The sequence below is a fragment of the Pyrus communis genome, chromosome 5 (assembly GCF_963583255.1).
Source record: "Pyrus communis chromosome 5, drPyrComm1.1, whole genome shotgun sequence".
In the NCBI taxonomy this organism is placed as follows: Eukaryota; Viridiplantae; Streptophyta; class Magnoliopsida; order Rosales; family Rosaceae; genus Pyrus; species Pyrus communis.
Genome location: NC_084807.1, coordinates 23,116,775 through 23,177,722, shown reverse-complemented (window position 1 = coordinate 23,177,722; position 60,948 = coordinate 23,116,775). Strand labels below are relative to the sequence as shown.

General features: G+C 38.4%; 3 protein-coding genes across 3 annotated transcripts; all 3 read left to right on the top strand.

The window, feature by feature from the left end:
- Positions 1-6,009: 6,009 nt before the first annotated feature.
- LOC137735671 (DNA replication complex GINS protein PSF2-like) lies at positions 6,010-8,485 on the top strand. Its single transcript, XM_068475119.1, has 8 exons — positions 6,010-6,269; positions 6,380-6,454; positions 6,539-6,653; positions 7,170-7,269; positions 7,349-7,379; positions 7,458-7,553; positions 7,711-7,863; positions 8,052-8,485. The coding sequence occupies exons 1-8, from the start codon at positions 6,222-6,224 to the stop codon at positions 8,070-8,072; spliced, it is 639 nt and encodes a 212-aa protein (XP_068331220.1). The 5' UTR covers positions 6,010-6,221; the 3' UTR covers positions 8,073-8,485.
- Positions 8,486-13,949: 5,464 nt separating this feature from the next.
- Positions 13,950-16,299, top strand: LOC137734988 (uncharacterized). Its single transcript, XM_068474334.1, has 3 exons — positions 13,950-14,516; positions 14,709-14,925; positions 15,247-16,299. Exons 1-3 carry the CDS (start codon positions 14,310-14,312, stop codon positions 15,735-15,737), a joined length of 915 nt encoding a protein of 304 aa, XP_068330435.1. The 5' UTR covers positions 13,950-14,309; the 3' UTR covers positions 15,738-16,299.
- Positions 16,300-34,439: 18,140 nt separating this feature from the next.
- LOC137735690 (uncharacterized) lies at positions 34,440-36,799 on the top strand. Its single transcript, XM_068475134.1, has 3 exons — positions 34,440-34,876; positions 35,079-35,295; positions 35,632-36,799. Exons 1-3 carry the CDS (start codon positions 34,670-34,672, stop codon positions 36,216-36,218), a joined length of 1,011 nt encoding a protein of 336 aa, XP_068331235.1. The 5' UTR covers positions 34,440-34,669; the 3' UTR covers positions 36,219-36,799.
- Positions 36,800-60,948: the final 24,149 nt, after the last annotated feature.

Below are 60,948 nucleotides of genomic sequence, written 5' to 3'. Positions count from 1 at the left end.
TACTCCTAGTTGGATATATTTATCAATATATTAAGTGTGACTGAGTTAAGTAATATCTATTAGTTTGGTGTTGGATTGTATAGGGTCCTATGCCAAAGACACAAGCTCCGAGACTCCGAGCATGTGACTATATAAGTAAAAGCTCCTAGTCCAACGGTCTAGGCCATGAGTTTGAAACTTCGGAGTTTTTGTTTTTTGTAAGTCGCGTGTTGTGTCTTTGATGCAAGGTATAAAATAAGAGTTGAAGTATACCACGTTGTAATAGAATTTTAAAATTTCGTATATTTACCATTCCGTACTACGGTCTGGTGGTATTCCTCTTCACTTGAAATTGAAAGGTCTTAAATTCAAATCTCGTGGATGGCGAATTCGATACCAAATTAAGCCACACATTATGTGGCTTAGCTGAACTCCTCCTCCCCTTAATGTAAAAATATCGATGTAGTAAAAAAAAAATTACGCATATTTAAGTGAAACCCGTTAAACCCGTTTTTATATTTTTTAACTTGTTTATGAAATTGTTCAAGAAAATGTACCAAATATTATCTTTAATTCTGAAATGAGCAATTTCGTAATGGATTTGGGCCTCCACACCCATCCTTGATCAAAAGGACTTGGGCCTAACTCTTCTAAATCCAAAATTTTAAGTTAGGCCTGATTTAAAGTGATTTGGGCCTGCGAAATCTGCTAATTTAATATCTTCAAATTTTGTTATTTACAATTGTTTTAGGGAATTATTATTAGCACTCCAAAAATCTCATTTGGCACTCCTAACTTTCTATAATTAGAAATAAAAATACACGAGGAGTGTAGAATGAGATTTTTGGAGTGCTAATAACAATTCCCTTGTTTTATTATAAACTATATCTTACATAAAAGACTTGTTTGGAAGTGCTTTAATAATAATTAGCTGTATTAAAGAAAATACTTTTGGATTTCAAAAGCATTTGAATTGCTTCTTGCAATTCCTGCAAGAAGCACATAACTTATATTTCTTGCAAAAAAACACTTCAAGTTCTTTTCCAAAATTCACTTACATTTTTGCTAAGAATTAATACAAAAAATATCTTAAACAAAAATTCTTTTAATCATGTTAAAAGTATTTGCAAACGATCTTAAAGAATGAGGAATAAATGAACCCACGATGCAGTGCGTTGATGAGAAAGAGTGTGATCGTCCATCCGCCGCTTTTGGATTGGTTATTTACATATATACATAAACTTTGCAGCAAAAAAATAACAATTTAAAGGAAAATAACGATTTATCACTCTACCAGCAATGAGATATGAGGAATTAGCTCAAACATTTCAAAAAAATATACAACGTGACTATGAAAGTAAACAAAATTTAATATTATCTCATTAAGATCATTTCCAACTTTTGACTTAAAATCTAAAATTTTTAGCTCATCAAATTTAAGTTTTAACCTATAAACAATTTTTTTGTTTCAATCTTTCAAGCCTAAAATTTTAGCCCCATATTATTAAAGAATGAATTTATGATACACCCCGACCAAAATCAAGGCGTGTTGACCGTCACGTGAGAGTGACGTAACCATGTGCACAATGCAGAAGCTAAGAATAAAAATAAAAGTACGAACAAATAAAAACCAAACTACACACAGAGTAATTAACAAACATGTGCGAGCGTAAGTGTGGAAACAATATTCAGAACACAGAAAACCTAGTGCAGTCCAGAGGAACAAACACCAACTAAAACACACCCAGAGGGGGGTCCTACACTGATTATAATCTGTCAGATATGCCGAGAATTCCTCGTGAGCCACCAAAAGAGCAATCCAAACTAGAACCTGGAGGGGCGCAAAACAGAAAGTGTGAGTGGGCAAAAACAAAGCTTTTCAAAATCATTTCATTATAAAAAGTTTTAACCCCTCGCCGTAAAACCTGTATAGTTTCCCAGAAAATAGAATATACACATATATAGAAAACATGCTCAGAAATATGCCATGTCAAATGCCTCTACATAAAATGTAAGTAAACCAGGTAATGCCAATCAATGCAAGTAATATGTCAACCGAAGTCACCTAACGTGACCTATACGGCTGAATCTAGAGCTCAAATCTCCAACTCACTAACTATACCTACACATGAGTCGGAACCACCTAAAATGGTCTATACGACATGACTAGATGTAAATAAATACGCTCAAGTGCTACTATCACGTGAAGACTGGGCAAATAATCGCGGGTCACCTACGAGTCGGAACCACCTATAGTGGTCTATACGATAGGACTGTGCACCTAACTTGGATCTAAGATGAGCGTGTGGTGCGGGAGGTGAACATCACGTGAAGGACAGTGTCTTACCCTGCGTGGGAGCACTAACACCGGGGGTGCATGTTATGAGCTATCTAGGCATCATACATCATTACTAATCACAAACATAAACCATAACTTACCTGGCACTTACCTGTGCATCCGCAACACCAAACATACATATATGCAACCACTAATGCATAAATAAATAGGCAAACGCAATGCATGGCATTTAAAACATATAAACATTCCATTTCATTTTCTGGGAAAAACCACAGTATATAGGTATATACATAAAACCAAAAGCCTAGTCACTGGTATGTAGAAGAGTCGTAACCCCTTTGCCTCAAGTGACTGCGCTCGTCCTCGGGATAGGTCTCACCTATATGCGAAACAACTATAAAAACGTTAATTTAAAGCACATAACCAAAACTAGGTAATAACTTATCATACAATGCTCAAATGGGATGTATGAATACACCAACGTGATCTACTTAACCTCACGAATATCCCTATATTTTAAAAATAATTTTTCGACGTCTCATGCGCCCCCACGTGCCGCCCACGCGCAAGCACGTGCCGCCCACGCGCAAGCACGTGCCTGGCACGCAGATGGAATCCCTAACGGCATTAGGGAATATTCTGTCCAACAATAAGCATATTTCGTTAAAACTAACCTGACATCGTTAAGAATATTTCGTTAACTTAATGGAATATTCCCATGTTTTCTCTGGTGAGTCTCGTCGGAGCCGCTGTCGTCAACGCCGCCGTCTGCGTTGCCGGAATCTGGGAAAAATTTCAAAACTTCATATCTTCTTCATTTCTCAACCAAATTCCACGAAATTGGTACCAAAATGAAGCTTACAACAAGTAGAACAAAACCTTACCACTTTGGAGCCCTAAAACCAACGGAATCTCGTTGGAAAAACCCACGATATTCCGGCCAAACCTGCAACTCACGATCCCGACGTCCAAAACCTTCCAACGAACCACCCCAAGCTTCCTAAGGACCTCACTAAGCTTCCTATAAGCTTCAACTTCCCTGAAAAATAACATTTCACGTATGCATGAACAGTGACCAAAATCGGGGTTCTCTGGTTCGACGTGAAATCGAAGAATTTCCTACCTGAAATGCATATGGTTGAACTTGTATGAACCTCACGAACACAAAGGTATAGTTCTCTACGTCGATCCGTAACGTTTTTGAGTGCCTTGGTTCTTGTCCGTATGAAAAACGTAAAAGAGAATGAGAGAGAGAGACATGGGACAGGGAATGAGATGAGGATGAGAGTGTGGGTGTGTGTGTGGTCCAAATGCAGACAACCAAAACCCCAAAACAACCACACAACAAAACATAACCACTAGGGGCAAAATTGTCATTTCACACCTACAGGATGAATAATCTGGGACGGGCTGTCACAATTTAGGCTTTTTTTTTTTTTTTTTTAAATTTTAAATTAACTTTAAAAAAAAATTATGCTGACTATCCTAAATTAAGTTTATGAACATTTTAACCTAAACATATTTAAATTCCGATAAATATTGAAAAATCACTAAATCGATACATGAAACTCATGAAACACTATGGAAGAATATAAAAATCATAATAGAGATGTATAAGCACAAAATACATGAAACACACAAGGCACACATAAAACATATGAAACACATACAAAACACATGATAGAGATGTATAACACACTAAACATGTGAAACACATGACACATATGAAACAATACCAAATACATACAAAACACATGAAACGCATGAAACGCAAACCTACATGCATGAAATGCAAACCTTCAATCATCCTCTATATAAGCATATGTTGAATATCTAACCATCACACAATATTCACCAATCTTCTTAACTTTCAAAGTGTTTTTGTTTCCTCAAAATCATCAATATCTCATCAATGTTGTTATTTTATGTAATAATTTTAAGTGTACTATTTTGGTGTTTTCTAGTAATAAATTGAAGTGCCTTATTGTGACAAGTCTTTTGTCTAGTCCGTTGTCAAAATTATTGAAGGCATCTATTGTACATCAAAGTGTGCAACAATAAGTACAATAATTATTGAAGACATCTAGATTAATAGAAACAATAATTAATAAGCCATAAATTCAATACACACAATAATTAATAAGTCATAAACTTAATACAAATGACAATTAATAAACAACATAAACTTAATACAATTGATAATTCATAAACTACATAAACTTAATAATGATATCCACTATCTTGACTTGGTGATGGACTTGGGATATAGCCTTGAGATGAATCATCATCTTGAAATATACTCGTTGTGGCATGCCTTCACAAAATTTCCTTTTGCTTATCATGTATGAACTTATTCCTCTTTGGAGTGTATTTGTTGAGGTCATTCATCATGAAATTACTTTTGAACCTTACTTGCTCCCTATCCCTTTCGTGCATAATGGCCAAACGCATTCGGACCGCTTCTTCCTCCCGAGAGCTACGACTTTTGGTCAATCTTGCAAATTCGGTAGCAATTTGTGCACTAATCAGATCTTGGGACTTCCCTTTTCTCTTTGCTTCCTTTTGCTTATCTCTTCCCGGGAGGCTTGCAAAAGAAGAAGTTAGGGTCAATTCATTGACACCTTCATTGACATCATTTGTCTGTGGGGCTTCACTAAGAAATAATCTTCCCCATTGTTGGTCTGCATCGGTTCCCCACCTTGGACAATTCTTGAGGACGTTCCAAGCATGATGCAACTTAAAAGATTGATTTTTTTGGTGTAGTGCTTGTCTTGTAAATTGTCATTGCTTTGTCACCCTATGCAAGAAATACAAAAAAATAATTAGTTGCAAAATAATATTGTGTACATGACAAATAAAATATCAACAAAGAAACTCACAACTTTTGCGGTGCTCCTTCTATTAGCCATGTCAACAATGACTCTCTCCAAGCTTCCCTTCCATAAAGTGCATGCTTTGTTGTAAACACCACCACTTTCCCTTCGGCCGGCGTTGGAGTTTTCATTGAACTTATCAACGATTTTACCCCACAAAACCTTTTTATTTTGATTCGTGCCAACGACACCATCTTCGCTAATAGAAACCCATGCCAAACATAAAGCAACATCTTCCTCAAAGATCCAATTACGACCTTTAATATGCTATTTTGCCATATTGAAAAATTTGGAAATGGGAAGAAATGGTAGAAATAAAAATTGGAAGAATTGTAGGAGAAAAGTGAGTTTTGTGTGGATGTTTGAACAAATATATAGGTATTTAGAGTTTTTGGGTGAATTTTGAGTTAAATATATATTTTTAATTATTTTAGCCGCTGGATTTAAATTTGAGTCGTTAGATCTTTTTTTTTTTACCTTTAGATTTAATTATGCTCGATTTCAGCCGTTTGATTCAATAAATATATAAATATAAAAATAAAAAAATAAATTTGAATGTAGGCAGTTGGATCAATCAACAACTTGTTTATCTCAGCTGTTGGATTAAAAAGAGCTGTTAGATCTTTGGCGCAAGTGGCCGATATGTCCACGTGGGTGGGGCCATGCCTGTCTCAACCTTGATGCGTTGCCCACGTCTCCTGGGGGGTTTGGCACTCAAAACTTGTGTTGGTTGGGTCTACACCATTTTCTAGGCTAAATCTGGGCCGGTTTCTGGCTTTTTTTAATTTTTATTTTTTTTAAAGTTATAGGTCCAAATTAGAATTGAGTTGGAATGGATTAAGGGAGAATAGATAGGCGACGGGTTCGAGTTGGCCTAAGCAATGAAATCCAATTTTCCCGCCACCAAAGTTAGGGTTTACAAATCCCCAATTGTGCAGCGCCAATTATGATACACACGTCCACGTCAGTCCATTCCGCATCCCCAAATATTTGACCCCAATTGACTTAACTCGAGTTCAAATTGCAACGCTATCACTCTCAATTCTTCACCGGTGTCGATACTTCAAGGGATGGCCGGCCAAACCGATCCCAGCCTGTCTGTCTTTTCCGGCGAAGAGGTTCAGCTCTCTCCCACTGCGTGTTCATCTGTTTTATTAGCTTAATGTGGTTGTTTTGTTTTTAATTTCGATCATTTTTGTGAATTTAATTTAAAATTTCGAAATCGCAGGTCGAGTTTATGGCCGAAGATGAAATGGTGAAGATTGTCCCCAATATGCGAATGGACCCTCTCAACATGCTTTGTGTACGTTCTTCGCTCTGTTCATGTTATTTATGGTAGATTGAGCTGGTTTATTGCAGGTGGGTAACTTGTATCATGGATTTACAGGGAGATTTCGGTCCATTCTACCCGCAAATGGCGGCCCAAGTACCATTGTGGCTGGCGATTGCTATGAAGAAGAGAGGGAAATGTACAATTCGGCCCCCAGAGTGGATGTCTATTGGTGAGTCCTGCTTTGGTGTTAGTTTGATTAATGGTTCTGTGTTTGTGACATGTTTATCTAAGAATGTCAAAGAAATGTGCTGAAATGGATTGATTTGTTTTAATGTCTAGTAGATTTTTATGCTTTGATGATGGATGGATTTGGGTGGTTACCATGCTGCCTTTTTCATTGCAAATAGTTCAAAATTTGTCTTGCTTCTTTTGGCTGCCGTTGTGGGGTATTTTGTTGGAAATGCTTGCACATCAGCAGTTAATATGTGAGAGTTTTTAGGTTAACGTGTGTTTTTTTTCAATGTGTTAATGCAATAGTGAAATAATACGTATTTAATTGTCTTCGGTCTTTACCAAAAAAAAAAAATCGTATTAATTGGAACCTGTTCATTTGTTAAATTTTGTGGTACTTATTACTTAACATGGGATTGGAACTCAAACGAATTTTCATGGTGTTGAACTCTCTAGCCATATGCTACAAGTAATCTAGTGCGTTCCATTCATTTAACTTATGTCCTGGGAATAGAAAACTTGACTCGGATTTTGGAAGCAGAGCGTGATTCGCAGGCAGCATTTCAAGTTCTACCTTTCCATTATGTTGAAATCTCTAGCCTTCTTTTTGAATAGTAAGTTGTGAAACATTGTACATATTTTATATTTCATTGTAAAATATGTTGATGGCATCTCTAACTTTTTTGATGATAGTGCACCTGGTGACATTCCTGACATGTATATGGTGAGTTCAGGACTCTTGCAACCTGTATTTAACCATCAACCCTATTAGCAATGATCTCACTGTAGTTATTTCTAATAGGTGAGGTCTCTTATTAACGACATAAAGGATGTAAGGTTTCATAAGGTTGAGAGTAGCTTAGAATCATTCGAGGAAGCTCACTCTTCTGCAGTGATGGTATGTGCATTTATTTTATGGTGCAATTGGATGAGCTGATTCGGAACTACTTCGAATGAATTGTTATATAATATGGAATTCATGTATGTTGGTAATATATCCATCTGCACATCCCTTTTGAGTGGTGCTCTTGAGCAAATTTGATTTGTACTTGCAGGTGAAGGATCTATCTGCCATGGAAGTGAATTTAGTTCGCCCATTTGTTGGAAGAGCCTTACAGGCATTTTATAAGCATGGCAGTCCAGAGCTGGTTCCAAATCCAGATGGAATGTCCACCAGACGGCCACAAGCAACTGACAATATACCAAGAGTATGTGGCTATGTGATCCATACTTCTCTTTTCTTTGTTTAGTAGAATTGCGAAGGTGAAGCGATTATTTGTGTTATTTGTTGGGAGAGACAATTTGTCTCACTAACAACTGTGACTGGTTGTATTTGATTTTTGTATCCAAGACACATATTGTTTCTAAAAGGTTAACTCTATTTTCTTTTTTTCAGCGCCCTCTGCGGAGACGGTAAAAGCTTTCGTAGAGGCAACAAGTACCTTTCAATTCAGCGAACCACTAATTTCAGTATGCTCGCAAGGAAAGTACTTCTTTCACCGAAAGCCATTTTTAGTAATAACCCTGAGATTGTACACATAGGTGCATGTTTCCTGGTCTTCTTTTGCCTATTTCATCCTGTTACCTAGGGTCTAGCTTTTTGGATCGCTTTGTTTATGTAATATTGGCCTGTGATAGGTTGATTGCTTGGTGTTCGATCCATAGACCACTAATCCCTTTAGGGCCCTCCTCCTTTTCTAGTTCATTGGTGTTTGATAACTAAACAGCACTTTGGAAGCTTTTAACCAGTCTATCCTAATCAAAATTTTAACATTGCAAAAACCATAACTGGGTGATTGTAACTCATGATGCAAGCTTATTTTGTTGAAATTATACTTCTCTCTCTCTCTCTCTCTCTCTCTCTCTCATGGTACTCATGTATTCAGAAACATATAAGAACAGATATTAGCTTGATGCATAAACTATTGGATCAGGACTCTCTGCCTGTTTCTATTGTTGATGCTTTTCTTGTGTACCTAGATAGGTGGGAATAAGTTTTATATAGCATTATAGGTTGCTTTCTCATGCACTTTGGAGAGAATCACTACTCCAAATCTATAATTTTGAAATTTCTTTAGGACAGAACAATTTGTTGCATCAATATTTTTCTAAAAAGTAGTTTTGAGAATAATTAGCTGTAATAATTGTGGTGGCCTCAAATCAACAAGAATTAAACATAGAAAACTGTAAATAATTGTGTCTGCTACTTTTTATTTTATATTTTATTTTAAATGAATTATTTGCTTCATGTTTATCTTTATTTCCAGAATCATAAAAAGGGAATCTAAATGACTGGATTGACATTTGGATATTCCTCAGTGGTCCAAGTTGATTGGGTCATAACATGCCTCCTGTTCCCTCAGCCCCCACTCTATATTATAGGTGTAATTGATAAGAGTGTCTGTTTGCCACATGCATTTTGGTTGTCCAGTTTTGTGTTCAATGTTAGGCCAAAATACAACCCACATGCATTTTGGTTCTCAAGTTCTAGGAAAAGAAAATTAAATTGAATGACATATTGGGACTTAGAAAGTGCTTTTTCGATAGCTAAAAAACGCTTTTAGATAATCAAGAAAATGTTGATAGTGTGTATATTGTAAATGCGTTTAGAAGTGCTTCGTATTAGTGCTTCTCTAGGAAGTACTTAAATTTTTATTGAAAATTTGAAGTCTTTAATAAAAGTGCCTCTAGCAAAGGTGCTTACGAGAAAAAACTTTAAAGAATCTTCATAGATTAACGTATGATTAGGATATACGCCTAGTTGTTTTTCATAAATAATTTCAAGGTCTTATTTTATTGGTAATTATTGTATTCCCCCTTTTGAGGTCCCAATTTTGCAATCATTATCTTTCTCTTTGACAGAAGAATGTTATTATATTGCTCATAAGCTTATCCGAAGGGGAAAAACTTTGAGATTTTCAGATTGATAGGTGAGTATTTAAATTATGTTTAGTTCCAGTGAGCCGTTGCATATGCTTAGCTACCAAGGCTTCCAGCCTGGCAAATGGCCACTGGGTTAATTTGTTGGTTTGTAAATTGCAACATGGTCTTTCCTAGCGTGCTGTGTATTAAGGATGTTGCGTGGTGATTTGTTTAGAGAGATTTGGTCAAAATCTACCTTCTGCATTCCTATTCGACGGAAAATACTTTTTAATTTCTGCTTTGGTGTCCCTCTCACGATATCTCCTCTCACGTGAGGAGAGGAGAGAAATGGAGAGGGGCACATTGAAATGGAGACGACGAATTCCTCAATTCATCCAACATGATCACGAAGCTGTTAGCCTTTATTTATTGAAAATTTGAATTTTTTTGAATAATTGATCCTGAAGAAAATGTGTGGTATGCTTTGTTGGTTTTTTTATTTTTTATTTTTTGTTAGATGCTGACCTTTTCTTTTAGTTGAACTGACCAAGAATTAAGTATTTGAATTGGAAAGGAAAAATACAAGTTTGGCATGCGTTTGACCTTTATTTATTTCAGAGTTGATTCTTTAACCAAACAAAGGGGGGGAATAAATAACTATGTACAGTGATGATGACGTTTTCTTTATTCATATTTGGTTCTTAGTTGTTTTTTAACGTGTATATTCACATTGCACAATTTTGTTCATTGGATTTATTATAGATGCTAGCCTGTTCTAGTTGTTTTTACATTAGGACTCGTTTATGACACGGTTAGCGTCAGTTTTATGTGCATGTAGTACTTGAGTGTAGATTAATACACCTAATTTGTTCATATAATTGCTTTCTGTATAGACTCGAGTGTCAGTTTTATGTGCATGTAGTACTTGAGTGTAGATTAATACACCTAATTTGTTCATATAATTGCTTTCTGTATAGACTCGAGTGTCTCTCTAATTTTGATGAGCATAGTGTTATTGTTGAGATATTTGTGATTTACTGCTTTTATTCATTTTGCTTTGATTTTTCTAACTTATTTGTGGCATGCTTTTTTACACATCATTAGCATGTTATGCAGTTATGACTTTTGTCACTCTCGAGTGTTAGCCAACATGCTTTCATTTTGGTATCCATTTCGATCTTCGGATCAAGGTGTGCCAATTTAATGAGAGAAAACATGTGTTGAAATATATCATGTTTACAATAATTTGGTTGATCATATAATGCACCGTGTGTCTCAATAGTTTCTATTTTCCCATGTTTTTCAGATTGCGGAGACTCTCAAAAGTAGGATTTTTTTTTTATAGATTTTCCATCATCTCATGTTTTTGATACAATTTTCGTGACAATATTATAAAACGTCGTGCCAAAAGCATGAGATTTCAAAGAATTCATAAAGAGTTCCACTTAAGAGAGTCTTCTTAGAATTTCTCAATTAACAAATGCCATTCATCAAGTTTGAACTTGCAACTTGTCATCAATGTTAAAGTTGGATGCTACTAACCAAACAGTCATGGACACTTATGTTAGATTTGGGTTTAATCGAGTTGGCCGATGATATGCTCCTCTCTTTGTATTCAAAATCAAATCTCTCTTTCCAACGTAGATAAGTTTAAGACTAGTTTGATATTCTTTGATGCTTCATGTTTTTTAATAAGTTAATTTTTTTTTTTTCAAAGCACTATCATTTCAAACCAACGCTTTGTATAAATTATCTCATTTATTGTCATAAGAACGGCTATGGACAATGAAAAAGTTGAGGGTATAGCTGCTAGCGCGTGAGCCACGTGAGCGTAGCTGAAAGTGGGGCTGGATCTGGGCAGAGGGAAGGAAAGCTAGGGGATCCTTCTTGGTGGTCCAAAACTGACCGACCATTCAATACGTAAGTCATGAGTATTTGCACACTTGCCTTGGTCGCAATTGTACTCATCATCTTCTTTCAAACCTAGATAAGGCGAGAAAGTGAAAGATACTGTCTCGCAGCCGCGTGTGGTCCCACACTGGCGCGTCTGCTCTTATCAGCGTCAAAATTCATTTGTTTTTGTGTTTCTCTTTTACAAATCGTTATTTTAAACAGAAATAGTTTTGCTCACTACTTATACAGTGATGGCTATTCTTGTCATTTATTTATTATCGTTGGATGAGTTTAAATTTTGATATCTGTGCAATAGATAAACATAAGGCCAAATTAGATAAATGATCCTTGTGGTCATATGATATTCGGAAGATAACCCTTGTGGTAAAAAAATATAGATTTATATCCTTGTGGTGAAATTTATTAGGATTTATGCCCAAAACTTGGACACGTGTCCACCTGAGATTGGGTGTAAGCAGGACCTCTTGCCGAAATGTTCAGTAGCCAAGTCTTATTCTTCCAACATACTCTAAAGGAACGTCTTGAATCTTCAAAAATCAAAACTTGGACACGTGTCCACTCGAGATTGAGTGTAAGCAGCTCTTGTTGAAATATTCAACGGCCAAGTCTTATTCCTCCAACATACTCTAAAGGAACGTTCTGAATCTTAAAAAATCAAAATTTGAACACGTGTTCATCCGAAATTGGGTGTAAACAAGACCTTTTGCTGAAATGTTCAGCAGCTAAGTCTTATTCCTCCAAACTCTAAAGGAACGTCCTGAACCTTAACAAGATCAAGAGCCACCTCACACATAAAAAAAAGTGACTGCATACGGAATTACTCACATGGTACATATACTCTGCAACAATATATGCACTTTGTGCTAATGACACAATAAAATTCCCAAGATTCTTACACATAGCAACATATGATCGATACAAGAAATCATAATGATAATAATACATTCGTGTTATATAAGTTATTTCTCACTCGACAAATTAAGCATACTAACCTAACCAAGTGCTGCCGGTTTGTAGCTAGCACTACGTCGATAACAAACGCATCATCCATTGTTTCTGAATCGCCATCGTTTTTGCCACAAGTTTTTTTTCTTCTTCTAATAATTACATATTTTTCAAATAATAAATGCATCGCTGTCCCGAAAAGGATATTCCCCTAATAATATGAATAGATATCTTAAAAAAAGAAATAAATAAATACAAGTGCAATTTGAGAAAGGGATCATCTCTGGATAATTTCCTCTTAATCCATCAAGTTTGAGAATTCGAATAGTTCAAATTTGATCAAATGACTATAAACAAGAGCCCACTTTAAAAGTTATAATAATTTTAACCGTTAGATCAATTTTCAATAACCCGAATCTTCAAACTTAATGAATTAGAAGGAAGAGATATGAAGATAATTCGTTTCCAAATACTTGAAGCTGAACCTGTAAAAAGGTGTAAAAAAAAATACAAGACACCTGTTCAATTTTATTAATTAATAGCTGTCAACAAAAGCAGGGATCTCCGTGTAACTTGCGGCTCACGTCATCTTCACATTCAGGCGGCGACCGTGCCCTACGTTTTTCATCTTTCGTTTTCTCCCCTTGTTTGGTCCCCGTGCCCAAGGGGATATAATGTATTACCAAATTCCCATTTTGCCCATGTCCTTATCAATATAATTGCCACAATAAAAAGTGTATATGTTTTATATTTCAATTTTAGCAAGAGCGATTGGTCGATGAAAAGGTTAGGCCAAAATCAAGCATTTTTTTATGTTTAGAAGGAGATTCAATAGCATCATGAAATACCCATAATATCAAGTTGGAAGGACTTACGTGTAACAGCTAACATAAGAATTAAAAGATCGCGAACCAGTGAGAACTGTTAATAATTCTATCCGTTTAGCACCACATATTATTTGATATGAATTTTGAATTTAGCATAATCCTAACTTAACTACAAACGCATGTGTTATAAAACTATAATTCTTTATTTTTAGAGTTCCATTAGCATTTGAATTGGAGATGTTAGAATATTCTTAGCACCCAACAAATACATCATTTTTTTTTGAACAAATGATAATATCTACACTAAGGGGATGGAGTGAGATTAGTCTTACAATAGGCTAACAATAATGTAGTTTAAATTTTTCTTTGACGAGAAAATCGAACCTAAGACCTTTCACTTGCAAGCGAAGAATAATATCACTACATCGTAGTACTAAATGACACAAATACACAATTTAGACAAAAAACAAAACAAATACACCAATTAGGAACCAAATTGTTACTAATGAAAAATTTTTACGTTAATTAAGTAACAAAATCCAGCAGCCAACCAAACATCATAAACGAGTTAAGAACTCACACCTAGTTACAGTCCAAGTACAGTTTCCGCCTTATCCATTTTGCCTCGATTATTTCGGTGGGAGCGCCCGAGGATTTCTTGGTCCCAAAGCAACTCCCCAGGGCACTTCCGTCATTTCCCACATCCCTCCTCCCCCGCTTTATATGTGAGCTTTTGCTTCCTATCCCATAGCTTTCGTTCCAGCTTCTTTCTCTCTCCCTCTGAAAAAAATCAAATCAAATTTTACCAAAAAATCACGTTTCTGAAAACCAAACCAAAATTCGGAAACAAACCAACAATTCGGAACAGTTTAATTTTAATTTTATGAATTTGTGGAATTTTATTCGGCTTTTTTTGAGAAATTAGGAGGCTTTGTTGTTAAAATTCCAGCTGGGGATTGAGCTAGGTAGGGCTTTTGGGGGGAGGAATATAATCGGGTGAGGTGAGCTCTAACATTGGATTTAGGAGATGATTGCTACCCGCGAGGAAGAGGAAGGGTCGTGGTGATCGTTGTTAGAGAAGAAACGAAGGCGTTTTGGGGGTTGGAATGGACTGCCGGGTAGTGTGCATGGCAGGCGGCGACGTGTGGATGAGGGGTAATATCGGAGGGGGTTTCAGCCACGAGAGCGAGCACGACCTCGCTCTCATGGTCACTGATTTTTTGGAAAACGGTAGCGTTGGAGCTGAGTCGTGGTGTAGCAGCGACAGCGATTCTGCTCTCTCCGATCTCGGTCACCTCGCCGATAAAATTCCGGTAAGAATTCGATTGTTTGGTCGTTTATTTTGTTTTGTAAAATTATAAACTTTAAAAGTACTTGGTAATTTCAGAGCGTTGAATTCAGCTTTTCAAATGCGAAAGCAATAATTTTTACTCCCAATGTGCTGAGTTGTTCAGCCTCATATTTTGCCTCTAATTTATGCAGAATTTTGAATGGTGGTTTTGCAGTTTTTCAAGCGTTCGATGGCTCGGTACGAAAGCGATTTGACTTCAGTGGTTCATTCTTTGATACTGTCCATCAGCGAAAACGATCTTAATTTTGATAAGTCAGGTCAATGCAGTTCCAGCTGCCTCAAGTTTGCTCTGGTTAAGCTTCTGAGGCTTTCAGGTTATGACGCTGCCGTGTGCGCGGCTCGGTGGCAGGGCAGTAGCAAGGTCCCCGGAGGTATGCCATTTATCTCAATTCTGCAAAAACCTTATTTTGTGGAATTTTTAGGTGGTTCTTTCCTGAGTTGTTCTTTTGTTGGGTGCGTTAAACACATTCTGTTTATATCTGTAATATTTGTAAACTGAACCCTGAGCTTACCCATATACCGATTCTATGATCCCACGAACTTTGTCCAGCAATCAGTAGAAAATGTATCACAAAATGTCTCATAGGCTTGCCTATTTAACTGGGTCCGATAGGTTTCTGATTGCAATTGAGGTGTAGGAATTTTGGAGTTCAATCATTTTGAGAGTTTGTTTTCGTATCAACTTTGTGCAGGGGATCATGAATATATTGATGTGGTGAACTACAACAATTTGGGGAGCTCTGAGCGTCTCATCATTGATCTTGATTTCCGGAGCCACTTTGAAATAGCTAGAGCTGTCCAATCGTATGATAGAATATTGAATTCACTACCAGTTGTTTATGTGGGATCCTTGACTAGGCTGAAACAGTACCTTAAAGTTATGGCTGAAGCTGCTAGATCTTCCCTAAAGCAGAACTCGATGCCTCTTCCTCCATGGAGATCGCTTGCATATCTGCAAGCGAAATGGCAGTCACCATACCAGAGACAGTTTAATCTAGAAGAACAGAATGTTAATGGTTCCTACAATTTTGACCACAAGAAATGCAGTGCACATTTGAAGGTGCTGCAGTCTCTGCTTCAGTCTGAAATTGAAGCAGAAAGACTGTTGAGGCCCATAAATAACGATCATGTTAGGAGGCACAAGCCCGATAGGCGGAGGCACTCTTTGTTCAGGATTCACTAAGAATGTAAAATTTTCGGCTCTTGAAGCGAGAGATCTTGAAGAGACTTAATTGTATTGCGGCTTTTCAGAATTTTGTTTTCCCAGACCTTAAATAAACGTGAATCGGAGATTCAGAAAGATGGCCAGGTTCATAAGGCCAACATGAATAGCAATAAGGCATACTATAGTTGATAACTTTTCACTGTTCGTTCTTGCTGGGGAGCCCTTTCATTTTCGTTTACTTTGCACTCGCGTCAAGCAGCACAATCGGGTTTTTGGAACTTCTGCAGGTTAAGTCCGAGAGCATCAATGGCCGATCAAGGTGGTAACAGTTCTTGCTTGACTACGGTGCATCAAATTTCAGTTGTATCTGTTTTTTGTTCTTTGATATCCTCTTGAATGTATCCCTTTTCCCTAATTTTTCTGGGCCAAGGAAGTTTTGTCACTGTTATCTTTCTTATTTTTGTTTTCCTTTTCTGCAATGTAGAGTTGCATAACTTCCCCAGCAGGACAATTAGAATATTTACTTAAATTATGAAATTTGTTTTTACCCAATAATATGATGATGTGTTATTTTATGCTATTATTTCTGGCCTTACCATGTGAGAGAATCAGCTATTTAGCACAAGCATGCAGATTTTGTTTCTTGTAATTGTATTGGATCTTGAAGTTCTTATTATTCTGTAGAAATGCTAAGGGCACCTCTTAAAAGTGGAACTCTCCATAGACTCTCTACTTCCTCATTCTTTTTGCATGGAAATTGATGTTAAACTTTAAGGTGGCAGAGAGTCCATGGAGAGCCTCGCGTTTGACAGAACTCCCTTATCGTTTCTCATCATTCTACGTTCTAAACTATTTTAAGAGAAGGGAATTGAGCGAGTAGGCGGGTTTTGTTTACTTTCTTTGGTTAGATGAATGATATCGGGGTAATTTATTGTTGAACTATCGAAGGGGAAGAGCGCATCCAGTGTTTTCTCGATGGATGAGGACATAACAATGTCATTTGGGGATCTGGTACGCGACCTTAGCTTCTTGTTCAAACCATCACGGCAGGCATGCACTCCGCCTAGCGAAGTCCACGGGGAAGTCGTGGAGCAACGTTTGGCACTTGGTGCAGCATCTAGAAGTCTCTATCTTCACCACTCTACTTTCCTTGTATTTATTGACTTTTGCTCTGGTAATGAATTTTCAGTTTCGACAAAAAAAAGAAAAAAAAAAAAAAAAAAAACCATGAGGAATGAAAATCCTAGTCTCGTCCACAATATTCTTAAACGCGAAGGTTCTGCGAATGGCAAATAAGACTGATCAAGCAAAGATATTCGAACGTCACGATAGTCGTGATAACAAACCGGGTTCAGCCGTGCTCGTGCCGAACTTGAACAAGCTAAGAACACCAACTTGCATTTGAAGGCAAGCGAGCGACCCCTCTTGCATGTTTATTTGATAAAGAATAGGTTCTCGATGTAAATAATCAATTAGAAAAAAATAGAGAAAATTTATAAATAATAAAAAACGTAATGGGGTGCTTGTACAAAGGTTATAGTTGGAATCTGGTTTAAACGAACATGGTAGAGTTATGTATATACGTTGTGGGGTTAGTGAAGTTCGTGGACAGCAGCCTGACCACCATTAGAGAAACTGCCGACAGTACTTTGCCAGTAAGTGGCAGTGGATGTTCTATGTCTCCACCTCCTAGCATTTCAGGCTCATCACATTTGCAAGATCCAGCTCTGAAAGCGAGTAAAAGTCCTCGAATGTCTCAGCGTCCATATCCTTTAGGTACTGGAGCAGATCCTGGGTTCCAATGGCATGTTTTGCTCTGTACAGGGCCTACTTGCATTAGAGGGTGTGTAAGCAGGCGTGTGAACAAGTGGATAAGGTTCTGTTGATCCTAAAAATTACAAAACCTACGTGGCGCGCAGGCCGAGTAACTAAGAAGCTAACTACGTCCTTCGGTCGAATGCGGGGCATGCCAACTCGTCGGCTGAGCCTGGCCGAGGAGTAAAATTTGTTGATGTAGCTTTGAGCGCGTTGCTGACTTCTTTAACTTGCGATTGCGACCGAGGAAGGAACGCTCTCGGTCTCTGGGTTCTACAGCCTGAAGACAAGGCTGCTAATTCTGCGGAGTTCACAAATCGTCCGAGCCCGATTCGGTCACTGTGATTATATTCGTGAGAGTATAAGCACGTCGAATCGAGATCAAGGTGTAGGGGCACAGGTACTCGAACGTGATGTATGTCTTGATGGTAAACGTAGTTCGGCCGTCGGAGTGCCGAACCCTGAAACTCACTTGTGAGTATCCAATCATAAAACCACTCGGCGACCAGTACGCCGAGCAATGTAATTCGTAACACCTAACTATGCCGAGAAGGCTAGCAAGGTGACCTCTGCCAACAAAGGTTCGAAAACCTTTCTCGACCGAGACTTGGATAGATAATCGGTCGACCTCGACGCAGTGCTGTTTATCCAAACTGAAGATGCTTCTCGGTCGGCTGATTCTGCGGCAGCAGTGCTGTTTATCCAAACTGAAGGTGCTCGCCGGGCGCTTCCACAGTGCTGTTTATCCAAACTGAAGGTGTGTTGGCAAGAAAAGAAAAGGAAAAAATCTCAAGATGTTGAGAGGTTTTGCGCAGGGCAATTGTATGCTGATTCGAAGGTCCTTTCTGCTTGCATGATTTCTTGTATTTATAGTGCCCCATTCCTTGAAACCGACTCCGATTTGGATTGGGAGTCCTTGTCCCATTTCGCTTCTTCTTCGAACAAACCTACTCCTACTGGGATTTTGAATTTTCCTTCTTTTCGGGACTTCATTCCTTGCTGGTCGAGAATCCTAGTTGCACCAGGACTTCCTCGACCTTTCTATTTATCTGGACTACTTCTGACGGGATTTGGCCGACTGTGCCAGCTAGCCCGGGCCTTATTATTCGGCCCATAGTATTTATCATCTCCTTGGGCCGAGCACATCCTGCTGCTCGGCCCAGCAATAATATTTCGGGCCCAAACATTGCCCCCTCGCTTCTGAGGTCGCCGACTGTTAACCCTTGGTCGGGCCTCGACCTTGAAGAAGCGAAAACGTTTATTGCTTTTTTGAACTTTACTTAATGACCGTTATTCCTGCACATTTATGAGGCATGATTGCACTTTCCTCGTTGCTCCCAAATCGTGGCCACGTGTCGACTCTCCGCCGCTCTTAAAACTTTCAATCGTGGGCCTCGAAACCGTGCGCTAACTGGAACGTCTCATCCTCATTAATGCCTTAAAACTGACGTCGCACGCAATCATGCGTCCTGGATTTTTGACTCCTCGATCCCCTCTTCGCAGGTTCCCAAAATATCCGAAATGATTGAGCCCTTCCCGGTTAAATTTCCCCCCAATTTGAGCCAGTGCTTTTTGAATCCCAGACGTTTGATATTCATCCTGAAAGGCCTATAAATACCCATATTTCTGCCATTCGCTTTTTACGCTTTCAGAAATTCTAAAATCTCAATTTCCTCATCCTTGTTCGTTCCAATCAAACCTTCCAGTTCTTCCTTCTGCAATACCTTCTTTTTCCAGAAACATCTCTTCTCCACAAATGGCCTCCTTCATTTCAAAGCTTTCTGATGAGATCAACAAGTGCAAGGATTTTATCGATCGGAGCGCCGTCAAGACGTTACGATTTGAAGAAGACATGGCCACGACCCACCAAATTCTGGGTCCCCTCTTCAGAGACGCAGTGCCGTCGTCTGTCACCAACCTGCTCAAGGAGCAGCGCTTGAAACCCCTGCTGCAAGGGTTCGACTGGTCAAAGTGGACTCTGGCGCGGCCTCAGGGAGCCTGGCCCTCGACCACCACGGCTTGGGCTGCGTGGGTCGACCGGATGAACACATTCTTTTCCAAGGAGTGGAAGGCTCTAGGCATCTACGATGCCATCATCCTGTCGACCATGGAGGTCGCCATGGATAAGGAGCTGCTTATGGCAGCCCTGAGTCTATGGTGTTCGGCCACAAACACCATGGTCCTGCCTTTCGGCCCTCTCGGCCCCACAATCCTCGACGTCTCGGCCATCCCTTGGACTTCCCCGACCGGCCTTCCTATTGACGCCGCCCTTTCCGGATACCCTTCTCCTCTCGACCTGAAGGCACTATTCGACGAAAGGGCCGTCGAGACGCTAAGCCGGGGCGACCGGGAGCCCTCAAGGGAAGAAGTTCAGAAGCTCCACAAGAACTTCTTCAACTACAACACTCTTATCCTTCACTTCGCCGGCCGAGGCGAAGAAGGTCTTAGGAAGGGAGAGCACGAGGCCTTCCTCTTCTACTGGTACAACAAATTCATTTGTTGTACCAGGTCAAATAAATGCCTGGTGGAGAACATGCCGGTGGCCCAGGCACTGGCTAATGGTCGCTCGCTGGCGCTCAGTCCAGCCATACTCGCCAACCTCTACCGCTGCCTGGCCGAGGCGACCACTGGCAAGATTGACCCGCACCAGAACGGACCCCTCTGGGTGTTCCAACTCTGGTTGCAGGTCTACTTCTCCACCCTTCGACCAGAGGTTCCTGCCTTCCAGCGAAAGGCCGCCCTCGGCCTTCAACTGGCCTCTCGACCAGCGCCACCTCACCGAGCCGACGAGGTTTTCAAACACTTTCTCAGCCTCGACGTCCTCTCGGATGACGAGTTCCTGGTGTGCCGGCGCCAGGAGTACCCATCCTTGCTTAGGCTCCCTACGGCAGCATGGGCCGAGTCTGAGGATGCGGGCATCCGCCAGCGCTGGGGGTCGTTTGTCCTGGCTCGCGACCTTCCTCTTGGTTGTGATGCCCGCCGAGCCAGCTGGGAGGTTTATCACCCCCATTTTCTCGCCCGGCAGCTCGGCTATCTTCAAGGCTGCCCAGTCCCCCTGCTCGCCTCTCGGTCTCTCCTAAGTCGGGGACGTCTTACTGGTTCCTCTGAAAGGGAATGCAAGACGTCGGACCAGGAGTTCCAAGAGAAGTGCAGGAAATTTCGGCTTCGGCCGACGGTTCCTGAATCTTTGGGAACCGACACTTTCGGGGACTGGTGGGAGGAATATACCGGAGATTTCTTCAGCGCCCCGGCCGAAGATCTGGTGAGGAAGATCTTCGGCGATCATCCCGGATCAGCATCCTCGACACAACCCAAGGAGTCGGCCCACGGTAGTATTTCCGCTTCTTTCCTCTCTGTTTTATCTACTCTGTTATTAATTGCTTTGCTTTTCAGGGGGTCGTGGGCCGAGGACGGTCGAAGTGGTCGCTGCGGTGGCAAAGGCGACGAAGCTGGTGTCCAAAAAGAAGACCCTGGTCACCGAGCGGACGGTCCCCTCCAAGCGCCGTCAACGAGAGGCCGAGCCTGCGGAGGAGGCCCCTCGCCCTTCTAAACGCGTCAAGAAATTGGCGAAGAAGGGCGAACGGGAAATTCATGTCGTCCCCAGTGACACTACTGGGACGCCTGCTCCTGCCGGCTCTCCATCTGTGCCGGCTGCCGCGGCATCTCCAACCGCGAATCCTCCAGTCGTCTCCCCGGCCGATCCAATCGCTGCACCCGCTCTAGCTTCGGAGCCGGTCGTGGCCCCTGAAATGGGGACGTCAGCTGCGTCTGCCGAGGCACCCTCGACTCCAACGGTCGTTTTGGAGGTATAATTCTGCTCTTATTTGTTTCTTTAGGTTTCTGGTTGTAACGCTAAATATTCTCTTTTGTTCAGGATGTCGAGAGCGAGAGCGACGAGGTCCCGCTGCAGCGCCGTCGTCGACCAGTTAGCTCTCCTCCCGTCCATCCTCCTCCAGTAGTCGAGGTGACTGTTCGACCGCGTTCTCCTGCGGCGGATCGTGGCAAGAGACCGATGGCCGATCCTGAGGCTACGGCCGAATCGCCGATCCATCCGCAGGATGAAGATCCTCCCATTCCTCCCCAGGAAGTCTCTTCGGCCTTCGTAAGTCTCGCTTTTTATTGTGTTGATTTTTATTTGTGTGTGGCACATGTTTTTAAAAGATTATTAAATGTCAGGTGCCCGAACATTCATATCACCGGCAATTCTATGCGCCGAGGGGCGTTGTCTATATTTCATGGCCGCCATCGTGGCCATCTAATGTAGATGACCTCCATCGGCCGCGTGAATTGCGTAGCGGTCTAAGGCACTGGGCTCGGCCATTAAGTTCCCTGGGTTCGAGCAATGACCCAGAGGGCATGGCCGAAGTCTCCTCTCGGCAGGTCTAAAAACACTTCCCCTTTTTTTTATGCATTATATCACGACGTCTTCTTTCCTTCACAAAGTTTTCCTTTTACGTGCAGCCGTCGTGGGAAGTGGAGCTTGACGCTCTTCTTCAGAGCACGACCGGTGAGGCCGGCTCCTCTGCAGCTCCGGCCGAATCGGCGGGAGCCACGCCAGCCGAAGTCTTCGTGAAGTTGCACGAAGTCTTGTCTCTGACTGCCTCCCAAGCTCTCCGGTGCAAGGGCCTTGACTCTATTGGAGAGTGTCTCAATGACCTCGCCAGTGGCGGTCACCTGAGCCCGGAGGGTATCTCATTCCTTACCGATCTCCTGGAGCGGACTCGACAACACTTTCTCATCTTCGAGCGAGCCTTACAAGCCGATGACGATTTGAAGGTGGCCAAGGTCGCGCATGAGGCTGGTCGAGTAGAGATGGAGGCGATCAAGGCGAAGAAAGCAAAGCTGACCGAGTTTGATCGTCAGATCTCTGACCTTCAACGTCAAATCTCTGACCTTCGACGGCAAAGGTCGGCTGCTGCTTCTGAGCTGGAGAAAGACTTTGAGGCCAACAAGGGTCGGCTGACGGCCTTCGCTGCCGGTGCACGGCGTATCCAGCAACTGTAGTGTAACAAGAAGACACGGCAGGCTGAGATAATTTTGAGCGAAGCGAAGTGGCTGGAGCTAAAGGCTGCCCTTGAGACTTTCCTCCCCTCGACCCCTTAGGACTTCACCATTGTATTTGTATTTGTTCTTGTAATGATTTTTTGCTATCAATACAATGGTCGTTTTGCTCTTAATACAATGGTTGTTTTGTTATTAATACAATGGCCTTACTCTTGCATTTCCCATGTAATTGGATAGTACTTCTTTAAAAACTTTCCATTAATCGGCAACTTATGAACTGAACCCGTCCGATCTCTTAAATGATATGCCCCCTTGCCGAGGACTTTGTGAGCGATGAATGGTCCTTCCCAATTTGGCGACCACTTACCAAATCTGGGGTCTTTAATCCCAACAGGCAACACAGTTTGCCAAACCAACTCTCCTTCGCCGAACGTTTTTTGTCTCACACGCTGGTTATATGCTCGCTCGGCAATTTTCTTTTGTGCAACCAATAAGTTACCCGCGTCGATTCGACTTTCTTCTAAGTCTTCTAACTCTTGTCGCATCGCTTGAATGTATTCAATACTGCACAAATCACTCTGCTCGATTACTCGCAGCGAGCTTATACTCAACTCGACCGGTAACATAGCATCGTGTCCATAGGTCAACGCGTAAGGAGTGGTTCCAGTGGCTGACCGGGGTGAAGTTCGGTATGCCCATAATGCTTCATTTAACTTCAAATGCCACAAACCAGGTTTCTCTTTTACCATTTTTTCAAGGATGCCGATCAACACTTTGTTGCTTGCCTCGGCCTGTCCGTTTGCCTGTGGGTAGTACGGCGTAGATTGCTCGAGTCGGATCTTCAAACTTGCCGCGTATTCCCTAAACCTATCGGCCGTGAATATAGTGCCATTATCAGTTATGATTGTTTCTGGCACGCCGAATCTGGTCACAATATTCTCCTCTACGAAGTTGCATACCTCTTTAGCTGTTAATTCGGCGTATGACCTGGCCTCGACCCACTTAGTGAAATAGTCAGTTGCTACAATTATCCACGCGTGTTTCGCTGCCCCCGATGATGGCGTGATTTTGCCAATTACATCCATTGCCCAACCCCTGAACGGCCATGGTTTAGTAACCGAGTGTAGTAATTCGGCCGGGGCTCTCTGCACGGGTCCATGGATCTGGCATGATACGCATCTCCGTGCATATTCGATGCAATCCTTTAATATATTGGGCCAAAAATAACCGTGTCGTCGGAGCAACCAGCGCATCTTTCGTCCAGATTGGTGTGCCCCGCAAATTCCTTCATGTACCTCGGCCATTGCTTGAGTAGCCTCGTTTGGGCCGAGGCACAACAGTAGTAACCCATCCTCGCCTTTGCGATATAATTCATTTTGATACGACACGTAATTTGTCGCGAGCACCTTCGTTCTTCGGTCGTGTTTCCCATTGGGGTTATCGAGGTACCGTAACATCGTCTTTCTCCAATCATCTGGTTCTACTTCGACGACAAATACTTCTATGGGATCTCCTCGTTCTAATAGGGATGGGAGCGACATTACCCGTGTACGTATTACGTGCGTGCGCTGGAGAGTTTGCTGATTAATCAAAACGGGGTACGAGCATTGACCCGTGTTCGCAATTCCCATAATTCGACCTAGTTTGCCCCCCATGAGTTGTGCTCCGGAGGCAATCTGGGTGAGTTCGTCGGCATCAGTATTGTGGATACGTGAAATGTGTTCAAATGTGATTCGTTCGAACGACTCGGCCAGGTAGGTGGCGACCATGTGATAGGGAGCTAAAGTACAACTCATGCAACGAAATACGCCGTTCAGTTGGTTAATCACAAGTTCGGAATCACCAAGGACAAGAACGCGGGGGGCCCGCAGGTCGTGTAAAACATGGAGGCCGATAATGAGGGCTTCATACTCGGCCTGATTATTGGTGCAGCTGAAATCTAACTTGAGAGAAAGATACCATCGGCAGTGATCAGGCGACTGAATTGCGATACCGACACCTGCCGAGGTCGAAGTACTGGAACCATCAAAATGCATAGTCCAATGATTATCGCGTGTGGTGACGAGACCGATGTCGACCTCGCCCCCCTCAAGGCCGTAAGGGGATGGGTGTTGTGCCAGGAAGTCGGCGAGGGCTTGCCCCTTGACGGCCTTTTGTGGTACATACTGAAGGCTGAACTTGGATAAGGCGAGTGTCCATTTCCCAATCCGGCCTTTAACCATAGGCCGAGTCAGCATCTAACGAATTACGTCGGTTTGGGCGATGACCTGCGTAACTGTGGGGAGCATGTAATGTCGAAGCTTGGATGCGGCGAAAAACAACGCTAAGCAAAGTTTTTCGACAGGGGAATAATTAAGTTCTGGTGAATTCAGATTTCGGCCAAGGTAAAAGATAGCTTGTTCGCGGCCGACGTCGTTATCTTGTGCGAGTATGCACCCAATGGATTCAGCAGCTGCCGAAATGTACAATTTAAGGGGTTTGTTGCGACAAGGTGGAACGAGCACAGGTGGGGTGGAAAGGGCCACCTTGATTTGCGTAAACGCAGCTTGATGCTCTTCGCGCCATTCAAATCGGTCGGTCTCCTTCAGTTTAAGGAGTGTAGAGAATGCTTTCATTTTACCGGCCGAATTGGCGATGAAACGACGGAGGAAATTGATCTGCCCGAGTAACGACTGAAGCTGTTTCTTTGTCGTCGGCGGTGGGGCGCTAATGATGGCGCGGGCTTTATTTTTGTCGACCTCGATGCCGCGATGGTGCACCAAAAATCCTAAGAAATTACCGGCCGACACACCGAAAGCACACTTGGCCGGGTTCATCTTGAGGTTGTTTTTGCGCATGCGAAGGAACGCTTGCCTCAGGTCGTCAAGGTGTGTTTGACGACGTTTGGATTTTACGACCACATCATCGATATAAACTTCGACGATTGTACCGATTAAGTCGTGGAAGATCATATTCATGGCTCGTTGGTATGTGGCGCCGGCATTCTTGAGGCCGAAAGGCATGACTACCCATTCGTAAGTACCAAGTGCCCCTGGGCAACGGAAAGCCGTTTTGTGGACGTCAGCTTCGGCGATGAAAATCTGGTTATAACCCGCATGACCGTCCATAAAAGATAGCAGTTCATGATTAGCTGCGGCATCAATTAATAAATCTGAGATCGGCATCGTATATTCATCCTTGGGAGTAGCCAGATTTAGATTACGGAAATCGATGCAAATGCGAAGGGCACCGTTTTTCTTTAATACGGGGACGATATTGGCCAACCATTCGACATACCGAGCGGTCCTAATAAACCCGGCCTTTAGAAGCCGAACTAATTCTTCCTTAATGCCGAGTTGTACTTCGTTTGAAAAGCGGCGAGGAGGCTGTCGAAAAGGCTTACACCCCTCCTTGATTCGTAGCTCATGCTCTACAAGGTTTCGGTCGAGGCCTGGCATTTCATGATAACTCCACGCAAAGCAATCTTTAAATTCGTGGAGTAGTTTACGGAGTTCGACCTTCATGGACGAGGGGAGTAACGCACTAATAAATAATGTTCGAGGATCCTCGGCCATTCCGACGTTCACTTCCTCTAACGGGTCCTTGACTTGAGGTCGATGGTCTTCGAGTTCGGCCGGCGCAGCCTGAACTTTATCGAAAGATAGAACGGGGCCGTTATCTGCTTCGGCCAGAAATTCGATTAAATTGACGCCAGAATGTGGTTGCTTGGTAATGGCGTACCAATGGGCCAGCAGACGTTCCATTGTAGATGAAACCGCGGCCTGACGCCGTTCTTGTGTGGTGTGCTCAATCATCGGCATTGATAACCAAGTTCGCCAAGCCAAGTCTCGCCGAATCCTGTTGGACAGTCTCGGCGCCGACCTCAATTACTTTTTGTACTGAAATTCTCGTCGGCCGTCCGTCCTCGTTAAGGCCTTGGAGGGTGATGTAGCCGACGTGATCATCATAATAGCTAGCCTGAATCATGTTGGTTTCAAATGGTTGGTTATCGGCCGGGTGAACTACGACCGATTTGCCATCCCAAAAGATGAGGACTTGGTATAATGATGAAGGAATGCAACTGGTTTGGTGGATCCAGTCGCGGCCAAGTAATGCGTTATAATCCGTCTTGGAATCAATGACAAAGAATGCCGTCATGTGTTGACGACCGGCAATGCTAACTTCCAACGGGAGCACCCCTTTGGTCTGAGATTTGTCACCAACAAAGCTGCTCATAGTGATCCCTGACGGAATGAGTTCATTATCAGAACGGCGTAAAGCCTTCATGACGGATATTGGCATAATGTTGACTGTGGCTCCACAGTCGACAAATACTTTAGAAATGGGAAATCCTTCGATGTGAGCCGTGACGTACAACGGCTTCAGGTGTTGGAGATTAACCGAGGAGGAGCGGGGAAATAGCTCGGCCAAAGCTGCCTTGAGGTTATCTCCGCTTTGGTTTTCTCGGTCGTCATCGTTTGCGACGAAGTCTACCTGCGTGGCTTCTTCGGCAACTACGTCCCCGTCCAAGAAACTTGACTGGTGGGTACTCGGTTGGAATTCAGCTGGTAAAACGTGTACCATACTAATCTCCATCTGTTCGAGGACCGAAGGGCCCATTGGGTCATGGTCGTCGTCTTCCGGAGAACTATCTTCTGTAGCAGTCGTCGGAAAATCCTCGATCAAACTTTTGAGTTCCTCAGTAAAAGCCGGTATCTGAGACGTGGGAACCAAATTGAGTGCGGGTGAGCCATTTCCTTCGACGATGTGGACTGCCGAAGATTTATGCTGGTCCTTTGTTACACGGGCTCGTTCTTCATATGCAATACGGGCGTTCCTCGTGTCCAAATAGGTATCCAATCGTGCTATCCGTTTTTCCTCGTCGGCCGTGAGGCCGAAGAGCGACACAGCCGAGAAGACTTCGAAATGATAGCGTAAATGCTGAAGGTCTTCGAGCGAAAAGGGTAATTCGGCGGCGTCGATATCTGTATAAGGATCGACCTCAAAACCAAGGACCCGAGCCTCCCGTATATGTTGAAACCTAGCCTTAATGGCCGGATCAGAAGTTTTCTGGATAATTTGCTCGGCATCAGGGCAAGTTAGCGCTAAGTCGAGGGCTTCCTGACATGCCTTGGGGAGTCCGTATAAGTCATTTGCGGAGTATTTCTTATGAAATTCTCGCATGTATTCCATGGATGCACCGAGGAATGGAGGGTGTAAGTTGCGCCGTATTTTGATAAACGGCTCGCGCGGTGGTAACGGAGAAAGTTTCCTTTCGGCCTCTTGTGTAAAGTACTCTAGACGAGCTCTCGTTTCCCCAGGCCGGAGAAGGATCTTAATACGTTTCTCAGCCTCCTCAATGGTGGTTTCGAAATCAGCATCCGCTACTTTCTTCCCTTCGGCTAACTCGGTCATGATAGTCGGGGTTGGCCGTTCGCTACTATCTTCCACGGCCTTTTTTGGTTGCCATTGGTTGGCCGGGCTGGCCTGCGCTTCTCGTCGCCGAGCCATGCAATCTATCCGTTGACGACGACGTTTTTGGGATTTGGACAACGCCGTATACAAACCAGTCGGAGAATTGTAACTGTACCAGCGTTGATCCGATGTCCTTGGTGGTTTGAAAGTTTTGCGATCGGCTGGTAATCCCGAACTGTTGGCATTGAGCGAGTAATAATCCTCATTATAGAAAGGTGCGTCGAAATCAAGACGCCGCCTGACCGAGGTCTGGTCTTTCGGCTGTACTTGTGGGCCGAGTCGATCAAACACTTGATGTCGTGGACCTAATCCCTTTGATGATGTTGTAGGGGCCGTGGGTGGTGTTGAAGATTTCTTCCCAGGTTCGACTGGTGTTTTACAATGGTCACATAAAACCTTCGATCCACAAGTTCCGTCGGATTTTGACCTTGTCATCGGCTCATCGGCGGGTCGAACCGATTGTTCCGTTGGTGGTGCATTTGAAAAGATATCAAGCTTTAGTCTTGTTTGACCATTTTGTCGACGGATATGCTGCACCGGGACATATTCGGCCTTCCCTTTGTTTTTGGGAAGGTGAGCATCCACCATACCAATCGTTGTTGAAGGGAAAGGATTAACGTCGACCGCCATTTTTTCCGGAAATTTCAACTTTCCTTTTTCAATCCAGCTTTGAATTGTGTCCCGGAACACAACACAATTATTGGTTGCATGCTTATTAGAATTATGATATTTGCAGTATATCTTTCCTTTTAATTCATCGGCCCTAGGGATAGTATGCCCCGGCCGAAGCTTGATGATTTTTGCTGCCAATAACTGATCGAAAATTGCGTCAGCTTGGTGATATCAAAAGTGTATACTTTTGATGACTTAGCCGTTTCCTCGGCGGTCAAACGTGTTTTGGCGTCTTTGGTATTTACTTGCGCCAAAGCTTTGCAAACATAAGGTTTGTCTATTATGATCTCGGCCGCATCCACACTAGCATACTAAGGGTCTTCACTTTCGGCCGATGCATAGCTCACCGTGGGGTTCTTATACAACGTCCCCCGGGATGGTGACTTTGATATCTTCTCTTCTCGGAGCAGATACTCATATTGTTCGACGTGTTGAGCAAGTTCGTACATATCTCGAATATTTGCCCCCAGAAACTTCTTTTTGTATTCCACGTCTAATCCGTTGAGGGCGATCCTGACGAATTCCACTTCGGGGAGTGGCACTCGGCACCAATTCCTGGCCGATTTAAACCTTGTTAGGTATTCCATTGGAGATTCATCAGATGCTTGAGCCATCCTGGCCAAGGATGATACGGACATCTCCATCCCTGGCCGATAAAATTGTTCGTGGAACTTTTCGACCAACTCTTCCCAACTCTGCACGGAGTTGGGTGGAAGATTAATGTACCAGGCGAAAGCTGAGCCTGTCAGTGAAAAGTTAAATAGTCGTAGTTTGTAAAAATCACTATTGCCGTCCCCACACTGCACTGTGAACCGAGCCACATGTTCTAGTGAGGATAATGATGATTCCCCGGCGAAGAGGCTGAAATCGGGGATCTTAAATCCTCGTGGGTATTCAAACCTTTCCACATAAGCCGGGTATGGGTGAATGAATTTTGGAAACTTCGGCCCTTTCTTTAGGGCCGAATCAATCATTCTCTGGACTTCGGTCACGTTTATGGAAGCGACTTCTTCTCCCTGGCTTGGTCCCTCGGATCTATTTCCTGGTCCTCTTCTTTCTAAGGGGACTGGTTGCGGCCGAGCGGACCCTCTCTCGGCTGGTATGGGCACATTCGTCGGGAGCTGCCGCGGTTGGTCGACCTGGCCATCTTCGAAAGCTTTACTGACTAGTAGTTCAAGCATTCTGGTCTGTGTATCGCTGTTACTACGTATTGCGTCTAGCAAATCATTCATCTTCTGACCAATCGACTGCTCGACCTGACGATATTGTTCATCCAGTCGTCTTCGAAGGAATGTCCTAGTTGGTGGATCGGAACCTTCCCCACCATCGTCATCACAATCTTCCACAATCCCTTCCATGAACATTCCAGCTGTTTGATTCGGGACTGCGGGGTTGTAAGGTTGCCCGCCGAGACAGACTTCATTCTCTCGGCGTGTTACACTTGTGGCCTCGGGCGGCGCAATTATGATCGGATTTTTTGTAGAGTGCAAATCCTGCCCAAGGCCCTGCACTGGTAAGTCAGTTGTTGACTTTCCCATGGTTGTTTTCTGCTTCGTAGACCGTGTCTCAATGGTCATGAACTCCGAAGGTTTAGCACAATGGTCCCACTGGGCGTGCCAAAATGTTGATCCTAAAAATTACAAAACCTACGTGGCGCGCAGGCCGAGTAACTAAGAAGCTAACTACGTCCTTCGGTCGAATGCGGGGCGTGCCAACTCGTCGGCCGAGCCTGGCCGAGGAGTAAAATTTGTTGATGTAGCTTTGAGCGCGTTGCTGACTTCTTTAACTTGCGATTGCGACCGAGGAAGGAACGCTCTCGGTCTCTGGGTTCTACAGCCTGAAGACAAGGCTGCTAATTCTGCGGAGTTCACAAATCGTCCGAGCCCGATTTGGTCACTGTGATTATATTCGTGAGAGTATAAGCACGTCGAATCGAGATCAAGGTGTAGGGGCACAGGTACTCGAACGTGATGTATGTCTTGATGGTAAACGTAGTTCGGCCGTCGGAGTGCCGAACCCTGAAACTCACTTGTGAGTATCCAATCATAAAACCACTCGGCGACCAGTACGCCGAGCAATGTAATTCGTAACACCTAACTATGCCGAGAAGGCTAGCAAGGTGACCTCTGCCAACAAAGGTTCGAAAACCTTTCTCGACCGAGACTTGGATAGATAATCGGTCGACCTCGACGCAGTGCTGTTTATCCAAACTGAAGATGCTTCTCGGTCGGCTGATTCTGCGGCAGCAGTGCTGTTTATCCAAACTGAAGGTGCTCGCCGGGCGCTTCCACAGTGTTGTTTATCCAAACTGAAGGTGTGTTGGCAAGAAAAGAAAAGGAAAAAATCTCAAGATGTTGAGAGGTTTTGCGCAGGGCAATTGTATGCTGATTCGAAGGTCCTTTCTGCTTGCATGATTTCTTGTATTTATAGTGCCCCATTCCTTGAAACCGACTCCGATTTGGATTGGGAGTCCTTGTCCCATTTCGCTTCTTCTTCGAACAAACCTACTCCTACTGGGATTCTGAATTTTCCTTCTTTTCGGGACTTCATTCCTTGCTGGTCGAGAATCCTAGTTGCACCAGGACTTCCTCGACCTTTCTATTTATCTGGACTACTTCTGACGGGATTTGGCCGACTGTGCCAGCTAGCCCGGGCCTTATTATTCGGCCCATAGTATTTATCATCTCCTTGGGCCGAGCACATCCTGCTGCTCGGCCCAGCAATAATATTTCGGGCCCAAACAGGTTCATAAATCGATGAAACCTGAAAAATAAACGTAAATAGATAAAAAATGAAAACTGAATAAAAGAGCTATAAAAGTTAATGTGCTTGTGGTCAATTATTTATACAATTTTTGAGAATTCCACATGGTTTAAGCTCTTGAGATCTATCATCGTATTCCGCTTTGTCTTGGTTATTACATGTATCAAGACTTTGTATCATTTTCTCTATGTAATTTAAAATATGAAGCAATTATTGATCAAGATACGTCTTATTTGTAATCATGTATAAAACAACCCAATCTTGGATGAAGAGGAAAGATCTAGAATAAAGTTTTACAAACATAATGGGCATAATTATGTGTGCCGTTTAAATTACATCTTATCAGATTTTATTCCTTTAGACCTATTTGTAATGACACATCCTTATCTTTATATTAATTATTGTATGTTGAAAGAAATCTTTACAAATTAAACAATCACACGCGTTTTATGTAATAGATTCTATGTACGAAAAAAATAAGACAAATATAAACAAATGAAATGTGACATAATTATAATTAACATACTATACCTAAATGGAATAAGATTAAGAGACAAATATTTTTACACTTTATTGTAGCATTTGAATCTTATAACACAACGATCATAACTAAATGTAAATACACCTAAATTTTTATGGGTCCTTGTTTTATCTACTTTTTTTTCTTGAATATTTCTCGAACAATTCTTAAATACACCTCATCGGCCATCCAGTAATGATCAACGAATTTGTATACGTGAAGAAGTTGATCAATAGCCACTTGGCAAAATAAAACACACACATGCATGAAGAACCTGGTTACTTTTTCTCAATAATCCATTGAGTTAAAAAACAACGACATAATAAATTCAACAATCTCATAACAAAGAAAAAAGGCTTATAATACCAATGAATATTTACGAGTACCGTCTGCTTATATTTTTTCTTCTTGTTCTTTTTTTGTTTACAGAGGTGATAAAAATTCAGAAAGTTGAATCCAAACAAAATTTAGTAGTAAGATGTTATAGGTTCGATTCTCACCAAAATATGAATCTGAATAAAATTATTATGGCTAACTAATTGTGAGGCACCCATTTATATAGATAATATCGTATGTTTTGAAAAAATTATCTTTATCAACTGAAATGTGAACCATGAAAAAATTTTGTTATTAGCATTCTATAAAAATTCATCATGTGCTCATCACTTTGAGGAAGAATTGGTCGAATTACATTAATTGAAGATGAGTACAAGATTCCCCGCTGGCAGCAATTCTCGTAAGTGCGTGATCTATAAATTCCTACTTAAATATATGCCGGTAGCAGCTGGAGGTTAGGTGCTACGCGTAAATTCTTTTGGCTTGAGGTAGTGGATATGACTTGGTGCTGATGTTGAGAGTAGTCAATCTCCCCTAAGTCTTTCTGGCTTGAGGGGTTCCTCGAACTAAATCTCCTTCATGATCAATCCTCCCTAGCTCCAAAAAAAAAAAAAAAAAAATTCAACATATTGATCTACTATTGAACTTGTGATGAAGGGCCTATTATGATTTGTCTGAGTGACCATGCTCTTACTAAATTTGAAGTCTTCAACCAAATGGAGGATAATGGCGGTGAAGAAGTTCACTTTGAATACGAGAATCATTGCTTGTCGCCAATGTTGGCAACTGCACGAAAAGTTGAACCAAAGGTAAGGCGTAGGGCGAGGAGGCACAGGGCAATGCCCTTTACATCCAACCTTTATGACCGCATCATTCATAAACACAACTAGCTACTTTCGCTGGATTATAGAGGAATGGGTAATGATGTGAAGCCCCTTACATTCATCGTCCATATTACCTGTAGAGCCTGCCGGCTTGCATCATTATCCTCTTATCTACAATCTAGCTGAAAAGCAGACAACTACATTTACGAGAGGTGTGGTCATAAAGGGTGGATGTAAAGGGCTTCGCCTCATGCTTCCTTTTTTCCTAGAGTACCTTTGGTTCCACTTTGCCTGCAGCCGTCAATGATACTAGCTACAAACAATGACTTTCAAATTCAAAATTGAACTTTTTGACCGCCATTGGTGACTCCCTTGACAGAGGAAACTAAACTTTGTCAAGAGAAGACCACATAATATCTGAGTGTTTATATGATGAAGAAGAAAGGTGAACGATGTGAATCGGCATGCTTTACAAGGTAAATATATGAGAGGAAAAACCTAGAATGATAATTTTGAAAGTATTGTGGGCATAAATCTATGTGCGGTATTTTTTTTTGTCAAAACTGTGTTTGGTATTAAGTTTTGATACACCTTATCTAGTTTTGTTTTTTCACACTTGTTTGACAATGGCTCATCCTTATCTTTACATTGATTACTTGACGTTGAAAGAAATCTTTACGAATTCATTGAAACAATGTTACATGCGTTTTTTTATAGAGAAATTCATTGTACGAAGAAATAAGAAATAGGAAAGAATAAAACTTAGCTTAATTTATAATTAACATACCATTCGTAAATATAGTAAAATATCTTTAAAGAGAAAAATGTAAATTTTTATATGTCACTCCTTTTATTATGTGTTGAAGAAAAATGTGGTAATACACCAAATGAAATACTTAGTATAATGAAAAACTAATAAGTTGAAAACAAAAAAGAAAAAAGAAAAGAAAAACTAATAATAAAAAGATGAGTCCAAAATGATAAGGTTCATATTTTCCTTTTTCCTTATTTAAACATATTATGGCTCTATGGAGGTTTGTGCCTGGGCCAGATCTCTTTCACCAAATTTCACGGATCAAGTGATCCGGACTTTTAAAATTTGATTCAACGGTTAAAATTATTATAATTTTTAAAGAGAGTTTCTGTTTTTAGCCGTTGGATAAAATTTTAAAGATCCGAATCAATTGATCCGTAACCTACCTTTGGTGGAAGAGATCCAAAGATGATCTCTTTCCGTACTGGAATGAGTGTCTGAAAAGTACATGCAGGTGAAAATGATGGTGTGGACAAGTTAGAGTGAGAGGAGATAAAAAGACGAAGAAAGAAGCAAGAAAGAGGGGATAATGGTAAGGAAACCAAATTTTTTTTTAAACCAAATTAGGAGCCTTTGCTGTTAAAATTCCAGCTGGGGGTTGAGCTAGGTAGGGCTTTTGGGAGGAGGAATATGATCGGGTGCGGCGAGCTCTAACATTGGATTTAGGAGATGATTGCTACCCGCGAGGAAGAGGAAGGGTCGTGGTGATCGTTGTTAGAGAAGAAACGAAGGCGTTTTGGGGGTTGGAATGGACTGCCGGGTAGTGTGCATGGCAGGCGGCGACGTGTGGATGAGGGGTAATATCGGAGGGGGTTTCAGCCACGAGAGCGAGCACGACCTCGCTCTCATGGTCACTGATTTTTTGGAAAACGGTAGCGTTGGAGCTGAGTCGTGGTGTAGCAGCGACAGCGATTCTGCTCTCTCCGATCTCGGTCACCTTGCCGATAAAATTCCGGTAAGAATTCGATTGTTTGGTCGTTTATTTTGTTTTGTAAAATTATAAACAAAACTTTTGAACTTTCCATAAAGTTCGAAGTTAATTCAGCTTTTCGAATGCGAAGGCAATAATTTTTACTCCATGTGCTGAGTTGTTCAGCTTCATATTTTGCTTCTAATTTATGCAGAACTTTGAATGGTGATTTTGGGTTGTATTACAGTTTTTCAAGCGTTCGGTGGCTCGGTACGAAAGCGATTTGACTTCAGCGGTTCATTCTTTGATACTGTCCATCAGCGAAAACGATCTTAATTTTGATAAGTCAGGTCAATGCAATTCCAGCTGCCTCAAGTTTGCTCTGGTTAAGCTTCTGAGGCTTTCAGGTTATGACGCTGCCGTGTGCGCGGCTCGGTGGCAGGGCAGTGGCAAGGTCCACGGAGGTATGCCATTTATCTCAATTCTGCAAAAACCTTATTTTGTGGAATTTTTAGGTGGTTCTTTCCCGAGTTGTTCTTTTGTTGGGTGCGTTAAACACTTTCTGTTTATATCTGTAATATTTGTAAACTGAACCCTGAGCTTGCCCATATACCGATTCTATGATCCCACGAACTTTGTTCAGCAATCAGTAGAAAATTTATCACAAAATATCTCATAGGCTTGTGAGATCCTGTCTGCTCAATTTAATTGGGTCCGATAGGTTTCTGATTGCAATTGAGGTGTAGGAATTTTGGAGTTCAATCATTTTGAGAGTTTGTTTTCGTATCATCTTTGTGCAGGGGATCATGAATATATTGATGTGGTGAACTACAACAATTTGGGGAGCTCTGAGCGTCTCATCATTGATCTTGATTTCCGGAGCCACTTTGAAATAGCTAGAGCTGTCCAATCGTATGATAGAATATTGAATTCACTACCGGTTGTTTATGTGGGATCCTTGACTAGGCTGAAACAGTACCTTAAAGTTATGGCTGAAGCTGCTAGATCTTCCCTAAAGCAGAACTCGATGCCTCTTCCTCTGTGGAGATCGCTTGCATATCTGCAAGCGAAATGGCAGTCACCGTACCAGAGACAGTTTAATCTAGAAGAACAGAATGTTAATGGCTCCTACAATTTTGACCACAAGAAATGCAGTGCACATTTGAAGATGCTGCAGTCTCTGCTTCAGTCTGAAATTGAGGCAGAAAGACTGTTAAGGCCCATAAATAACGATCATGTTAGGATGCACAAGCCCGATAGGCGGAGGCACGCTTTGTTTCAGGATTCACTAAGAATGTACATTTTTCGGCTCTTGAAGCGAGAGATCTTGAAGACACTTGATTGTATTGCGGCTTTTCAGAATTTTGTTTTCCCAGACCTTAAATAAACGTGAATCGGAGATTCAGAAAGATGGCCAGGTTCATAAGGCCAACATGAATAGCAATAAGGCATACTATAGTTGATAACTTTTCACTGTTCGTTCTTGCTGGGGAGCCCTTTCATTTTCTTTTACTTTGCACTCGCGTCAAGCAGCACCATCGGGTTTTTGGAACTTCTGCAGGTTAAGTCCGAGAGCATCAATGGCCGATCAAGGTGGTAACAGTTCTTGCTTTACTACGGTGCATCAAAATTCAGTTGTATCTGTTTTTTGTTCTTTGATATCCTCTTGAATGTATCCCTTTTCCCTAATTTTTCTGGGCCAAGGAAGTTTTGTCACTGTATCTTTCTTATTTTTGTTTTCCTTTTCTGCAATGTAGAGTTGCATAACTTCCCCAGCAGGACAATTAGAATATTTACTTAAAATTATGAAATTTGTTTTTACCCCAATAATTATGATGATGTGTTGTTTTATGCTATTATTTCTGGCCTTACCATGTGAGAGAATCAGCTATTTAGCACAAGCATGCAGATTTTGTTTCTTGTAATTGTATTGGATCTTGAAGTTCTTATTATTCTGTAGAAATGCTAAAGGCATCTTTTAAAAGTAGGACTTTCTATAGACTATCTGCTTCCTTATTCTTTTTGCACGAAAATTGATGTTAAACTTTAAAGTGGCAAAGAGTCCACGGAGAGCCTCGCGTTTAACAGAACCCCTTATCGTTTCTCATTATTCTACGTTCTAAACTATTTTAAGAGAAGAAAATTGAGCGAGTGGGCGGGATTTGTTTACTTTCTTTGGTTAGATGAATGATATCGGGGTAATTTATTGTTGAACTATCGAAAGGACGAGCGCATCCGGTGCTTTCTCGATGGATGGGGACCTAACAATGTCATTTGGGGATCTGGTATCCGCCTAGCGAAGTCCACGGGGAAGTGGTGGATTGACGTTTGGCACTTGGTGCAGCATCTAGAAGTCTCTATCTTCACCACTTTACTTTCCTTGTATTTATTGGCTTTTGCCTGGTAATGAATTTATAGTTTGGATAAAAAAAAAAAAAAAAAAAAGGTGTGTTATCTGCACATCTTATTTTACTTCTCACATATCCTTTATTAATTTTTATCGGTTGATCTTTTTCAATTCTTCCAATCCGACAGTCGAAAATTAGAAGAATGTGTGATAAGTAAAAAAAAGTATGGATATCACATCCCAAAAAAAAAACACTCATGAGGAATGAAAATCTTAGTCTCGTCCACAATATTCTCAAATGCGAAGGTTCTGCGAATGGCAAATAAGACTGATCAAGCAAAGATATTCGAACGTCACGATAGTCGTGATAACAAACGGGGTTCAGCCGTGCTCGTGCCGAGAACTTGAACAAGCTAAGAACGCCAACTTGCATTTGAAAGCAAGCAAGCGACCCCTCTAGTATGTTTATTTGATACAGAATAGGTTCTCGATATAAATAATCAATTAGAAAAAAAATACAGAAAACTTATAAATAATAAAAAACGTAATGGGGTGCTTGTACAAAGGTTATAGCTGGAATCTGGTTTAAACGAACATGGTGAAGTATATACATTGTGGGGTTAGTGAAGTTCGTGGACATCAGCGTGACCCATTAGAGGAACTGCCGACAGTACTTTGCCTGTAAGTGGCAGTGGATGTTCTATGTCTCCACCTCCTAGCATTTCAGGCTCATCACATTTGCAAGATCCAGCTCTGAAAGCGAGTAAAAGTCCTCGAATGTCTCAGCGTCCATATCCTTTAGGTACTGGAGCAGATCCTGGGTTCCAATGGCATGTTTTGCTCTCTACAGGGCCTACTTGCATTAGAGGGTGTGTAAGCAGGCGTGTGAACAAGTGGATAAGGTTCATAAATCGATGAAACCTGAAAAATAAACGTAAATAGATAAAAAATGAAAACTGAATAAAAGAGCTATAAAAGTTAATGTGCTTGTGGTCAATTATGTATACAATTTTTGAGAATTCCACATGGTTTAAGCTCTTGAGATCTATCATCATATTCCGCTTTGTCTTGGTTATTACTTTTATCAAGACTTTGTATCATTTTCTCTATGTAATTTAAAATATGGAGCAATTATTGATCAAGATACATCTTATTTGTAATCACGTATAAAACAACTCAGTCTTGGATGAAAAGGAAAGATCTAGAATAATGTTTTAAAAATACAATGGGCATAATTCTGTGTGCGTATTAAGTTACATCTTATCAGATTTTATTCCTTCAGACCTATTTGTAATGACACATCCTTATGTTTATATTAATTATTGTATATTTTATGTAATAGATTCCATGTACGAAAAAATAAGACAAATATAAACAAATGAAATGTGATGTAATTATAATTAACATAATATACCTAAATGAGATAAGATTAAGAGACAAATATTTTTACACTTTATTGTAGCATGTGAATCTTATAACATCCAACGATCATAACTAAATGTAAATACACACCTAAATTTGTATGGGTCCTTGTTTTATCTACTTTTTTTTCTTGAATATTTCTCGAACAATTCTTAAATACACCTCATCGGCCATCCAGTAATGATCAACGAATTTGTATACGTGAAGAAGTTGATCAATAGCCACTTGGCAAAATAAAACACACACAGGCATGAAGAACCTGGTTACTTTTCTCAATAATCCATTGAGTTAAAAGACAACGACATAATAAATTCAACAATCTCATAACAAAGAAAAAAGGCTTATAATACCAATGAATATATACGAGTACTATCTGCTTATATTTTTTCTTCTTGCTCTTTTTTTTGTTTACAGAGGTGATAAAATTTCAGAAAGTTGAATCCAAACAAAATTTAGTAGTAAGATGTTATAGGTTCGATTCTCACCAAAATACGAATTTGAACAAAATTATTATGGCTAGCTAATTGTGAGGGTTAACATGCTCCCTCACTCCTTTATGTAGATAATATCGTATGTTTTGAAAAAATTATCTTTATCAACTGAAATGTGAACAATGAAAAAAAATTTGTTATTAGCATTCTATAAAATTCATCATGTGCTCATCCCTTTGAGGAAGAATTGGTCGAATTACATTAATTGAAGATGAGTACAAGATTTCGCACTGGCAGCAGTTCTTGGAAGTGCGTAATCTGTAAATTCCTACGTAAATCTATGGCGGTAGCGGCTGGAAGTTAGGTGCTACGCGTAAGTCTTCCTGGCTTGAGGTTGTGGATATAACTTGGTGCTGATGCTGAGAGTAGTCAATCTTCCCTAAGTCTTTTTGGCTTAAGGGTTCCTCAAACCAAATCTCCTCCGTGATCATGCAATCCTCCCTAGCTCCAAAAAAAAAAAAAAAAAAAAAAAAAAAGAAAAAAAAAAGAAAGAAAATTCAACGTATTGATCTACTATTGAACTTGTGATGAAGTGCCTATTATGATTTGTCTGAGTGACTATGCTCTTATTAAATTTGAAGTCTTTCAACCAAATGAAGGATAATGGCGGTGAAGAAGTTCACTTTGAATATGAGAATCATTGCTTGTCGCCAATGTTGACAACTGCACGAAAAGTTGAACCAAAGTACGCCGTAGGGCGACAGGGCAATGCCCTTTACATCCATCCTCTATGACCACATCATTCCTAAACACAACTGATTATTTTCCAGCTGGATTATAGAGGACAGGGTAATGATGTGAAGTCCTTTACATTCATCGTCCATATTACCTGTAGAGCCTGCCGGCTTGCATCATTATCCTCTTCTCTACAATCTAGCTGAAAAGCAGACAACTATATTTATGAGAGGTGTGGTCTTAAAGGGTGGATGTAAAGGGCTTCGCCTCTTTCTTCCTTTTTTCCTAGATGACCTTTGGTTCCACTTTGCCTGCAGCCGCCAATGATACTAGCTACAAACAATGACTTTCAAATTCAAAATTGAACTTTTTGACCACCATTATTTGCCATTGGTGACTCCCTTGAGAGAGGAAACTAAACTTTGTCAAGAGAAGACCACATAATATCTGTGCATTTATATGATGAAGAAGAAAGGCGAATGATGTGAATCGGCATGCTTTACATGGTAAATATATGAGAGGAAAAATCTAGAATGATAATTTTGAAAGTATTGTGGGCATAAATCTGTGTGACGTATTTTTTTTTGTCAAAATTATGTTTGGTATTAAGTTTTGATACGCCTTATCTAGTTTTGTTTCTTCATACTTATTTGACAATGGCTCATTCTTATCTTTACATTGATTACTTGACGTTGAAAGAAATCTTTATTGTTTCTTCACACTTATTTTACAATGGCTCATCCTTATCTTTACATTGATTACTTGACGTTGAAAGAAATCTTTACGAATTCATTGAAACAATGTTACTTTTTTTTGTTTTTTTGTTTTTATAGAGAAATTCATTGTACGAAGAAATAAGAAATAGGAAAGAATAAAACTTAGCTTAATTTATAATTAACATACCATTCGTAAATATAGTAAAATATCTTTAAAGAGAAAAATGTAAATTTTTATATGTCACTCCTTTTATTATGTGTTGAAGAAAAATGTGGTAATACACCAAATGAAATACTTAGTATAATGAAAAACTAATAAGTTGAAAAAAAGAAAAAAAAGAAAAGAAAAGAAAAACTAATAATAAAAAGATGAGTCCAAAATGATAAGATTTATATTTTCCTTTTTCCTTATTTAAACATATTATGGCTCTATGGAGGTTTGTGCCTGGGAAGTAATGGAGGGAAAGAGATCATCTTCGGATCTCTTCTATCAAATTTCACGGATCAAGTGATCCGGACCTTTGAAATTTGATCCAACGGCTAAAATTATTATAATTTTTAAACGGAGTCTCTGTTTTTAGCCGTTGGATAAAATTTCAAGGGTCTGGATCACTTGATCTGTAAGCTTTGGTGGAAGAGATCTGGAGAGGATTTCTTTCTGTAATGGAGTGAGTGTCTGAAAACTGAAAAGTACTTGTAGGTGAAAATGATGGTGTGGACGAGTTAGAGTGAGAGGAGATAAAAAGACGAAGAAAGAAGCAAGAAAGAGGGGATAATGTTAAGGAGACCAAATTTTTAAACCAAATTACAAATTCATTCAAGCAATTTGTTGTTAAGTTTCAAATTGCAATTATATACATAAACTTGTTATATTTGAAGAAAGTATATATATCTACCATCAAATATACCTCACATCAAATATTATATTCACAAAACTATTCTTGTTTCATCATTTAAACAAAAAAACCCCTCTCTCGCCTCTCATGTATTAATATTTTTCTCTTCACTTTGCCACTTTCTATTTACTATACTGAATTTTTTTTGTGATATCATTTGAAATCATCCTCATTATCATACTGTGTATAAACCATACTATAATAAGGTTTTGTTAGTTGTTTTTCGGGTTGTCCCCATTAGAGGAACTTTCTAGCTTCGTGATGTGGGACTCACTCTTATTAGAAAGGGTATCAAGTTTATAAATAAATAGAAATAGATAAAAATAAACATGTAGAAGAGTGACTACAGTTAGTATCTACCCCGGAATTTTTTTTTTTGAGAACTGCGTGCTCTATAGAAATATCACCACATTTTGCATTATCTTTGTCATCAGATATCTTAAAACTTTGCATCATTTTGTCTACGTAAATCAAAATCTAAAACAATTATAGATCTAGGATTTGTCTTGTTTTTAATCATGTACAAAACAAACTGGCTTTGGGTCCCTTTTATAAATGAACAGGAAAGATCTAGAATAACATTTTCTGAAAACACAATGGGCATAAATTTGTCTGCGTTATTGAGTTTGATACGCATTATCCGATTTTCTTTTTGGAGAATTAAGGGAGCTCCTATTAAAGCCACAAGCTTTACTGTGATCACTGGTTTTTCACAAAGATTAATCCAGAGCAAGGAAAACGACAAGAACCAAAATATCTCAAAGCTGCGGCAGTACAGGAGGAAAAACTTGTGAGGATGTGAAGGTAAAAGAGTTACACGTTGGTGAAAGGATAAGTCTTGCAAGGGCTTATAAGAGGTTAAGCTACTCCATGTATTACCAATTGATTTTATGGTGGAACCTCAACTTTCTTCCAAACTTACGAGAAAGAGAAAAAAAAGTAAAACAAAAAAGAAGAAAAATGAGTTTAGGTGCACACATGCACTGCATATCCAAGAAATTTATTAAAAAAATGATGCGGCTGTGTAGAGTAAAGAGAACAAAGAAATATAGGAAAGTGACGACCATCACCTGAAAAACATGAGCTTCACTTTCTGATGTGCTAATGAAATAATATGGAAAAGAACATTTGCTTCTGCCTACAACTATAGTCTTTTTACAAAAGTACATAAAACTCAGTATCACCTGTCGTCCCAGAAAAACACACTTAACAATTAACTAATCTTGCCCTAATTCAGAAGGCCATTAGAGTCCTCGTAACTCATAAGATATGTACGTAGAGGGTGGATGTACGTAAAGGGCTTCGTGCCACTCCTCCTCGCCTCCCCTATAAGAAAGAGAAAGATATAGTAGTTAAAAATGAAGTGGAAGATGAATTACTAGAGTAGGAAAATGTGGAAGATGAATCACTAGAGGAGGGAGAATTAAGAGAGAACACTGATGGTAGAAGTACAGAAGGAGACAACAAATATGGGTGCGCTAGAACAGTTCAATGAAGATGAAGATATCCACAGAGCATTCACCACACAGCAGCCTCTGTAAATCATCATCTTCATCGAACTGTTTTCTAGCTCTCCCATTTTTGCTGTCTCCATCTTTACTTTTACCATCGACGTTTTTTCTTTCAATTGTCCCTCCTCTAATGATTCATCTTCCACTTCCTAACTACTGTATCTTCCTTTTCCTAACTACTATATCTTCCTTTTTCTTATAAGTGGTTGCTGCATCTAGATGTTGAAGTCGCTGCACCTTTCTTATATGTCTAATAAAAGATGCACCAAAAGAAGTGGAAGCTGAAGATCCGAGCTTATGGTGCATCAACTTCAACTTCTCTGGTGCATCTTCTTTTAGAGGTTTTGGTTCTTCGCTGAGTAACTCAACCCCCTCCCCTATTTATATCCCATCTGTGTCTAATAGAAGTCGCTGCATCTTTCTTGTAAACAAATGAAATGTGACGTAATTATAATTAACAAACTATACCTAAATGAGATAAGATTAAGAGACAAATATTTTCCCCCTTATTGTAGCCTTCGAATCTTATAACATCCAACCATCATAACTAAATGTAAATACACCTAAATTTTTATGGGTCCTTGTTTTATCTACTTTTTTTCTTGAATATTTCTCGAACAATTCTTAAATACACCTCGTCGCCCATCCAGTAATGATCAACGAATTTGTACACGTGAAGAAGTTGATCAATAGCCACTTGGCAAAATAAAACACACACATGCATGAAGAACCTGGTTACTTAAGAAACAACCACATAATAAATTCAGCAATCTCATAACAAAGAAAAAAGGCTTATAATACCAATGAATATATACGAGTGCTATCTGCTTATATTTTTTTCTTCTTCTTCTTTTTTTGTTTACATAGGTGATAAAAATTCAAAAAGTTGAATCAATACAAAATTTAGCAGTAAGATGTTATAGGTTCGATTCTCACCAAAATGCGAATTTGAACAAAATTATTATGACTAGCTAATTGTGAGGGTTAACATACTCCCTCACCCCTTTATGTAGATAATATCATATGTTTTGAAAAAATTATCTTTATCAACTAAAATGTGAACCATGAAAAAAAATTTGTTATTAGCATTCTATAAAATTCACCATGTGCTCATCCATTTGAGGGAGAATTGGTCGAATTACATTAATTGAAGATGAGTACAAGATTCCCCTCTGGCAGCAGTTCTTGTAAGTGCGTGATCGGTAAATTCTTACGTAAATCTATGCCGGTAGCAGCTGGAAGTTAAGTGCTACGCGTAAGTCTTTATGGCTTGAGGTTGTACTGATGTTGAGAGTAGTCAATCTCCCCTAAATTTTTGTTTACCAAAAAAAAAAAAGATGAGTACAAGATACTAGACAGCATGGGCAATAGGGAATTAGACTATAACAATAACAACCTAAAACCCAACCCAAAATAAGCAACAACAATTACAATTCTCAATCAAAACATCACTAATAAAATCGAGGGGTTCCCCGAACCAAATCTCATCCGTGATCATGCAATCCTCCCTAGCTCCAAAAAAAAATAATAATAATAACGTATTGATCTACTATTGAACTTGCGATGAAGGGCCTATTATGATTTGTCTGAGTGACCATGCTCTTATTCAATTTGAAGTCTTCAACCAAATGGAGGATAATGGCGGTGAAGAAGTTCACTTTGAATATGAGAATCATTGCTTGTCGCCAATGTCATTGGCAACTGCACAAAAAGTTAAACCAAAGGTACGCCGGAGGGCGAGGAGGCACATGGCAATGCCCGTTACATTCATCCTCTATGACCACACCATTCATAAACACAACTGCCTATTTTTCGGCTGGATTATAGAGGAAAGGGTAATGATGTGAAGCTCTTTACATTCATCGTCCATATTACCTGTAGAGCCTGCCGGCTTGCATTATTATCCTCTTCCCTACAATCCAGCTAGAAAGCAGACAAGTATATTTACGAGAGGTGTGGTCATAAAGGGTGGATGTGAAGGGCTTCGCTCATGCTGCCTTTTTTCCTAGCGTACCTTTGGTTCCACTTTGCCTGCAGCCGCCAATGATACTAGCTACAAACAATGACTTTCAAATTCAAAATGAACTTTTTGACCACCATTATTTGCCATTGGTGACTCCCTTGAGAGCGGAAACTAAACTTTGTCAAGAGAAGACCACATAATATCTGTGAATTTATATGATGAAGAAGAAAGGCGAATGATGTGAATCGGCATGCTTTACGAGGTAAATATATGAGAGAAAAAATCGAGAATGACAATTTTGAAAGTATTGTGGGCATAAATCTGTGTGTAATATTTTTTTTGTCAAAACTGTGTTCGGTATTAAGTTTTGATACACCGTATCTAGTTTTGTTTTCCACACTTGTTTGACAATGGCTCATCCTTATCTTTACATTGATTACCTGACGTTGAAAGGAATCTTTACGAATTCATTGAAACAATGTTACATGCATTTTTTATAGAGAAATTCATTGTACGAAGAAATAAGAAATAGGAAAGAATAAAACTTAGCGTAATTTATAATTAACATACCATTCGTAAATATAGTAAAATATCTTTATAGAGAAAAATGTAAATTTTTATATGTCACTCCTTTTATTATGTGTTGAAGAAAAATGTGGTAATACACCAAATGAAATACTTAGTATAATGAAAAACTAATAAGTTGAAAAAAGAAAAAAGAAAAAAAAAACTAATAATAAAAAGATGAGTCCAAAATGATAAGGTTTATATTTTCCTTTTTCCTTATTTAGACAAATTATGGCTCTATGGAGGTTTGTGCCTGGGAAGAAATGGAGGGAAAGAGATCCCCTCCTGGGCCTCTTTCACCAAATTTCACGGATCAAGTGACTTGGACCTTTGAAATTTGATCTAACGGCTAAAATTATTATAACTTTTAAAAGGGTCCTCTGTTTTTAGCCGTTAGATCAAATTTCAAAGGTCTGGATCACTTGATTCATGAGTTTTGGTGGAAGAGATCTGGAAAGGATATCTTTCCGTAATGGAGTGAGTGTTTGACAAGTACTTGTAGGTGAAAATGATGGTGTAGACGAGTTAGAGTGAGAGGAGGAAAAAAGACAAAGAAAGAAGCAAGAAAGAGGGAATAATATTAGAGAGACCAAATTTTTTAAACAAAATTACAAATTAAAATGTGTCGGTGATAAGAAACAAATACGTTAATCGACACTTAATTAATAGACCAATCATCTACAACTACATCATTTGGCTTAAAAGATTTGATCTTTCTAACATTACCCAGAAAGAAGTGATGATGAATGAAAGATTACGTAAGCGACAATATATTCCGTGTTGAATTTTGCTTTCAACATGTGACAATATATTGCATGTTGAACTTTGCTTTCAACCCATGGGTTTTAAGACTTAGGCTTGTTTGCATATATTTTTTGTCATTTTCATTCAAATTCAAACTATTTTCTTTAAAGAAAGTTATTAGACCATTTTGAGTTAAGAAAAAGTTTGAGAACACCATTTGAAGCTCCCAATAAAATAATCGTAACTCCCAGCACAATTATCTGGTAGCGTCTCAGCTGCTTTCATTGATTTGGATCACAAAACAATGGCCTGATCGGCTCCAACGAATTCCAACACTATGGTTTCAAAGGAAAATCTAAATCCAAGAGGACAAGTTTTGAACTCTTCTGTGTTTCATGTCGAACGATGCTGGTTTGGATAACAGCTTGATTGATAATCTTTTTGCCCTTGCTAGTGAAGATTTCGCACTACAAAAGTTTCTTTCAACTTAGCTCTCTGGTTTGTTGGACAAATATGGTTGGGGACAACATCCTCCCGAATCAAATGGCATCAGTGGCGAGGACAGGATTTGTCTTATGCTTGTTAGGGTCGATGAAATGTTCACAAAATGGTATTAAGGCACGCCCCGTATATAAGTGAGTGCTTCCAATGCCATTTTGTGCGAGACATGAACGGAACTAATGAAAGCCCACTGCCCCATTCAAGCAATTTGTTGTTCAGTTTCAGATTGCAATTCTATACATAAACTTGTTATATTTGAAGAAAGTATATATATCTACTATCAAATATACCTCACATCAAATATTATATTCGCAAAACTATTCTTGTTTCATCATTTAAACAAAAAAATCCCTCTCTCGCCTCTCTCGCCTCTCATGTATTAATATTTTTCTCTTCACTTTGCCACTTTCTATTTACTACATTGAAAATTTTACAACATTGAAATTGTGATATCATTTGAAATCATCCTCATTATCATATTGTATATAAGGCATACTATAATAAGGTTTTGTTAGTTGTTTTTCGGGTTGTCCCCATTAGAAGAACTTCCTAACTTCGTGATGTGAGACTCACTTATATTAGAAAGGGTATCAATTTTATAAATAAATAGAAATAGATAAAAATAAACACGTAGAAGAGTGACTACAATTAGTATCTACTCCGGAAAAACGATTTTTGAGAACTGCGCACTCTATAGAAATATCACCACATTTTGCATTATCTTTGTCATCAGATATCTCACAACCTTGCATCATTTTGTCTACGTAAATCAAAATATAAAACAATTATAGATCTAGGATATGTCTTGTTTTTAATCATGTACAAAACAAATTGGCTTTGGATCCCTTTTATAAATGAAGAGGAAAGATCTAGAATAATGTTTTTTGAAAACACAATGAGCATAAATTTGTCTGTGTTATTGAGTTTTATACGCATTATCTGATTTTCTTTTGGAGAATTAAAGGAGCTCCTATTGAAGCCGCAAGCTTTACCGTGATCACTGGTTTTTTACAAAGATTAATCCAGAGCGAGGGAAACGACAAGAACCAAAATATCTCAAAGCTGCGGCAGTATAGGAGGAAAAACTTGTGAGGATGTGAAGCAAAACGAGTCACACGCTGGTGAAAGGATAAGCCTTTGTAAGGGCTTATAAGAGGTTGGGCTACTTCTTGTATTGTCAACTGATTTTATGGTGGAACCTCAACTTTCTTCCAAACTTACGAGAAAGAGAGAGAAAAAAATAAAACAAAAAAGAAGAAAAATGAGTTTAGGTGCATACATGCACTGCATATCCAAGAAATTTATTAAAAAAATGATGCTGCTGTGTAGAGTAAAGAGAACAAAGAAATGAAGGAAAGTGACGAAGACCATCACCTGAAAAACATGTGCTTCACCTACTGATGTGATGATGAAATAACAAGGAAAAGAAGATTTACTTCTGCCTACAACTATAGTCTTTTTTCTTTCTTTTTTTTGGTTACAGAGGGTACAAAAGTACATAAAACTCAGTATCACCTGTCGTCCGAGAAAAACACATTAACAATTAACTAATCTTGCCCTAATTCAAAAGGCCATTAGAGTCCTCATAACTCATAAGATACGTACGTAGAGGGTGGATGTACGTACAGGGCTTTGTGCCACTCCTCCTCGCCTCCCCTATAAGAAAGAGAAAGATATAATAGTTAAAATGGAAGTGGAAGATGAATCACTAGAGTAGGAAAAAGGGGAAGATGAATCACTAGAGGAGGGAGAATTAAGAGAGGACACTGTGATGGTAGAAGTACAGAGGGAGACAACAAATATGGGTGCGCTAGAACAGTTCAATGAAGATGAAGATATCCAGAGCATTCACCGCACAGCAGCCTCTGTAAATCATCATCTTGATTGAACTGTTTTCTAGCTCCCCCTTTTTTGCTGTCTCCATCTTTACTTTTACCATCACCATTTTTTCTTTCAATTGTCCCTCCTCTAATGATTCATCTTCCACTTCCTAACTACTAGATCTTTCTTTTTCTTATAAGTGGTTGATGCATCTAGATGTTGAATCTAATAGAAGTCGCTGCACCTTTCTTATAGGTCTAATAAAAGATGCACCAAAAGAAGTGGAAGCTGAAGATCAGAGCTTATGGTGCATCTTCAACTTCAACTTCTCTAGTGCATCTTCTTTTAGAGGTTTTGGTTCTTAGCTGAGTAACTCAACCCCCTCCCCTATTTATATTCCATCTGTATCTAATAGAAGTCGTTGCATCTTTCTTGTAAGGTCTAATAAAAGATGCGTACCTGTAGAAGTTGAAGCTGAAGATCAGATCAGCTTATATGGTGCATCTTCTACTTCAACTTCTCTGGTGCACATCTTCTTTTAGAGCTTATGGTGCGTTTCTGAGTTACCCAACCCCGATCCCCTATTTATATCCAAATGTGTAAAGGCATTCGTTGTCAACTTTGCCACTAAGTACCTTATAAAAGTTTGATTTCGTTCATGCCCTTGGTATATTGTTCTATTTGCTAAATATCCAAGCATGGCCAGAAAAATATTAGCCTACATAACATGGGTGCTTGTGTTTATTTACCACGAATAATACATATGAAAATTACATATGGGGTTGGAAAATATATTGGCAAAACAAATTAATATTCACTACATACCAAATATGTTTATTCAATCACTTAGTGCTCTTTGCATGTTAGCTTTTAATTAAGCATACATTAGTGTTTTTGAGCTTTAACTTAGTGGCATGAGATGAGTGAATAGCATATCCAAACTTTTTTATATTGACGTACTTACAAAAGTATAAGTAATGTAAGCGTATGGTAGTACATGAAATAAAAGAGCTCATACATATGGCATGCCACAATATTAGCACGCTCACATGTAACAGTTTGGAACTTCTAGGTAAGATTTTATTATAAAAGCACTCTGCTTTGACAGCTAACCACTTGTACGGTTTTAGAACTTCCAAAACAGTACTTGTACGATTATAGGCACATGAAAAAAATAACAGATTTCAAAAACGTTTTAAATATATACTTGCTGTCACTCTCTGTCTATGTTTGATTTATAATTTTATTTTAGGATTAATCTTAATTTACTACTCTGAATAGTATTCTACCTGAGAAATTAGGTATATACTTAAACAAAAATTTCATGATATAGGTTCTACCTTGTAATTAGGAATATACTTGATCAAATATTTGAGAAGGCACTTTAACCAGCATAGGGGTATTTTTTGGAAGCTAGGATCAATATCGGTTTTTATTAGAAAATAGAGAAAATTAAGGTCAAATTGTTAATATGTTTATACTTAACGGAACTAATGTTCCATTTTTAAGAGGCAAAATGCCTTGTCATTCAAATTAAGAAATAATTGTTTGGAAATTAGGGTTTAGGATGAGAAATGGAGAGAATTTGAAGAACCAGCAGCAATGGTAATAGGGGAGCTCTCTGATTTTAAAGAATCACAGGGGAGCTCTCCCCTACTGGAGAATTAGATTTTCGCCTTCAAATATGGTTTAATTTGAGACCAGTAGAATTGCTTCAACCGAGATTTAAAAGCGAAAAAGAGCGATAGAAGCAAATTTTCGTGACTGAGATTGCAAGGTCGGAGAGCGAGAGAAGGCGGCGTTCGAGAGTGAGAGAAAAAGAGAGAAAAAGAAGCAGAGAATTGTGAGAAAGAAAGGCAGAAACGGAAGGAAAAAGTCGAGAAGAAAAGTTGAAGCAGTTGACGCACAACGATGATCGACGCGTGGATCGAATGGGCAAAACAGACTTTTCACTGCAGCAAAAGAGGAAACAGCAAGGAAGGAGAGGAAAAACCAAGGGGAAAAATCGTCCAGCCACTGGTCATCAACAATAACCAAAAACTGAGCTTTAGTATATAGGATATGTCTTATTCTTAATCATGTACAAAACAACTCAATCTTAGGCCCTTTTTTATAGATGAATAGGAAAGATCTAGACCAACGTTTTTCAAAACACAATAGGCATAAATTTGTGTGGTATTGAGTTTCGATACATCTAATCATGTTTTGTTCCTTCAGACTTATTTGTTAATGACCCATCCTTGTCTTTACGAATTAATTGTTACACGTATTTTATGTGAAGGGATTGAATTGAATATTTTTTCAAACAATTCTTAGTTACAAATCGCCGGGCATCAAGTAGTGATTAACGAATTTGTATGCCTGAAGAAGTTGGTCAATAGGCACTTTGCAAAATAAAACGCACACATGCATAAAAAAAACCTGGTTCCTTTTCTCAATGACATAATAATTGAACAAACTCACAATAAAAAGGAGGCTTAGAATATCCATGAATATATATATATATATGAGAACTATAGATCATTTTTTGTTTTGTTTTGTTTTGTTTTTTTGTTTTGTTTTGTTTTTTGTTTTTTTATAGTGGTGATAAAAATTAAGAAAATTGAATTCGAACAAAATTAAAAAGTAAGTAAGAGGTTTTAGATTCGATTCTCACCAAGCCAGTTCGAACAAAATTATTATAGCTCATTGTGAGGTTTAGCTCATTCCTCCACCCCTTGATATAAATAATTTCATATGTATTAAAAAAATATATATATCTTATCAAATGAAATGTAAACCATGAAAAAAAATTGTTATTAGCATTCTATAAAATTCATCATTCACTCATTCTTTTTTGAGGAAGAATTGGAAATTTCATTGATTGAAGATGAATACAAGATAATAGGCTAGCATGGGCAGTAGGGAATAAGCAACAATTGTTACAATCCTTAGCCAACACATCACTAATAAAATTGAGGGGTTCCTTGAACCAAATCAGCTCCTTGATCATGCACTACTCCCTAGCTGCTAGGAAAAAAAAGAAAAGAAAATTCAACATATTGATCTACTATTGAATTTGTGATGAAAGGCCTACTATGATTCGTTCGAGCGACCATAAGGTCTTATGGAACTTGGAACTCTTCAAGCGGAAAACACAGAGAAGAAAGAAGAACTTGAAGTCACCAAATTGCGGTTAATGGTGGTGAAGAAGTTCATTTTGAACATGAGAATCACTGCTTCTTGCCAATGTCATTGGAAATTGCAGGAAAAGTTGAACCAAAGGTAGGCGGAAGGGGGAGGAGGCACAGGGCAATGTCCTTTACATCCATTCTCTATGGCCACACCATTCATAAATACGACTGGCTACTTTCCGGCTGGATTATAGGTTAATGATGTGAAACACTTTACATTCACTGTCCATATTACCTGTAGAGCCTGCCGGCTCGCATCATTATCCTATTCTCTACATTCCAGCCGAGAAGCAGACAACTATATTGAGATGTCGTTATAAAGGGTGGATGTAAAGGGCTTCGCCCCCTTGCTTCCTTTTTCCCTAGCGTACCTTTGGTTCCACTTTGTGTGCAGCCACCAATGATACTGGCAACAAACAATGACTTTCAAATTCAAAATGAACTTCTTGACCACCATTATTTGCCATTTGGCGACTCCCTTGAGAGAGTAAACTAAAACCTTTGTCAAGAGAAGATCACATAATATTTGTGAATTTATATGATGGAGAAGAAAGGCGATGATGTGAATTGACATGCTTTAGAAGGTAAATATATGAAGAGAAACAATCTAGAATGACAGTTCTGACAATATTGTGGGCATAAATATGTGCGGAATTTTTATTTGTTTTTTGTCAAAATCTGTGTGCGGTATTAAATATTGATACACATATCTAATTTTGTTTTTCCGCATTTATTTCACAGGGGCTCTTCCTTATCTTTACATTAATTACTTGCTGTTGAAATGAATCTTACGGATTCATTGAAACGAATGTTACAACCATTTTCTTTGAAGAAATTCAATGTATGAAGAAATAAAAAAAAAGAAGGAAAGAATTCAATTTTACTTAATTATAATTAACATACCATTTGTAAACATAGTAAAATATCTTTAGGAAGTAAAACCTTAACTTTCTGTGTCACTTCTTTTAAGGGAATTAGGATTACAGCTCCAACTCATTTTATTTGGATAAAGCCACACTTTGTGAGCTAAGACAATTATAAAATAATACATTAATATTTTTGCCCTCATTGCCCATAAACCACAACCTACCTAGCACAGTCACCGGAATTTGTCAGGAAATTTTTGGCCGCATAAATTTTCACCTGAAACTTTTTTGGTTGCCTTGATTGGTGGCGGCTTATATATTAATATTTCAATTAAAAATAGAAATAATGTCTATCGAAAAATTTGAATCCATGACATCACAAGCAATAGAATGACAACTCACCAACTCAACCATATTTTTTTTTGTTAAACGATAAATTACTTTCATATGTGTGTAAAATTTTATAATTTGTGATATTTATATCATAAATAATGCTAAGAAGATTAAATTAGCATACCAAATGATATGTCATTAATAAAAAATAAGCACATTTATTAACGATTAAATAATAACTCAATCACCAACTTTTAAGTCATTTAGTTTACAAAATTTAATCTACAAATTTAGTTTCTCTAGCATTACTCTTATATCATGAGTACTTGTTTAGAACAATGAATGTACATCAAAATAATGACATTAAATATAATTTTTAAATCCGTAAGAATTACAATCCTTACGGATTGAATAAGCTCAAGTCTGAGGCATCCAAACTGACGCCGCAAGCTTGTCCATGATCGCTGGTTTTTCAAAAAGAATCCAGGGCGAGGGCAACCAGAAGAACCAGGAAATCTCAAAGCTGCGGCAGTACAGGAGGAAAAACTCACAAAAGAAGAAGACGAGAGAGAGAGAGAGAGAGAAAGAGAGAGAGAGAAATAAAAAAGAAGAAAAATGAGTTTGTCAAATTTTATGTGCACAGATGCACCTGCATATCCAAGAAATAAAAAAATTGATGCAGCTGTAGAGTAAAGACTAAAGAGAACAAAGAAATGAAGGAAAGTGATGAAAACCATCACCTGAAAAACATGTGCTTTACTTTCTGATGTCCTGATGAAATAATAAGGAAAAGAACATTAGCTTCTGCCACTCCTCCTCGCCTCCCCTATAAGAAAGAGAAAGATATAGTAGTTAGAATGGAAGTGGAAGATGAATCATTAGAGGAGGGAGAATTAAGAGAGGACATTGTGATGGTAGACGTACAGAGGGAGACAACAAATATGGGTGCGCTAGAACAGTTCAATGAAGATGAAGATGTCCAGAGCATTCACAGCACAGCGGCCTCTGTAAATCATCATCTTCATCGAACTGTTTTCTAGCTCCCCCATTTTTTTGCTGTCTCCATCTTTACTTTTACCATCACCGTTTTTTCTTTCAATTGTCCCTCCTCTAATGATTCATCTTCCACTTCCTAAATACTATATCTTCCTTTTTCTTATAAGTGGTTGCTGCATCTAGATGTTGCATCTAATAGAAGTCGCTGCACCTTTCTTATAGGTCTAATAAAAGATGCACCAAAAGAAGTGGAAGCTGAAGATCAAAGCTTATGGTGCATCTTCAACTTCAACTTCTCTGGTGCATCTTCTTTTAGAGGTTGTGGTTCTTCACTGAGTAACTCAACCCCCTCCCCTATTTATATCCCGTCTGTGTCTAATAGAAGTCGCTGCATCTTTCTTGTAAGGTCTAATAAAAGATGCGTACCTGTAGAAGTTGAAGCTGAAGATCAGATCAGCTTATATGGTGCATCTTCTACTTCAACTTCTCTGGTGCACATCTTCTTTTAGATTTTATGGTGCGCTTCTGAGTTACTCAACCCCCATCCCCTATTTATATCCAAATGTGTAAATGCATTCGTTGTCAACTTTGCCACTAAGTACCTTAAAAAAGTTTGATTTCGTTCATGCCCTTGGTATATTGTTCTATTTAACCTACATAATATGGGTGCTTGTGTTTATTTACCACGAATAATGCATATGAAAATTACATATGGGGTTGGAAAATATATTGGCAAAAAAAATTAATATTCACTCCATACCACATATGTTTATTCAATCACTTAGTGTTCTTTGCATGTTAGCTTTTAATTAAGCATACATTAGTGTTTTTGAGCTTTAACTTAGTGGCATGCGATGAGTGAATAGTAGATCCAAACTTTTTTATATTGGCATACCTACAGAAGTATAAGTAATGCAAGCGTACGTTAGTACATGAAATAAAAGAATTCATACATTTGGCACACTGCAATATTAGCACGCTCATGTGTTAGAGTTTTGGAACTTCTGGATAAGATTTTATTATAAAAGCACTCGGCTTTGACGGCTAACCACTTGTACCGTTTTACAACTTCCAAAACAGTACTTGTACGGTTATAGGCAAATGAAAAAAATAATAGATTTTAGAAACGCTTTAAATCTATACTTGTTGTCACTCTCTTTTTATGTTTGATTTATAATTTTATTTTAGGGTTAATCTTAGTTTACTATTCTGATCTACCAAAAAAATTAGGAATATACTTAACCAAAATTTCATGATACAGGTTCTACCAAGTAATTAGGAATATACTTGAACAAATATTTGAGAAGGCACTTTAACCAACATAGGGGTGTTTTTTGGAAGCTAGGATCAATATCGGTTTTTATTTGAAAATAGAGAAAATTAAGGGCAAATTGGTAATATGTTTATACTTAACGGGCAGTTGTGCAAAATTAGAGATAATTACGAATCCAAAATTTAGATAACACCATTTCCATATATGGACAAAATCGGTTGTAAATATTTAATAAATAAATTGATGTAGACCATGCATGTCCGTTACAATAGCAGTCGACATAAACGTTACTCTAGCAGCGCACCTCACTTTTCACCTGTTTCCTTTCACGCCAAAGACACCCCAAAACGCATGCAATAGAATGGTCATTTAATGAGTTTTTCATATGGAATTGTTATTGGCACTTCAAAAATCTCATTCTGCATTTCAAATTTTCTATATTTGGAAAGAAAAATACACTTGTGAGGAGTGTAGAATGAGATTTTTGGAGTGCCAATAACACTTCCCTTCCCATATAAGACAAGTAAATATGAAAATCTAAATTTTTTTTTCCAATAATGTAACAAACATATGTCATTCTTATCTATCTTTATAGAGAGATGATACAACTAAATGACACCGTAATAAATCAAACAAATACATATTTTTTTCCTAAAAAGAAAAAGGAAAAAGGGGATGAATACAAATTTCTTTTTCCCTTAACAAAATATTTTTTTAACAAAATAATTTGGATAAGCCTCTAGTTGTGCCTGCTGTTTATCACATCAAGACTTTTTTTCTTTTTAATACAACGATTTATTCATCTTTAGAAGTGTGAGATTAAACTAATTCATACAATGCACTTGTCAGAATAATTTGGTAACAGACTTGTCATTTATAAAAGTTAAATTTAAGATTTCTCGAAGTGAATGAAAATACCACTACTACACCGTATTAAGTGGCACATCGAGACTACACAACTATTTTAGTTACCCACATATTTGAAGGAATAATTAGTTACATGTTATCTACGATACGCATTGGCAAAGAAACACAAAATGGCATTGCCCCAACATGTAATTATTAGGAAAAATCATGCATATATTGCACAACCAACAAGTTCATGTAATTATTAGGAAAAATCATGCATATCATGCATATATTGCACAACCAACAAGTTCATGTAATTATTAGGAAAAATCATGCATATATTGCACAACCAACAAGTTCTTATGGAAATCAGTTTCGAACATATATAACTAAAACTAATAAGATCAGAAGAGGATCGTTTTTGTAATGTTTTTAGTTGTTAAAAAAAAAATTGAAAATATGACCTTAACCCTTAAAACTTAATTTTCTCTACATAAAATCCGACATAAGTTTTTTACTTGAATAAAACTCATTGACAAGATTCCACATCAGTAAATTCATTAATTATGTTTGACTTTATACATTTAAAAATTTTTGATGCCTAAAATACCCCTATTTGAATGTTTGATGTACACAATTAATTCCATACGAATTGAAAAGGAGAGTGAATGATTTTACAAAAATAAAAAAAATAAAAAATTCATTGCCTAATATATAATAAAAATAAAACTTGCCTAATATATGTAATAACACATGCTTAGTTTAGTCAATTAAATTATATTTTACATATAAATGTAGGTAAATTATTTCACACACACATATATAACAAAAAAAAAAAAACATGCATGCTTTATGTAAAAATTCAAGCAAAATAATTTACCTATAAAAAATGTTATTTGATTCAGTGCACCTACTATTCAACTTTTAAAATGTTTTTTCTTTAGTTGAAAAAAGATGTTAGATTTCAAAATTTAAAATGTTAGATTGCTTAAAAAAAAAACCAAAATAATTTACCCAATAAATGTAAATCAAAATTAATTTACTTACAAATAAAGCAATTTTATTTTGATTCAAAATTAGTTACCTATTATTTGTACATATATCTTATAATAATAAAATGTGCCATGTTCAACTTTTAAAATGTTTTTTCTTTAGTCGAAAAAGATGTTAGATTTCAAAATTTAAAATGTTAGATTGTTTAAAAAAAAGAAAAATAATTTACCAAATAAATGTAAATCAAAATTAATTTACTTACAAATAAAGCAATTTTATTTTGAGTCAAAATTAGTTTACCTATTATTTGTACTTATATCTTATAATAATAAAATGTGCCATGTATTATTACACATATTTGGCACATTTTTTATTATAAGATATATGTACAAATAATAGGTAACTAATTTTGAATCAAAATAAAATTGCTTTATTTGTAAGTAAATTAATTTTGATTTACATTTATTGGGTAAATTATTTTGGTTTTTTTTTTTAAGCAATCTAACATTTTAAATTTTGAAATCTAACATCTTTTTCGACTAAGGAAAAACATTTTAAAAGTTGAATAGTAGGTGCACTGAATCAAATAACATTTTTGTTATAGGTAAATTATTTTGCTTAAATTTTTACATATAGCATGCATGTTTTTTTTTTTTTGTTATATATGTGTGTGTGAAATAATTTACCTACATTTATATGTAATATATAATTTAATTGACTAAACTAAGCATGTGTTATTACATATATTAGGCAAGTTTTATTTTTATTATATATTAGGCAATGAATTTATTATTTTTTTATTTTTGTAAATTCATTCACTCTCCTTTACAAGTTGTGTACATCAAGCATTCAAATAGGGGTATTTTAGGCATAATTTTTTTAAATGTATAAAGTCAAACATAATTAATGAATTTACTGATGTGGAATCTTAGCAATGGGTTTTATTCAAGTAAAAAACTTATGTCGGGTTTTATGTGGAGAAAATTAAGTTTTAAGGGCTAAAGTCATATTTGATTTAGTGCACCTACTATTCAACTTTTAAAATGTTTTTTCTTTAGTCGAAAAAGATGTTAGATTTCAAAATTTAAAATGTTAGATTGCTTAAAAAAAAAAGAAAAATAATTTACCCAATAAATGTAAATCAAAATTAATTTACTTACAAATAAAGCACTTTTATTTTGATTCAAAATTAGTTTACCTATTATTTGTACATATATCTTATAATAATAAAATGTGCCAAATATGTGTAATAATACATGGAAAATATATTACCTACAAAATATGCGTTATTACTCATCATAAATTTACATATAGGTAGATTAATTAGTTAATATGTTTGAACATATAGTAGTACTATATATATATATATATATATATATATATATATATATATTAGGGGTAATAATATGTGCAATAACTATTTGTTCATTGTAATTAAGGTGAGTAATTACATTTATTGATTTATTTTGAATATTGTGGTACAAGTTGTAAATATTTTGTAATAATAGGTTAATAACTTCTCTACTTGGCATCAAATTTGGGTTTTATTTTGATGTTTGTAACTATGTGGGTTTTTATTTAGGAAATAAGAGTTGTAAGGATCTATATCTAAAGAACCCTAAAAAAATGAACATAGCAATACCAGTGTTCTAAAAAAGGGCTTAGGCGGCCGCCTAGGTGCTAGGCAGTGGTGACTCGAGGCGTTTTCTTGCAAATCAGTTGGATAAATCGGCTGGGCTCTAGGCGGGCTAGGCGGTGCTAGGCTGTTTTTTTTTTTTTTTTTTTTTTTGAAATTAAAAAAAAATCCTATATAAGTCTAAGTTGTGAACTTGGAGTACGTTGGAAACAAGAAATTAATGAGCAAAGAAGAGATCGATGCGTTTTACCTTTCTACATCAACAAACCGTGATGGCTGAAATAGGTGAGCTGGGCTCAGATATGAGGTTTGTGTTGATGTGAGAGAGGGTGGAGATAAATGAGAGACTTATTTCGGTTTCTAGAAAGCAAGAAGCTTCTGATTTTCTTGGGAGATGTCTCCCAATAAGCCTCAGACCAAGTTAGAAGCAAGGCTTGTAACTGCCTGATGTATGAAAAATAGAACCAACCTTCTACGATTTGATATATTGAATTTCAGCTTGCAGCCGCTTCATCACTTTTTTGTTTCTCCTTTAAAAGTTGGACCTGGTTTTCTTGTTTTTTCTTTAGATCTAATATCTGTAGTTCACAATAAAAACATTCACTTATCAACACAAAAATAGCCTTTGAATTTAATTAGAAATGAGATAGAGACCTAGGGTTTCTCAATTTAATCAGAAAATGAGGGATGCATGACACGTGTGTGCATCCTAAGCCTCCATGCTACCCGAGGAGCAATGATCTGAATTAGAGAGAGGGAGAGCCGTTTGGGCTTTGGGCTCGAGGTCATCAAAGCTGAAATGAGAGTGGGTGTAACAGCTAGGGTTTTTCAAATGTCAAATGAAGCTACTACAATAACTTATATTGTAGCTGTTGATTTGCACAAGTGTGGCCTTGTACGTGTTGGTCAGCTTGTCTTCATCAGTTTTCAGATCGCGAGTTCGATTCTTCAAGGTGGCTGTTTTGTGTTTCTTTTCATTCTTTTTCCCAAGTATATTTTTCTCGCGTGTCATCCTACAATACTACTTACTATGGTTATATGAAATATATGCTTAATGTGTTTTTAAATTTTAGACTTGTTGGATACTTTTTTTTGCATTTTATCATTATTTTATTATCTTATCCATGGATATCATACGAGTATAATTTTTTGTAAGTGTCAATATGCACTTATTTACAAGATATACAAGAAATTTACCTAAATCTGCCTAGGCGTCCGCCTAGGCGATAGGCGCTAGCTCGCCGCCCGACTAGCGCCTAACGTTTTTTAGAACCTTGAGCAATACTGAGCATTATTTCAAAAGGCAATCAAATTTCATGCAACCGATTTAGACGAGGGGACAACTTCATGAACAAAAGCATGGTACCCCGGGTCAGAAAGCCAGAGGTTAGCCAAATTTGTGTGAGAAGTGCAACGCCTGTGGACTTTTTCAACATCCCAAATGGTAGATTCAGCTCTCCTAGGATGAATAATGCTGCCCATTGGCTTCTCTTCATCCACGGTGCCAATTCTCGACTGATCTTTACAAGAACATGAGTGAGGTAGTGCAACGGTTGCCCGTAAAATTGCTTCATAGAATTTGCTAGCGCAAGCCAACTGACGAAGATGGCGTCTTTCTGGCGAGTCATGGGGACTGGAATCTTCTTTATCAGTTCTTGATAATCTCTTGCCATCTTCACTACAACTTCTGTATCACAAAATCTTTCTTCTTGTTTCATGTAAATGGAGAACATTTTAAAATAAAAAATAAAAAAACTGTTGCACAAGCAACATGCATGTAATGCTTGTGTTTTGATATTTAATATCAAAATATTTTGGTTTATCAAATTGGATTTCCCTTTTGCATTTTTCCTATAAGTGATAGCCTCAGATCAATACATTTTGTTGTAGAGTTAAAGAAAAAAATAGCTCTTATATATTTATTTACTAAATCAAATATAAAAAATTGGGAGAACTAAAGAGAATATATTGTCAAGGGGATTAGCTTCAAGACAAAGGTATCTCTAAAGTTGACTATTTTGATAGATTAGAGATGAAAATCATTGTTTTTTATTTTATTTTTAATAATATTGTTTTCTTGGTATACCTAGTGTTTGAGTTTACAATTAAAAATCCATAAATCACGAGTTAAAATCCAAAGCTAAGAGTACGAAAATTCATGATAAGGAAGTGAATTTTACCGTCTCTTTCTCCTCTCCACCTGATGTTAATTTTTTATATTTAAATTAAATAAATCAAAGAAGGATGTAGAGATAAAAATAAAAAAAAATGTACCAAAGAAAAAAAAAAGTGCAAAAATTATTACCTTCAATATTGTGTATACATCAAGGAAGTGTGCACATAT

What these genes read in the sequence shown, in the direction of transcription:
- LOC137734988 (XM_068474334.1), top strand. Translation starts at nt 14,310, where the DNA reads ATGGACTGCCGGGTAGTGTGCATGGCAGGCGGCGACGTGTGGATGAGG. An exon ending in ACCTCGCCGATAAAATTCCG is followed by an intron (nt 14,517 to 14,708) that starts GTAAGAATTCGA and finishes GTGGTTTTGCAG; the next exon opens with TTTTTCAAGCGTTCGATGGC. An exon ending in CAGTAGCAAGGTCCCCGGAG is followed by an intron (nt 14,926 to 15,246) that starts GTATGCCATTTA and finishes AACTTTGTGCAG; the next exon opens with GGGATCATGAATATATTGAT.
- LOC137735690 (XM_068475134.1), top strand. Translation starts at nt 34,670, where the DNA reads ATGGACTGCCGGGTAGTGTGCATGGCAGGCGGCGACGTGTGGATGAGG. An exon ending in ACCTTGCCGATAAAATTCCG is followed by an intron (nt 34,877 to 35,078) that starts GTAAGAATTCGA and finishes GTTGTATTACAG; the next exon opens with TTTTTCAAGCGTTCGGTGGC. An exon ending in CAGTGGCAAGGTCCACGGAG is followed by an intron (nt 35,296 to 35,631) that starts GTATGCCATTTA and finishes ATCTTTGTGCAG; the next exon opens with GGGATCATGAATATATTGAT.
- LOC137735671 (XM_068475119.1), top strand. Translation starts at nt 6,222, where the DNA reads ATGGCCGGCCAAACCGATCCCAGCCTGTCTGTCTTTTCCGGCGAAGAG. An exon ending in CTGTCTTTTCCGGCGAAGAG is followed by an intron (nt 6,270 to 6,379) that starts GTTCAGCTCTCT and finishes TCGAAATCGCAG; the next exon opens with GTCGAGTTTATGGCCGAAGA. An exon ending in ACATTCCTGACATGTATATG is followed by an intron (nt 7,380 to 7,457) that starts GTGAGTTCAGGA and finishes TATTTCTAATAG; the next exon opens with GTGAGGTCTCTTATTAACGA.